At 34.0% G+C, this 69,181-nt stretch overlaps 9 protein-coding genes across 13 annotated transcripts in view; 7 read left to right on the top strand and 2 right to left on the bottom strand.

Annotated features, from left to right (window-relative positions):
• The first annotated feature begins 3,193 nt into the window (after positions 1-3,193).
• Positions 3,194-3,952, top strand: LOC133692814 (uncharacterized). Its single transcript, XM_062113961.1, has one exon. It carries the CDS (start codon positions 3,194-3,196, stop codon positions 3,950-3,952), a length of 759 nt encoding a protein of 252 aa, XP_061969945.1.
• Positions 3,953-9,590: 5,638 nt separating this feature from the next.
• LOC133692787 (ABC transporter B family member 13-like) lies at positions 9,591-15,066 on the top strand. Of its 2 annotated transcripts, XM_062113934.1 has the most exons (10): positions 9,591-10,030; positions 10,354-10,408; positions 10,524-10,699; positions 10,786-10,986; positions 11,116-11,375; positions 11,476-11,789; positions 11,914-12,137; positions 12,369-13,140; positions 13,339-13,580; positions 13,700-15,066. In XM_062113934.1, the coding sequence occupies exons 1-10, from the start codon at positions 9,752-9,754 to the stop codon at positions 14,915-14,917; spliced, it is 3,741 nt and encodes a 1,246-aa protein (XP_061969918.1). In that variant the 5' UTR covers positions 9,591-9,751; the 3' UTR covers positions 14,918-15,066. The 2 variants fall into 2 exon arrangements, with proteins under 2 accessions (XP_061969918.1, XP_061969919.1); XM_062113935.1 differs by lacking the exons at positions 9,591-10,030; positions 10,354-10,408 and having other exon boundaries at positions 10,560-10,699; positions 10,790-10,986.
• A 2,765-nt stretch (positions 15,067-17,831) lies between these two features.
• LOC133692572 (rac-like GTP-binding protein ARAC5) lies at positions 17,832-20,900 on the top strand. Its single transcript, XM_062113622.1, has 7 exons — positions 17,832-18,362; positions 18,866-18,953; positions 19,039-19,148; positions 19,245-19,308; positions 20,016-20,080; positions 20,197-20,262; positions 20,347-20,900. The coding sequence occupies exons 1-7, from the start codon at positions 18,264-18,266 to the stop codon at positions 20,443-20,445; spliced, it is 591 nt and encodes a 196-aa protein (XP_061969606.1). The 5' UTR covers positions 17,832-18,263; the 3' UTR covers positions 20,446-20,900.
• Positions 20,901-22,427: 1,527 nt separating this feature from the next.
• LOC133692574 (vacuolar protein sorting-associated protein 35B-like) lies at positions 22,428-29,093 on the bottom strand. Of its 3 annotated transcripts, XM_062113624.1 has the most exons (22): positions 28,865-29,092; positions 28,691-28,787; positions 28,477-28,600; positions 28,197-28,382; positions 27,950-28,037; positions 27,683-27,739; positions 27,501-27,590; positions 27,270-27,392; positions 26,810-26,884; positions 26,676-26,735; positions 26,146-26,262; positions 25,702-25,941; positions 25,557-25,622; positions 25,356-25,445; positions 24,971-25,060; positions 24,571-24,660; positions 24,230-24,298; positions 23,792-23,872; positions 23,543-23,650; positions 23,336-23,439; positions 22,969-23,082; positions 22,428-22,876 (listed from the first exon to the last, which is right to left on the bottom strand). In XM_062113624.1, the coding sequence occupies exons 1-22, from the start codon at positions 28,955-28,957 to the stop codon at positions 22,666-22,668; spliced, it is 2,373 nt and encodes a 790-aa protein (XP_061969608.1). In that variant the 5' UTR covers positions 28,958-29,092; the 3' UTR covers positions 22,428-22,665. The 3 variants fall into 3 exon arrangements, with proteins under 3 accessions (XP_061969608.1, XP_061969609.1, XP_061969610.1); XM_062113625.1 differs by lacking the exon at positions 24,230-24,298 and having other exon boundaries at positions 28,865-29,093; XM_062113626.1 differs by lacking the exons at positions 28,691-28,787; positions 28,865-29,092 and having other exon boundaries at positions 28,197-28,365.
• A 4,376-nt stretch (positions 29,094-33,469) lies between these two features.
• Positions 33,470-37,443, top strand: LOC133692159 (protein kinase STUNTED-like). The gene is made up of 9 exons (XM_062112892.1): positions 33,470-33,932; positions 34,043-34,214; positions 34,297-34,412; positions 34,502-35,362; positions 35,466-35,714; positions 35,798-35,958; positions 36,060-36,287; positions 36,408-36,557; positions 36,863-37,443. Exons 1-9 carry the CDS (start codon positions 33,716-33,718, stop codon positions 37,142-37,144), a joined length of 2,436 nt encoding a protein of 811 aa, XP_061968876.1. The 5' UTR covers positions 33,470-33,715; the 3' UTR covers positions 37,145-37,443.
• Positions 37,444-38,800: 1,357 nt separating this feature from the next.
• Positions 38,801-40,779, bottom strand: LOC133692160 (uncharacterized). The gene is made up of 3 exons (XM_062112894.1): positions 40,517-40,779; positions 39,647-39,950; positions 38,801-39,544 (listed from the first exon to the last, which is right to left on the bottom strand). Exons 1-3 carry the CDS (start codon positions 40,571-40,573, stop codon positions 39,030-39,032), a joined length of 876 nt encoding a protein of 291 aa, XP_061968878.1. The 5' UTR covers positions 40,574-40,779; the 3' UTR covers positions 38,801-39,029.
• A 12,000-nt stretch (positions 40,780-52,779) lies between these two features.
• On the top strand, positions 52,780-55,320 carry LOC133690556 (probable BOI-related E3 ubiquitin-protein ligase 2). 2 transcript variants are annotated; one of them, XM_062110782.1, is made up of 3 exons: positions 52,780-53,365; positions 53,523-54,065; positions 54,390-55,320. In XM_062110782.1, the coding sequence occupies exons 1-2, from the start codon at positions 53,042-53,044 to the stop codon at positions 54,018-54,020; spliced, it is 822 nt and encodes a 273-aa protein (XP_061966766.1). In that variant the 5' UTR covers positions 52,780-53,041; the 3' UTR covers positions 54,021-54,065; positions 54,390-55,320. The 2 variants fall into 2 exon arrangements, with proteins under 2 accessions (XP_061966766.1, XP_061966765.1); XM_062110781.1 differs by lacking the exon at positions 54,390-55,320 and having other exon boundaries at positions 52,781-53,365; positions 53,523-54,344.
• A 3,029-nt stretch (positions 55,321-58,349) lies between these two features.
• On the top strand, positions 58,350-64,069 carry LOC133692156 (protein FREE1-like). Its single transcript, XM_062112888.1, has 10 exons — positions 58,350-59,473; positions 60,093-60,179; positions 60,282-60,413; positions 61,715-61,846; positions 62,069-62,134; positions 62,233-62,343; positions 63,050-63,139; positions 63,281-63,314; positions 63,549-63,619; positions 63,715-64,069. Exons 1-10 carry the CDS (start codon positions 58,490-58,492, stop codon positions 63,790-63,792), a joined length of 1,785 nt encoding a protein of 594 aa, XP_061968872.1. The 5' UTR covers positions 58,350-58,489; the 3' UTR covers positions 63,793-64,069.
• A 4,664-nt stretch (positions 64,070-68,733) lies between these two features.
• Positions 68,734-69,181, top strand: part of LOC133691649 (GDSL esterase/lipase EXL3-like) — a 2,893-nt gene continuing 2,445 nt past the window's right edge. The window contains exon 1 of the mRNA XM_062112244.1: positions 68,734-69,167. Coding sequence (XP_061968228.1) covers positions 68,783-69,167 — 385 coding nt within the window. The 5' untranslated portion in view covers positions 68,734-68,782. The remainder of the gene's footprint in view (positions 69,168-69,181) is intronic.

The following is a 69,181-nucleotide window of genomic DNA, read 5'->3' as shown; positions in this document are numbered from 1 at the left end:
TAAAAAAAAATAATTAACATTTCTATTTTTAGAATACTTCAAGGGTAGTTTAAATAGAAAAAATTTATAAAAATAATAATTAATATTTCTGTTCATAATACTTTAAAGGTAGTTTAAATTATTATTTTTTATAAAAAAATAGAAACAATTTATAAAAAATAATCTAGGATACTTCAAGCGTATTTTTAATGTTTTATTGAAAAAATAAAAAAATAATAAGCATTTCTATTTATGATACTTCAAAGTTAGTTTAAATTTTAAAAAAAATTAAAATTTTGTTTTTTAAAAAAACAACTAGGATTTCTGTTTAGATACTTTAATGATAGTTTAAATTTTTATTTTTAGAAAAAATAAAAAACATTTATAAAAAAATTAATTAACATTTCTATTTATGATACTTGAAGGTTATTTTAAATATTTTTTATAAAAAAATAAAACAATAATAAGAGTTTCTGTTTAAAATACTTCAATGATAGTTTAACTATTGTTTTATAAAAAAATATAAAAAAATTAATTAGAATTTATGTTTAAGATACTTCAAAATTTTAATTTTTTATATAAAAAATAAAAATAATTTATAAAAAAATTAATTAGCATTTTTTTTATGATACTTTAAAGATACTTTAAATTTTTTTATATAAAAATAAATAAAATTATAAAAAACATTAATTAGATAAAGCAAGCAAACCCTTAAAATATTTTCAATACTCTTAATATTTTTTACTTTAAAAAAATTATTATTGACCTACTGCGGAGCACGGTTTGTGTGTATAGATATTGTGTGATAGATATAAAAAAATAACCTCTTAGAATATGACTTACATGATAGGCTATATTTCTTTTTTCCATCAATATTTTTAAATTGACATTAACCTTATAAAAAAAGCATTAATAAATTAAGATCTTTAATTGTTTATATATTTATTAAATTTAATTTTTTAAATTAAACCAAATAGAGATAATTAAACATGAAATAAAAATAACAACAATCTAATCCATTATTGTTTTATTTTTTCCATGTAATATACAATTGAATTCAAAACTAATTATAAAATGTAAAACATGACCGAGTGTTATTTTAAAAACATATAAAAAAAATCAAATGACAAACATTAATGAAAAAAGAAAAACTAATTTGAGTATTGCTATAAAGCTAATTCAAGGATTGATGACGGGGAGAAAAATAATCAAAATAGTATATTTATTAATCCAAGTGATCTCCTGCATCATTCAGTATCATATTAATTAAATTAGCACCTTTAATAAAAGGCATGAGACCTGGCCACCATGCACTAGAAAATCACACATTTCCAAGTCAAGGACGGATCTCATCTAACGACGTGTAATCAAACCAAAGTATTTATCATTGGTTATTGGTGTTATTGAGCATATCTCGGCTTCTGCAAATTCTTGGTGTGCGAATGCGTATCTGATTCGGAGATTTGGTTGGTTTTTTATAAAATATAATTTTTTTAAATATAAATTATATTTTATAAAGATAAAAAATATATACTTTTTATATGAATTTTACAAAAAAAAAAAAAACCACCATGCCTTCAAATCAAATATCCTTTTAAATCTAAATCTTTTCCAAATTAGATTTTATATAGAATCGAGTAAAAATTAATCAAGCCAGGCTAGATGAACGTAACAAGGCGGCCTGTTATTATTTTTTTTCAAAATGATTTGATTTTAATTTTTCTTCGGACAACACCATTTTGAACGAAATTTGGATAACCGCTCGTGCTATAAACGTATGAATGCCGAGGTTTTTGTATTATTACAGGACCGCTACAGCTCCTGTGCTTAAAAGTTCAAAAAATCTTTCATTTGTGTTGCTGAGATTATTCCCTGCATATTAGGTCACACCGAGCAAACAATAATACGGTACCTTTCTTTTATTATTATTATTATTTAAAGTGGGCCCCACCACGCTTAAATTATGTGAGGCTAGGATTCTTCTGGTCCATGATTCCCGAGACAAATTTCGAGGAACTGAGGAGGAAATCAACGGTCACAATCTCCTCAGCGGCTATTTCAAAATATCATAATCGGACGGTCCACCACACATCGGCGGTTGCCGCCCTACAGTATTCTCGGTCTTTGGAGGTAACCGACCGCAACAGTGTCGGTCATTAGGAGTAATCGTGACATTTTTATTAAAATACAAAAACAAATGTTACAAAATTATAAAAAAGACAAACCTCCTATAAGTCCTCCAATCATATATAGCTTATTGATTAAGTCCTCATATTGTCAATTGTTTTCAAATGGGTCCCCGTATATACTTTATTTTTCAATCGACTCCTCTTTACTAAAATAATTGGATCCGATGTCGAATAATGCAAACAATGACCTTAGTTTCCTAGGGTCTTACATGCAAAAGTATCCGATTTTACACAAATGTTTGTATATCGATATATAGTTAGAGGGAAATGTGCATATCTTCATTTCCAAGACTAGGAAAAATTAGGATTAATTAGAAAATAAGTGACCAACTCCTCCGTTTTCTAACGGTAACTATACATTATTTTAACGAATGATCTGACTATGGAAAGGTATTCAGACGAGGGGTTGCAAATAATAAAAATGGTAGTTAGTGGATTAATTGAGAAATCATATATAGTTAGAGGATTAATATGATATTGTTCCAAAAAATAAAAAATAAATAGCCGTTCCTGGGTCGCGTCCTATAAAAAGACGTACCACCACACGAAGGTTCATGAAATTAGCACGCTAGAAAATATCAATCTCCTCCAATTCCAAAAGGGATTCTTCAGGATCCGCTGAGGAATACCAAACACTAATATTTTTTTCAATTCTCTTCACGAGAACAAAGTGTGTTTCGATTTATAGCCCTCTTAATCTATCAAGGGTAATTTCTTGTTTGAGAATTTCTAGGAAATCTCGAAGAGAATCCCATGTTATTATATCGATCCTTCTTTAATTTATTGTTTTAAACTTCGTAAATTTTCTATAATTACCGAATCATTTCATCTCTTCTTCTTTGTCACTAAAATTTTTGCAAATTTCTCGAGCAAATCAGCAGCAATTTCGATAAAAAAGGAGTTTTCATCAGGCTATTGATCGTGTTATTTGAAAGATCATTGCCCTCTTTGTTGCTTTCTTGTTTTAATTTGTGGGTATCTTTTATCATCTTTAGATCATTAAAAAAGCTAGAGAATTTGAAACTATGGAGGCAATTTTTGCACCATCAACAGCAGATCATCACCAATCTATCTCTCCATACAAGCAAATGAAAAACAAAAATCCAACGAAGAAGATCAATCATACTAGTCGCAGTTTCATTTCAAGATCCACGGAAAACTTGCCTCCTGTGAACTATAACAGCAACAACATCCACGGAGGCCTCTTCTTTGCTCCTCCTCGTAATCTCCTCGCCTTTTCCTACCCTCCATCTTCTCTTTCAGTTTTCAATCCACACCAACAATATTATTATCAGAAGCAAGCCCAGCCACCTCTCCTTCCTCTTCCAACCTCTCAACCCCGCCACAACTCTCTCCCTTCTCTAAGCCGGGGCTTTTCTTGCCCACCTACAGCTACAAGAAAGACTAATAGACCCAGAGACCAATCTTTCACCCCAAAGAAATCCAAACAACCCAACACCAAAAAGGAAGAGCCAAAGAAAGAATCTTTGATTATTGAATCTACTGTACCATTAGGACCTGACCCAAAAGATTTGCCAGGAGATGTTTCTAGGGTTTTATCATCATCAGTGACAGTATCAGGTAACGATGTTATCACTAATCCTGTTTTTACGAAAGATTGTGATCCGAAGTTTCCAGGTTCTGTGTTTACACTATCTCCACACCCTAGCAGCTTGCCCTTGCCCAAGTTTTCCATGAAACCAAAGCGTAGTTGCACCGCTGAAGCTTCCGGGGTTGATGCTGGAGCTACAGATAATCTCCGGCGACTTTTACGTATCCGGTGAAGTGAAGTTATTTCCTTTCTGGCTATAACTGTGTAGTTGGTGAAAGTGAAGGTTAATCTTTAATTTCTGTGGATAAAAAGCAAAGCCGAGAGATTGTGCTTTGCTGGTTGTGGCCTTTTCTCGTTGTTGTCCTTGTGGTTTTTCATGTTCTAGCAATCCAAGAAAAGTTTGTGATCACCACTGCGTTTTTGAATTGGGGTGCACAAACAGTTTACAAGCGTAAAGAATCTTGGTAGCTTTTTATTTTTATTTTTTTCCTCATGTCTAGAGAGAGAGAGAGAGAGAGAGAGAGAGAGAGAGAGAGAGGGTCATGTAATCCTCCTCTTGTCTTATCAGCAATAATATTACATGATCTGTACCTTTGCTTTTCTATGTGAAAGTGCATGTATTTTGTTTTTCTATAGTATTTTTCAAGAAATCTAATGTTAAGAAACAAGGAATTTTTTTTTGTCAGAAACAATGAATTGAAGTATTAGGAGATTGGATTATCGTTTTTCCCCTTGTTATAACCGCCCACTTCCATTCATTGCTGGCTGTCACTTGGCACACATTGCAGTATTGGTGTTCTCAATCCATGTACGCAAGATCCAGTCGCTCGAAACATTCTGATCATTACCATTCTTGAGTTTCGATTCATCTATTGATCCCGTCTCCTGAAAGGGAATGGCCACGTTGAAAGGAAATGAGAAGGCTAAAAACAACTTTAATTATCGTATTCATCAAGGTAGTTTGGCCTGGTATAATATTGGATTTTACGGGAATTGGAATACAAACATGCAGGAGTGCTTGTCTTTTTAATATTCAATATCGTGTACTTTTTTACAGTGAAAGAGCTAGAAGAAAAAGGTTTCGAAGTCCAAAATTCTTTCCTTTTAATTGGCTGCTCAATTCCTCCTTTAAAGTATAGTTTATGACTAGATATACTGAACAATTTTTTTTTTTACATAAAAAAAATGCTATGCTGAAAAACAATTTAGTCTCAATTCATCAATTCAAGTGGTAATTTAAACACTATAAAAATAAACAAGAAACTTGTTATTAAAATTAAGTTTTTAAAAAGATAAAAAATCAAGTAAATCTAAGCAAAACTTCTAAACATGGTTTAATTTTTAAAACCCGCAAATCCTGGATTTAGATTTAATTATGAAACTTAACTCTTAACAAATTTTATATTAAATGATGAAATCATGAAAATAATATTAATAAAAAAACTTGAATAAAAAAAACCCTTGAATAAGAGCTCATTAATTTTACCTTTAAAAACATCAAAGTAATTACAGTATTTAAAAAATTAAAAATATAAAAATATTATTAAGTAGTAGGCATTAACTTATTTAATTTCAGGGTTAAAATGCATAATTTTACTGTTTATTAAAAAATAAAATTACCAAACTAGCCCCATGTAATTCATAAAAATAATTATGTCATGATGAAGAAACTTCCTTACTTCAACCCAATATATAGTTAAAAGTTCTAATATTCAATGGGTAATATAATAATTATACTGTTATGTTATAGTAATTGAAGCACAGTAACTTTCCTTCCACCTCCTTTTTTATTTATTTAATTAATCTCGTGTTAAGCATTGGATTATCAAGATTGAATTTCATTGCAAGAGATCAAACATGCACGGATGGATACAACTATGGCAACGATATGATATTTTTTATTATTATTAATTTATTATAAAGGAAAAACTCAAACTTAATATACCTGGAAAGAATATATTAAGCTATGAGATCATGCTTCTTGATCATTTCGATTATCCCTACAAATTGCCAATTAAGCTACTGAATTTTTACGAGTAAATTAATTGGAAAGGCCATTGGAATAACTATGGATCCATGATCGTAAACTTTTATCTAATAATCATGTTTATTTTGCATATATATCCACTCAAATAAAACCCTCTAATTAAAATTGATGAAATCAACCTTTCCATTCTTAATAACAAGCAATCTGAGATGCAATATCTAATTTACCATCACAAATTCCTTGTTTAATTAGTAATATAAGTAAATGAAAGGACTCAAATTTCATTTAATTTGAGGCAAAAGATACAAGGGTTTTAAATTAGAAAGTGTTTGAGAGGGTGATAGTTTATGTTTTTGGATTTGTTTTTCTTGAAAATATATTAAATTGATATTTTTTTTAATATTTTTTAATGATTTTGATATACTAATGTTAAAAATAAAAAATAATTATTCAGTAAAAAAACCACTTTAATTGGGCTATTATTTGGTCTAGGCTTCATATTGGGCTTTTAAGGCCTATAGCCGAATACGTGACAGCTTCAGGGCCGAGTGAGTTCAAATCCGAAGTCATCTTCCCTGCTGATCATTGCTGTCATCCGAGCCTGTGCATGTATAAACGATGGTGCAGTTCTGAATTTTACTATTTTTTGCTGTCATGATTGTCATTACATTTACACCTTCAGAAACTGGTCGTTGAAACTTTAATGCTTCTTAAATCTGTTTTGGGAATTCTCTATTCTGTTCAGTTCATTTTGGCTGTAAAACGAAATGGAGTCCATAGTTTACGGCCGGCCTTCTGCAGGCTTGTCTACCCATTTAGAGTAGGCTTGTCTGAGCAATAATTATAGTTTGTTTTGAAGTATGGTTGTAATTGTTTTTTAAAATATTTTATATTTAAAAATATATTAAAATAATATTTTTTAAAAATAATTTTTATATTAGTGTATCAAAATGATCTAAAAACATATAAAAAAATAAACTGGTTTCTCGGCATAATTTTTTACATGAAATAAATATTAAACATAAATTAAAAAATTTATTCATATATATAATTAAATAAATCGAGAATCGTTTATATTAATGAATAAAAAAGTCATTAATAATAATTAAATATAAATTTGAAAAGTTGAGAGACGAACATGTTTGATCTTGCAACATAGACCATTTACTCAATCATATTTAATGATTTTATTTATTTATTTAATCAAATGATAGTAGTCGAGATAAATTCACATAAAATTAATTGAATAAAAAAAAAATCTTGTAAGACTGCACTTATTAGAAATAACACCCAAACATAATTATTTTTTAAGAATAAATTTCAAATATATAAAGCATAAAAATATAGCTGAATTATAATTATCTCTTTAAAAATTAAACATATATCAATGGAATCCAACAATCTCTCATTTCTTTCTCAAGTCAGGGACTAAAAAAGAAAAAATAAAATAGATTTTATACCAAAATTAATTTTTCAAAATTTAAAGGAACTTAAATTGTATAAATTATATTGTTTTTAAAGATGGAGGGCTTAAGTGTATTTTCCACCAAAAATCTGGAATGCCATCCATTTGTGGAGCCCTTTTTATTTCGGTACATCTTCTTTCAATTTCATCTTTACTTAAGAAATCAAAAGCAATTGGCTTTTAATTAGGATCAAATTGCTGAAAATGAAACTTTGAGAACCAAAATAAATTAATAAAAATAAACAGTGAGATCACAATAACTTGTAAGTGTATGAATAATGTTTATCTATAGGAATAATACCACATCTTTTAGCGTTTTCTATATATAAAAAAAAACATCAAAATTTTAGCACAGGTTCATTGAGTTACATAAAAAATTGATAATACAAAAAAAAGGCATGTTGAAGCTCTATTAGGCCATAGTCCAACCAAACTTTTTTGCTCGATTAGGCCACAATCCAACTGAGCTATCGTCTCTTCTCTCTCCTTCTTTTCTCTCACTTCCCTTTGTCAGGCCAACTAAACTTCATAAAAGTTGGTTAGGCCAAGGCTCAATCAAGCTTGAGCTTTGATTTGACCAACCTAGCTCACCTCAGTTTACTATTCATTATTATTTATAAATGATATAATTTTACTTGTATTTTTTTAGATATTTTTAAAGGTTATTTATTCTTAGGTTTTGAAAGGAAAAAAAAAAGATTGATCTGAACAATATTACACTTAACATTTCTTCACTATACAAAAAACATACTTAACAAGATAAAGAGCAAACAAATCTCTTATTTGCACATAATTAGACACATTTAATCCTCTTAATTTTCTATATATTTGTCACTTGATCAAACAAACTCTAATATTTACTTAAAAAAAATCAAAGTATCTCTTGTTTCATGAGAAACTTATTTTGCAGGACAACACAAGTCTAAAACTTGACAAGAAGAGTTTTTTTCTACAAAGTTTTTCCACAACTTCATCATAAATAGTAACATCAAATGGTCAAATTTGACATCATATCCAAGGAAAGAAAATGGGACTCTCCTTATGCAGGATAGTTTCGAATCAATTTTGCTTAGGCCTTTTGGGATTATAGTTGTGGTTGCAGTTTAAAGTGTTTTTCGTTTAGAAATACATCAAATAATATATTTTTTATTTTTTAAAAATTATTTTTTAGATCAGAACATTAAAACGATCTAAAAATATAAAAAAATTAATTTTTAATGTAAAAAAAATAATTTTTTAAAAACACGGGTTGGATCGCGTTTTTACTGATTAGATATAGATATCTAACCAATGATGTGCGCGCATGATGGACTCTGGATAAACTGAAGGGCACAGGGAATTAGGCGTGGACATATATTCTTACATGATTGACAAAATATAGCTGCCATTGATGGTAGTGTTGATGCCATATGTTATTTGATCGTGCATTATAGGACAGCCCTTTTGTATTGTTATTGAATTTCACATTATAATTTGATGCGCTGAAAATGGTAATTCTGTCGATGGCTGAAGGAACGTTCTGAAGAGCAGATTTGCTTTAGATGTTTGATTGGCGGCGTTGTTTCGGTGTTCTTTAGGTGAACGTCAAGTTAGGCACATCCGAAACATCTGTCTGCAGATGGGTATCTCATGTGGAAAGGAATACCATACATACACCAGGAAATTAATTGGGCTAAAAGAGTTGCATAAGAGCAGACTCGTCAAAATAGGCAATCTAAAACAGCAGCTAATTGCTTGATCTATTTGAATCGAATGTGCTCATCCAGTAAATCGGCTGTTATAAACAGCTTCTACCATTTTAATGCAATGCCAAATGACGGTCCGTCCCCTCTGCAGGAATCCTTTATTGATGCCTTATTAACACTAGCATCCAGCTAGCATTCCAGCTTTATGGCGATCATGTAGCTGTAAATGTTTAGTTTCGTTCCTTTGCATGCTCTTATTCCTGACAGTTATAGATGAAAGCTACACCCAACTGTCCGCTAGCTTTTCTCTTTTTCGACTTTCCACCCGAGGACATATTGTAGCTTAGGCCAGTAAGGTATTGTCGAGCCAATTTCTGGTGACTTGAGTGCGAGAGTAGACGAACTAGTATACCCTAGAGAGGGATCTTTCCATCTCAAAGACCATTCCATCCATCTCACTTCATTAATGATTTCCGCACTTGGACCATATGGGGTCTTCACAAATTTCTCTTCGAAGGTCAGGTCTGTAGGTAATTGCTCATTAGACTCCATACTCTATAATGAGTCAAGAAAAACTAAAAATACGGTTTCGAGGACTGCTGGCTTAAATGCAAGGAAAATGATTTGATGATTGAGAAGCATGCTAGCTAACGTATACTCCTTTAGCACCCCAAGTTTACAATCATACCGTCACCTTATTTACACATGCAAAAGAAAGTTCAGGAACCGAGTAGTTGGCTTGCTAACTATTTAAACCTTTACATTTATTGGCAAGAGAAGCTAGCTACTCATCCTCCACGAGCTCTTTATGAAACAAGCATGCCCTTTGGCGTTATTTCAAGTTTGATCTGATCTGTCACATTCTCTCATTTCTTTCTTCAGCTTAATTCTACAATGGAAGAATTAGAGCTTACCTCCGATCAGGTCTTGGACCAGAATTCACTTCCGAAGATGGAGCAGCCATCAAATTCAAGCAAAAAGCCTACAGTTTCAATTTTTGGTCTATTTTCTGCTGCTGATAAATTTGACCATTTCTTGATGTTTTTAGGACTCGTCGGTTCATGCGCTCATGGTGCTGTGTTTCCTTTGTTCTTTGTTTTGTTTGGTCATCTGATTGATTCTCTCGGACATGTACGTTCTGATCCTCATCAAATGTCTTCACAGGTGTCCAAGGTACTTTTTTTGTCATTTACTTGTTTAGTTAATAGTATCAGTCTTTTGAGTCATCGGTGATGGCAATCTTTGTGGCAGTCGAGATGATTATAGTACTATGAGTTTAGACCCGACACTATTGATGGAATCTTGAAATTTCTTGTACAACGTATAGAAGAGTTGCCACTTGCAGTTCCAATAATATGTTTTAGAAGCAGTAAATGTACAAACGAAAAATTAGTTTGGTCACATGGTGTGATCTTCCCAGCCTCTGTAGCCTGTGAATTCTTGTTTAAGTATTTGTATGCTAACTGGGAACATCTAATGCTTTTGTTTTATTGCAGTATTCCTTGGACCTGGTGTATTTGGGGCTTGGAGTTTTTGTAGCTGGATGGATTGGTACTTTTTATTTATTTCAAACTTGACATGACAACCAAATCTGTCTTCCTGTAAACTGCTCATCTTTCCTTCTGATAGTTGAGCATTAGCGTTTTTGTTTGTATCAATGTTTCAGGTGTCGCATCTTGGATGCAAACTGGTGAGAGGCAGACAGCACGTTTGCGTCTAAAGTATCTTCAGTCTGTTTTAAGAAAGGACATGAACTTTTTCGACATAGAAGCTAGAGATTCCAACATTTTATTTCATATATCAAGTGATGCCATACTAGTGCAAGATGCAATAGGTGACAAGGTAATCGGAAATTTACTGCCTTGTCTCAGAATCTTTATTTTGACTCGAGTGCTTACCTCAAACACATCTCATCTACCTTGATGCAGACAGGCCATGCAGTTCGTTATCTTTCTCAGTTTTTCATCGGATTCGTTTTTGGGTTTAAGTCAGTTTGGCAACTTACGCTCCTCACCTTGGCTGTGGTTCCGTTGATGGCCGTTGCCGGGGGAGCCTATACTATAATTATGTCTACCTTGTCAGAAAAGGGTGAGGCCGCTTATGCTGAAGCTGGCAAGGTTGCAGATGAGGTAATAACCTGCCTCATTGATTAAAAAAAATAATAATTCTTGTTGCTGCTTCCAAATTTAATTAACTGCATATGCTGAAACTTAGAAGGTTGGGGAAGAGCTTATACAAGTCCCTTCTTTGATGGACAGGCTATTTCGCAGATACGTACAGTATACTCATTCGTAGGAGAGGAGAAAGCACTAGAAGAGTACTCCAAGTCCCTTAAGAAAGCTCTTAAATTGGGGAAGAAAAGTGGGGTTGCAAAAGGAGTTGGTATTGGATCTACATATGGACTCCTATTTTGTGCTTGGTCAATGCTTCTCTGGTATTCCAGCATACTAGTTAGGCGTGGGGACACAAATGGTGCAAAAGCTTTCACAGTGATACTCAATGTCATATTTAGTGGATTGTAAGTCACATTCTGAATGATATAGCTGTTAATTCTGCGGTTTTGTTACTGGCTATCCATTTCTTTTTCCTGATAAATCACAGGCCCTTTGTCTTTATAGTGCTCTTGGCCAAGCTGCTCCAAATATTGCTGCTATTTCCAAAGGCCGTGCTGCTGCCGCCAGTATTATGAGCATGATTGAAACAGATTCCAGCCCTTCTAAAAATTTAGTAGATGGAATTGTGATGCCAAAAGTATCTGGGCAGATCGAATTCTGCGAGGTCTGTTTTTCTTATCCCTCACGGAGCAACATGGTCTTCGAAAATTTGAGCTTCTCAATAAGCGCTGGGAAGAACTTTGCAGTTGTAGGTCCAAGTGGTTCAGGGAAAAGCACTGTTATATCCATGGTTCAACGTTTCTATGAACCTACTTCAGGTACCTAATGTTAGCTTAGCAGAGGCTATTCAAGATAGTAAATTCATTAGATGACTTCTGCGAGTCAATTATATAGAAACTGTAAGTGCACACATGCATATCTTATAATGCGCACATTTTCTAGGTAAAATTCTGCTGGACGGGCATGATCTTAAGACTCTCGAATTGAAATGGTTAAGAGAACAAATGGGATTGGTCAGTCAAGAACCAGCATTGTTTGCTACAACCATAGCTGGCAATATTCTGTTTGGTAAAGAAGATGCAAGCATGGATCAGATTTATGAAGCTGCTAAAGCTGCCAATGTACATTCTTTTGTTCTACAGTTACCTGATGGTTATCACACCCAGGTGCGTCCTGTCCAATATTTCTTGTCATATAAATAACAATATATGTCTAAACATAGCAAACCGATAGCAATGAAGGACTCCAAGTCCAACATTTCATCTCCTTAAATTAACTTTTACTTTAAGAAAAGACATCTCATATATAATGAAGTTCAGAAATTTTTAAGACATGGTAAGCAAAAGGAAGAGGAAAGATCCATTGCTTAAGATATGTTTGATTGTTTCTTGATTTAGGTTGGAGAGGGAGGAACACAGCTTTCTGGTGGTCAAAAACAAAGACTGGCTATAGCAAGAGCAGTGCTGAGGAATCCAAAGATATTACTTTTAGATGAGGCCACCAGTGCTCTTGATGCAGAATCTGAACTCATCGTGCAACAAGCCCTGGAGAAAATTATGGCAAATCGGACTACAATTGTCGTCGCACACCGGTTATCTACAATTCGAGATGTTGATACAATCATTGTTTTGAAAAATGGCCAAGTTGTTGAAAGTGGGAGTCACTTGGAATTGATATCCAAGGGAGGAGAATATGCAAGCATGGCGAGTCTGCAAGTGTCAGAACATGTTACAGATGCAAGCTCGATACACTCTGGAACAGCTGGAAAATCTAGCTTTCAAGAACTTACAAGCAGTCAAAATCAGGAAGTTACAACAAGAGAGCTGAAGTCAAATGATGAAAACTTGTCCCCGGCTAACTTTTCTCCCACCCCATCCATTTGGGAACTAGTAAAACTAAATGCACCGGAATGGCCTTATGCATTGCTTGGGTCAGTTGGCGCAATGATGGCTGGCATGGAAGCACCTCTGTTTGCCCTTGGAATTACACATATGCTGACTGCATTTTATTCTCCTGATAATTCTCAAATGAAAAAAGAGGTTCATCTCGTAGCTCTTATTTTTGTTGGAGCGGCTGTTGTTACTGTTCCTATTTATATACTTCAACACTACTTTTATACACTAATGGGGGAGCGTCTGATAACTCGTGTTCGCCTTTCAATGTTCTCAGGTTCTTTTCTTATCCACTTAATTATTTAATGTCATGCAATGTCAAGCATCTGCAAAATTCAACATTTGTATGATGAACAATCCAGGCAATGAATGCTGTCCACAATCAACAGAATTGGCGAGTTGTAAATCTAGGCAACTTTCAATCCTTGATTGTGTAGCTTTGTAGATCTGAAACTCTCTTTTGTTTCAAATGCAGCTATCCTTTGCAATGAGATTGGCTGGTTTGATTTAGATGAGAATAGTACTGGCTCACTGACATCAACTTTAGCTGCCGATGCGACCTTAGTTCGAAGTACTCTTGCTGACCGTCTCTCCACAATGGTGCAGAATGTATCACTCACTGTAACAGCATTTGTTATCGGCTTTTCATTAAGTTGGAGGGTGTCAGCTGTTATCATTGCTTGCTTCCCTCTACTTATTGGCGCTGCCATAACTGAGGCAAGTCCTTAAAGCCTCCGTGATAACAATATTCAGATTGGTTTGTTCTGTTTTATGTTTCGTACTATAGTATCATCCTCATTTTCCAACTTATGTTTCCCTACTTGTGAAATCTGCAGCAATTATTTCTCAAGGGATTTGGGGGAGACTATCGTTCTTACACTGGAGCAAATGCCGTGGCACGTGAAGCAATTGCGAATATTCGTACAGTAGCTTCATTTGGTGCTGAAGAACGAATTGCTCATCAGTTTGCATCTGAACTAAACAAACCAAACAAACAAGTACTTTTACAGGGACATATATCAGGCATTGGATACGGTGCATCCCAGTTTTTCTGTTTTTGTGCATATGCACTTGGTATTTGGTATGCATCAGTAGTAATCTCACACAACGAATCCGATTTCGATCATGTCATGAAGTCCTTCATGGTTTTGGTAATGACTTCATATGCTATAGCAGAAACGGTAGCGCTCACACCAGACATTATGAAGGGTTCACAAGCACTAGAATCGGTTTTCAGTATTCTCCATAGGAAAACAGCCATGGACCCTGATGATCCCACGTCAAAGGTGATAACTGATATCAAAGGGGACGTAGAGCTCAGACATGTGAGTTTCAAGTATCCTGCAAGGCCTGGTACAATTATTTTCGAGGATTTAAATCTCAAAGTTTCAGCTGGCAAAAGCCTTGCTGTGGTGGGCCAAAGTGGATCAGGGAAAAGTACTGTAATTGCCTTGATACTGAGGTTCTACGACCCCATTTCCGGAACAGTTCTTATTGATGGATATGATGTTAAGACCTTGAACCTGAAATCATTAAGGCGGAAAATAGGACTGGTTCAACAGGAGCCAGCATTGTTTTCGACAACAATTTACGAAAACATCAAGTATGGGAATAAAAATGCTTCAGAAATTGAGGTGATGAAGGCAGCCAAAGCGGCCAATGCTCATGGATTCATCAGCAGAATGCATGAAGGATACCATACTCATGTGGGTGATAGAGGACTGCAGTTATCAGGGGGGCAGAAACAGAGAATAGCAATTGCTAGAGCTATACTTAAAGACCCTTCTATTCTTCTTTTGGATGAAGCTACAAGTGCCTTGGATACAGCATCCGAAAAGTTGGTCCAAGAGGCTTTAGATAAACTCATGGAAGGCAGAACAACAGTTCTGGTAGCACACAGGTTGTCAACTGTTCGCGACGCTGATAGCATTGCAGTGATTCAACATGGGAGGGTGGTCGAAATCGGAAGCCATAACCAGCTCATTGGGAAACCTTCTGGTGTTTATAAACAACTAGTCAGTTTACAGCAAGAAAAGTCATTTTCCTATCAATAAGGATTCTAGACCAAAAACAAATGGATTAGAAACATATATTTTTCTATCTATAACTGAATCTATCCAAGCTGAAAGTTTCTTCTTGACCTTACTGAATGTATAAGAGAATTTGATACTTGAATCTGAAGAAATTAGTCTTGTTATTGCAATCATTTTTTTTTCTTGGAACCAGTTGACACTTACTTAAAGCTTCATTTGCCACCGAATTCCATCTACATTTTCGAACTCCCTTGCATAGAAGCTTATGTTGAGAATGTGGACACAGATGACAACCACATTAGTATGGCTAAAAAAATGGGCTTGAAATATGCTGGAAGATTTCATGGCTGCAAATTAGGGGATGATTTTGTGCTTATTTTTTGGAAGAAATCATGGCTAGTTGTTTGCCATTGGTGTTGGAATTGAGGCTAGAAACGGGGAAGTTTGTGAGCAAAGCAGAGCCAATTGAGAAGAATGAAAAGAGAGGGAGGGAGAGAGCTGCCTCTGCAGCAGCTTATAGTGGCAAGATGAGTTGAGAGAGATAGGAAATGAGTTGAGTTTTCTCCTCCTTCATTGTTGTGTAATCGTAGCTTTCTCTGTACCTAATAATATTGACTGCTAGACAAGTAGACAAACCACGTTAAAATACTGCGTTAAGCTTCCGAGCAAAAATCAATCTGATCCTAACAGCTTTGGCTAAAAGCAGTAAAAAATTTAAGCTAGGTTAACCCAGTTCGGTTTTTGAAGGATAAATTTTGTCTAGACTCGGGCCTACTCATATGCTTTCACATATTATAGCTCCAATCATTCAAGAACCAAGTGGATATCAGCCGAGGAAGTTGTTGGAGGGATTGGTGCTTGGTAGGCCACAAACTAACAACCTCTTTAATCTTGCTGACAGGCTGATCTCCCCGTCTGCTTTTGCAGCTTATGGATTAATTATATACTTAATTAAGCAATTAGTGGAGCTGGATTTCTCACTTTCAAATATAAATCAGAGCTGAGATTACCAAACATTCTTGACATGATGCCATGACCTTTAAAATCCCAACAACATCTCGTGTCGAGAGGGGAAATACAACAATTTGGCCGGCGGTTCATTATTTTGCTTCCAGCCACTACCTCTGATTATTAATTGATCATAAAGATAAGACTATTTGGGCTGGATTAGACCTGGCCACGTATTTTAGATTCCTTCACTCCATTCATTTTATGGAGGAAAAATGCCAGACACGTTGATGGACTTTTCATGCCACATTACATGCTTTATATTTCCTCTTTTTTTTTTGGTCTGTGTTTTTCCTTATATTACTTGGTTGAAAATCTGGAAACAAGAAATAGCAGAAGCATAGTCCATTTGACCCCTGACTTATAAAGGCAATAATGAAATGAAATACTCCACATGATCGGCCATTGTGAATTCCCCAAGGATAATTTAACATATTTTTTTCTAGTTTTTTCTTTAATTTTATATGAAACAAAAAAAATTAACAAAAAGAATTGTGAAAAACATGGGCTTTTTAACTTTCTAAAACTCTTGAAATCGACGAAAGCTGATAAATATAGGACGGATCGAGTGAAACAAAAACAGAAGTACAAGGATAATTTAACATATTTTTTTCTAGTATTTTCTTTAATTTTATATAAAATAAAAAAATTAACAAAAAAAATTATAAAAAACATGAACACTGTAACTTTTTAAGAGCTCAAGAACGTGCTTGTGGTTACTTTTCACTATATTAAAATAATATTTTTTAATTTTTAAAAATTATTTTTAATATTATCACATTAAAAAAATTTAAAAATATTAAAAAAATATTAATCTGAAATTTAAAAAAAAATTAATTTTTTTTAATATTTTTAAAAACAAAAACAAAGAGGATAAAAATCTTGAAATCGATGAAAGCTAATAAATATTGGACGAATGGAGTGAAAACAAAAACAGAAGTACAGGAATGACTTTTACTGGCATCGCATTATATTCATTTTCGAGGATACCGACAGTCGTTGCAGTTAAAATGTTTTTTATTTAAAAAAATATTTTTTATTTTTAAAAAATTATTTTAATATATATGAAAACAACCTAAAATTATAAAAAAAAATAATTTTTTTAAAATCATGATTTCAACAACATTTACTGATAAGGCCGAGAACAAAAGGTTTCAAAAATTATTTTTTAAGAAACAATTCAAAAATCATAACTCATAACTATTGGCCAAGTCAAATCCGACATCAAACCTTAAACTTCAGTGGCAATCAATCAATCAATGATTTCTTTTTATAAAAGACAGAATTAAATTTGTAGTTTTCTCCGAGAGATCGATCTACCATTACCCGCACCTTGAGGGCAACCATTACGTCTATTTATTGCCTCCACAGCTCTGTCCACCCCAGCCGTGCCACTATTTATTGCCTCCACAGCTCTGTCCAATCCATCTACACCATTAATGAAATGTCCATCACAGGTATACAAATTCAATTTAAATCCAGAATTCAAATACCCAAAAGAAAGAAAGAAAGAAAGAAAGAATGAATGAATTCCACTACACTGGCATTAACTTGCTGAAGAGTTGTAAATTTTTTTTTATTAAAAATAAATTCTTACTTAAATAAAAAGATTATTTAAAAATTAAAATCATCTTTTGATTTAAATAAAAGTTAAAAGTCAGTTCTAACTTTTAACTTATACTGCGTATCTTATTAAAAAAATTGATTTCAACTATTTTTACCATATATATTATTTACTTAAAATTAATTTAATTTATTTTTATCAAAAATTACTTGTAAACGTACTTTTATTCTCAAGCAATACCGCATAAATAAGATTAAAAAATAAAAAAAATCAATTTCCACACACTAAAATGTTTCCTGTAACATACTCTTAAATAAATGGCCGTAAGAAGAAGACAAAAAGGCAAATACATAAATAAATCAGAAAACGTTGCGGGGTGGGGGGAGAGGGAGAGGGAGAGACTATCAGGAGTGGTTAGACAGACACACCTTAGCTGGCAAATGGTTGTCTAGGTCAGCCAATCCCAAACAAACGCCTCTACCGCAAAATATTGTTCCCTCCCCCCCACCCCCCCCTCTCTCCCCCGCTCGCTTCCTCTTTTTTCTCACACTGTTCTCGCATTGAAAAATCAGGGTTACCTAGTCCCCGTTTCTTTCCACACTCTTCAAATGAGGGTTCCGTCTCGAGCCTTAGCGTCCGATCATTTCAATTCTTGAACTTGTAACGAACAATCACGAGTCAAGGTCACTGTTATCGACTTCAAGTTCTGATCGGAGAAAAGAGAGGCGAAGGAGGAATCAGAGGCATTGAAGAAGAAGAAGAAGTAGTGGTAAGTGAAGAGATCGGACGGTTGAAATGAGCGCGTCCAGGTTCATTAAGTGCGTGACTGTCGGCGACGGTGCTGTTGGCAAAACTTGTATGCTTATTTCCTACACCAGCAATACTTTCCCTACGGTACTCTCTCTCTCTCTCCCTCCCTCCCTGTCCTCTTTCGTAATTTCGCACATTGTGTTTTTGTGGAGATCTTTGCTTGACGTTAGAATTTGTGAAAATAATTTAAATAGCAAGCAACTTTACTGAATATTCTTTGTTTTTTTATTTTTTGCATTTTTTTAGTGTTCTTTTTTTGGTTTATCATTTAGGGTAGAAATTAGATTTGAACTGGAAAATTTAGGGTTCCTGTTGTATACATGTCATGATAAATGCAATGATTGTGCGTGTAATCATTTGACTCTGGAATTTCGAATTATTAGTTTTGGTTTTCTAGATTGGGAATTATTCGTTGCTGAATCTTGAAGAATATTTGGGCATATTTCAATGTGCATTGGCGTCATCAGTGAATTTTTAGGAATTATTTGGAGCATGCTGTGCAATGTGATTTGTGCTTTCTGGTAAAGAGTCGCGGGGATACTTTTCCGGCTGTTAATGTGATATTATGTAGTTTTTTGCTATAACAGGACTATGTACCGACTGTTTTTGACAACTTCAGCGCAAATGTGGTTGTGGATGGAAACACTGTGAACTTAGGATTATGGGATACAGCTGGTAATTTGTCTTTACGCATTCTTGTTATGCATTTTATTTGCTGGAGTGCTTTCTTGTGTTTAGTTTAAAGAATTTCATTGAACAGGTCAGGAGGACTACAATAGATTAAGACCTTTGAGTTATCGAGGGGCAGATGTCTTTATTCTTGCGTTCTCTTTAATTAGCAAGGCCAGCTATGAAAATGTTGCCAAAAAGGTTTGTTCGTGGATATCTCTTTTGATTAAATTCCTGTGATATTACATCTCTATATTTCTTTGTGCTGATAAACTCTTTACTGGCTTTCCATTTCAGTGGATTCCAGAACTGAGGCATTATGCTCCCGGGGTTCCAATTATTCTTGTTGGAACAAAACTTGGTAAGACTTTCTTGATCACCACCTCTTAATCATGATGGGGTATCCAAATTTGTTTTCCCAAGCTGGTTGGACTTTACACTCAAAGCTACTGTTATAGGACTACTGCATCAAATTAAATGAACTAATCACTGTCCCTTACCCTTGATCAATTATGCCAGGCATATCGTAGCTTTAATAACTGCACAACACATCACTTCTTTTCCTTTTCACACTGCCTCTTTCATATTGGTATGTGTAATAAAGTTTGACATGTTGCTCCTTGGTATTACCTGTTGTTGCACAGATTGGTGTGTGGTTGTGGGAGATTTCTTATTTAATGCCTTTTGAGAGTGTTTGGCTGTCATAATTTTAGCATGTTGCTTGTAGCAACTGTTTGGGGAGCTCAATGTATTTTAGGTTTTAATGCTCCATTCTCTTCTGTCTATTGGCATCCATTTAAATGTCATATCTTTTATTTAAGATGGAAAATGACTTGGTATTAGTTGAGTTTGCCAACTAGGGTTATTAGCTGTTCTTTCTTTGCATCTGTCATGAAAAATTTCACGAAGACCTAATTTTTTTATACTGGTGCTTGATTATGCTGTACGCAATTTTTGAAAATGAGCAACACTCCCCATTTCTAATTGACTAAAATTTGTCTCAAAATAATGTTTCTCAAAGCCAACATATTTTTTTTATTATTAATTATGTTCATTTTCCATTTGTAGATCTCCGGGAAGATAAGCAGTTCTTTGTTGACCATCCTGGTGCAGTGCCGATTAATACTGCCCAGGTAAAAAATGACCATCCTCAAGCATCTGCCTTTTCCCCCAACACTCCACACACCAAAAATTTCTTCGTGTAAGTTCCTATCATTAATTTGTCATCGTGGCTTTGCTTTTGCTGAAGGGAGAGGAATTGAAAAAACTTATTGGAGCTCCTTTCTACATCGAATGCAGTTCAAAAACACAGCAGGTACACACGTCCTCTTCATTTTGCTCTCAATGTGCACTTTGTCTATGCCCATTGCCATTGATAGGATTTCTGTTGTAATTTCAGAATGTGAAGGCGGTTTTTGACGCAGCCATCAAGGTGGTGCTCCAGCCTCCAAAGCAAAAGAAGAAGAAAAGGGGGCAGAAGGCTTGCTCCATATTGTAATTGACGAAGGCATGATTAGGTTTGACAGAATAGAAGATGGCCTTGCCTGCCACTCGCTGCAGTGTCACACCTTTCTCTATTCCTTACCCCCAGCAAGGAAGCAGGAAGTGTTGTATAGTCTTGACTGATATTCTAGGGACGTCCATGAAAACACCAGATTGATTGTTTCTTGTTTTCCTCAGTCTCATGGTCTGGAATTGAACTGCATTCCTCGTCAAACACGCTCCTTTTTTTTTTTTTATGTGGCTTGTGGGATCTAAACTTGACTCTCGTTTTAACTTTGATGGGCTGGTCCTACTGTGGATGTCTCCTGGCGCGGGCTGGCCTCCTATCCGAGGCTTGCAGAATTTCTGGCCCTCTTCGTATCTTATTCTGCAGCAGATTGTAACGACAGTGATGGTTATTTTGCATCCGGTTTCAACTAATGTAACTCTCTTTTTTGGATTTCCTGTTAACCTAAATGGTGGTTTGAGTTGTTCTGTATTTTTTAATTTTTTTTCTGGAAATGGCCATCTTCAGCACTGGACCGGTCATGATAATTGGCCATGGTAATGATTATGCCTCGTTGTGTCGCTAGTGTCATTATAGCAGAATGCTGGTTGGTGTTATTATTTTATTAAAGCTGGGTTTGTTTTTCTGAAAATTATTTTTTTAATTTTTTTTTGTGTTTATTTGTCACTAAAAAAATTAGTTATTTTTTTATCAATGAAAAATGCTTTTTAGTCAAAAAAAATTTGGTTTGTTTTTTTTTATTATTTTGGGTGGAAAATATTTTCTGAAAATTATGACAAATTTAAAAATATCATATTATTTATTGATTATATCAAATTTTATTCACAAACTTTTAATTGTTATATATATTTTGTTTTGAATATTTGTTTTTCAATTTCATCCTTTAAAATTTAATTTTTATATTAATTTTGGTTCTTATTTTTATAATTTTTTTTGTTTTACCCTTATCATTTTTTAATTGAAATTTTTTATGTATCAAATTTGATCCTTATTCTTCTGATTGTTACTTATTTTATTTGAAATAATTTATGAAATGTTAATTATTATTATTTTAATTTCTTCATCTTTCAATTTTTTTATTTTTAGATTTGATCCCTATTATTTGATTATTATTTATTTTATTTGAAATAATTTATGAAATTATATGTTTTTTTAATTTGTAAGATTTGTTTCTTATCATTTTAATAAACTTGAAAAAAATAAAAACATTAATAAATTATTTTCCAGCTTATTTTTCACGACATAACCAAATACTGGAAATTATTTTTTAATTTATTTTACAACACCAAATATCAAAAAATAATTCACTTTTCTGAAATTTACTTTCTAAAAAAAAAATTATTTTCTAGCAATCAATCAAACAGGGGCTAAATTTGAGGGCTTCATTTGGTGTTTGTAAAAGTTTTTAAAAATAAAAAAAAAATGCATTATTTTGACAAACATTTAAAAAAATCATATATGTTAGCGGGCTAACATGTCATCCAAGGAATAGGATGAACATTTTACTCAGTGTAATAAAAGAATATAAAGCGGCATTCTTTTACAAGGATAAGAGTAGCCCTCCCTGGCAGTTACCGATCCACGACCTGGGTTTTATACTAGATTAGATAGAAGCTGACGACTTGATCAAACTTTAATTGACCCTGCAAACTAAAAAAAAAAAAACTAAAACGATGTGTCAAACTGTTTTTTCCAAAAAAAATCATGAAAGAACACCTTGGGTTCACTAGCCCAAGGGTGGTGGTTTTATAACAAAGAATAGTAGTAGCCATTCGTATAATGACTTGAGAAAAAAACTTCAAGGTGCAAGTTGAATGTCTATCAGAAGCCAGGGACTCTATAAACTATTTTGGATGGTATGTACTTGTGGCATCTGATATAAAAAGAACAGGCACTATTTAAGAGTCACAATAGAAAAATACTTTTTATCCTCCCTTGACCTTTCAATGCATAATCAAATAAATAGTGCATGAGAAAGACAGGCCCTTGTATACCACCACAATGCTTTGACCAATAATTATTTGAAACATTCCCACGGAGAATAATGCACAGATTATAATTACTGAACTTCGGGGGAAAAAGTTCAAGAAGAAAACAAAATCAAATGCTGGATTAGAAAATTTTACAAACCACAACTCCTGGACGGTTCCTGCTGTTGAAACCCAAACAAATCAGTTTGACTCGATTCCAATCTTTCAGGCATCTTACTTACACCTTGATAGGCCCAAATTTCTCACCCATAACACCACCCTTTTGTTTCTGGAACTGAATGTACCGAATTGTGCTGGCAAAGAAGGCATCTGATGCTGGATCTGGTGTGGTGGAGTCACTTTGCATTTCATTAGTAATTAATTCGATCAGTCCTTGTATTGCAGCACTAGTAATCTGCGGGTTTCCTTTCTCAAAAAAGTACAGGTACCTGAAGCATGTGCCCCCGTAATTATCATACAATGCCAGATGCTATGTGACAAATGAATAATAAGATTAAAATTACAGATCCAAGCTACTCACTTGTTTAATATCTCAACAAACAGTGTGACCGGTCCACTGCAACCCCTTGTTGCATTGGCAATCTGCTGAGCTGCATTTGCAATCCTCAAGGCACGCTTGAGGCAAAGCAGGACCCTGAAATTAGAGAAGGCATCTGGAGTCATCCGCTCAAGTGTTCTTCACATATATAAGTAGCTAAAACTTGTCACAAAATGAAATACAAGTCTACTGGCCAGGAGACAACATTGAATAATAGCAATAATGCAGGTTCAAAAGTAGGAACACCTATCACGAGGACAAGTTCTTGCAGAGGAGTGATTGGTTCATGGATAGAACTGTACAGTTATTCAAGTAGAATACAATGGTTTTAAGCAAAAAGGTACAGCACCTTTCCCCATCCTTGATGCCATCCTGATCATCAACCCAAAATAGATGTGAGCATGCGTAGACTGCTCTGCACTGATCAGGTTTCTTCAAAAGCTTTGCAGAATGCTGACAAAGGGAAGAAGATAGAGAAATGAGGAGACAGTAAAGGTTTCGGAAAAAAACTGCAAGGACATGACACTGTAATAACAGAATACATAAGAACTATTACTCCCGTGGCCTTGTGTGTCAGAGTGTCCCTGTTCTCAACACCAAATACATTCATCCTCTGGAGAGCCCCAATTATTAGATGTAATGCAGTCACCTGAGCCTTGGAGTCCTGAAAGCAATATATAGATGTAAATATAAAAAAAAATTAAATTGAGTAAATGTGACCCACAACAATCTTTATTTCAAGAACGTGCACAGAGAGTCACTCTGTCTGAGTGGCTCTGGCAAAAAGAAATGGTTCACGAGTTACCGCAACTTCTTCCTCATATAATATGAATGCCTGTGTAAAAAACTCATAAGCAACTGGCTCCAGATCACAGTCATTGGCAGCCTGGTTATTATCATAGAACAACAAAATAGAGGTCAAAAATGTATAATTAAGCATAAGCTTGCACGCAAGTGTGAGCAGAAAAGATTTCCCTTATAAGATATGATAAAAGCAAAGGTGATATAGTAAGATGACATTATAGCCTTTTAGACCAGAAAAAATTAAAGAAAAGCCCTTTTCCCCTCGTTTAAAATGCCAGTGTATGGGTGCACATGTGCATGAATTTGACAGCTGTTCTTTTCTTTTCTTTTCTTTTCTTTTCTTTCTTTCTCTCTTTCTTTTTTTGTATTGAACAAAAAATTATTCCTCTAATCATTTCCAGGTCAATTTTCTGCAGTACCAAGTTTAGCCACGGTATACCTCAGCACATTGCAAGTATAACCTTAATGCCAGCTCAGGTGAGGAAACAGATGAAAGAGCCTCAATTGTCTGATAAAAACAGATAACATACTTTAAGCATCAAGAAGATGAGTTGTATCAAAGAAAGGAATATGAACAAGGAACACATGACCAGCAAGGCAGCAATAGGTTGATAAGAATGCAAGAGAAAAAAGAGGTGGGATATGAATACACTTTTGGAAAGGAAATTCTCCATAAAAGGTAGCTGAACAATTTATATAGGGCAATTAGGAGTCAAACATGTAAAGACGTTAACCATGGGACCTCTTAACAGCAATAAAAGATTGCTTATATATATTTACCTCGTTCAGGAGCTGAAAAACTTTCTTAGGCGTTGCAGGCTCTTCTTCTCCCACTACATTTCCATCCTGATCTTGCAACTTTCTCACCAACTAGGAACCACACAGAATTCCAAAGAAAAATCAGTTCAAGAGAGTAAGTAGTGGTGCTATGAGATCAGAGATCACAAAGTTAAACCGAACACTACTCTTTAAGTCTCAGAAATCTAGAATCCTTAAGACCAATTTTTCTCCCTACAAAAAGCTTGTCCTATGTGAATAGCCAAGTGCTTCTTAACCATAGCAGGGTTGATTCAAAAGATTTCAATATGCAATGTCACACATTCTGTGCTATATTGAATCATTAAAATCACAATCAGGCATACAATCTGGCAAGCTTGCAGAGATATGAGAAGAAACATACCCTGAGTGCAGAAAATATGAGAGGAGGGACAGTAAAAGGTAATCGTTGCGATCCTCCAGCCATTATATGCTTCCTCACAACACAGATAATCTGAATGAAAAGAGACTTTTTTTATTGAGAAAATTAAATAAGGTAAATTGTATGATTATGATAGTACAGGACCTAAACATTGTAACCTCAAGGCTCCAAAAATTTAAATCTCACAGTCAATTGGATTCTCAATTTTAGTAAGACTGTATAACTATAAGACATTTGTCCAAGAGAAGCTCATCTAACTTCCTCATTTTAGTGATAATATAGGTGGTTGTATAACAATTTATTAATCTATTAAAGTAAAGTTAACATCATAATAAGCCTGCAGGATACCTCTAAACCAACAACTTACCTTCAACATTTCCTCTGAATCATCATTATAAAGCATATGTATGAGGCAAGCAACAGAATTTTGTTCTTCCTTGAAATCCTCCTCATCGAGCTATTTATATCGCAGATCAAGGGAGTGTTAGAGAGCAGGCTATCCATAAAATATTAATCATTCATAACTTTATAACGTGAAATTCATACTGAAAAAACATTCAACATGCACCTCATCTGTAGCAGTCTCATCCAAATCCTTTATTAGCCCTTTTATTAGTTCAAACAACACCTCAACCTAAAAAGAGAATAACAGCAAGGATTACCATATTTGCAAAGGATAATGTATGAGATTTGAATATGTAGGGATACTTTACCTTGTCAGCAGTAGAAATGCAAGTGTTATTTTTCATAGCGCTCTGAATAATAACCATAGCCATGATCTTGTTTGTTTCATAATCAAGGCAGTCCATGACATGAGGGTAATTAGACAGTGTCAAGGCAGTGACAATATCGTTGTACTTTTCTAATGGAGCACTCAGAAGTGCAACAAATTGTTTTTTTGCTCTGATATCTTCAAGTTTTGGCTTTCCAGAGAGCTTCTTAACACATGCCCCCTGTAAATAATTTAAAAATATATAAAAAATTGTTCTGTGGAATAACATCTTCGTGATCTAATTGATACAGAAGACCAAAGAAGGTGCCCTGAATGTTGTATGGCAATTTGACCAGCCAATATCATGTTAAAAACCATGAAGAACAGGGAAAAACTTAGATGCTCAGATGAGAGTATTATTCACGTTTATTAAAAGAAAGCGTACCAGTACTTGATCCACATAATCAAGCCGTTCAGGATGAACATGGAGTGTAAATGTGAGGAGAGAGACATACAAAGCAACGGCTCCAACAATAGGCATGTCAACCTGTGCTTCAATTACCTGCCATGGAATGGTTGCCGATCAACTTATGAAGGATTAAGATTATAGACTAATAAAAAATAAACACATAATTAAAAGTGAAATATGAAAAGACTTAAGTGTTTCAGTTAACTTCAGGGGGTGTCATGAAAGTCACTCACTTCTGTCACTATGTTAAGTTAGTGTTGGTTTTTAGTCTAACACCTTTATAAGATGTAAGCCTTTTGGCTAGCCTACAAGCCAACTTGCATGAAACAGAACGCTCTTCCACTGTAAACAAAACACCTCTTAAAGATAAAAATATATGGAAGCAGACAGAATAGCAACTATTTTGGGAAAACCAACCCATGAGCCTATTTCTCAAAGCACTCTCATGCATCGTATCAAACACCAGCAAAACACTGATCTTCTACTTTTACTTGGGAGAAATTTACCTTTCCAATAGCACTGCTCAATTTAGCAAATGCCTCCACTTGCAGGAACTCGGGTAAAACCTGGAAGATAAGGCATCATTAATAAAAATGCAATAGCATGACTTACAAGGGTCAGAGTCATAAAGACAACTCACGTCCGCACTTGAAGCAGCATAATTGGATAATCTTGCCATTAACCGTGATAGCACTGTCTTAACATCAACTGTTGGCTGGAAGCAGACAATGTCGCACAGAGAAAATATGTCAATGTGTAGGTCTTAACTAAAAGAGGAACAAGAAGGCAAATACAACATCTGTATTCTTAAAAAAACAGAGTTATTAACTTAATAATCCTTAAAACTAAATAAATAGATACCAATGTGGGCCCCCAGCCGTGGTTGAGGTTTTGGGGTGGGAGCGTATTGAATTCAGGAATAACTAAATAATAAAGCTAATGCTATCCAGACTTTAAAAATGTCCATTATAAGGAATTTATTTTGCTTGTACTTTATATAATAGTTGAGGCAACTACAAGTACCATGGCCACAGCCAAAGATCAGAAATGTTAAGTCCTATATGTGAACAAAACAGTCCTTGAACTGGAAAATAATCTACCTGAAGCTGGGGGCAGGCCCCCAACAATGTCTCAAGGGTCTGCAAGTGGTACTCATCTGGAAAGACTTGAATTATGCAGTCCATAAAATAATACTGTGCAAGCTCATCTTTACAGTTGACAACCTGTAACAGCATATTTACATGAAAAATCAACATATCATCAGATACAGATGTTATAGATTTCAAACTAATGGAAAAAGAAGCAACAAAAGGAAACTGAGAGGATCAGACCTGCTCTAAAACTCTGGGAAGAACGGTGTCTCTGTAAATCTCAAGGTCCACACCCTCTATCTGACTAAGAACATGGAGGTTCTTCCCTACCTGAGGGAGAAAAAAATGAGATGCATGTATTGCTTATAAATTCGTTTCAAGGAGAGTGCTTGTTCAGTGATAGATAAAGACTAAATGCTTACAAGATCACGAAGCTCGCTTCTTTCCTTTTCCAGCTTCTCTTTAACCCAAACAGGCCCCTGCAGACCAGAAAGCCCAATTGAAGGCCTCAACTCAGGATCACCAAAGAGTATGAATGATCACAAACACCAAAACACCTGCATGGCCAAAAATCATGCTCTCATGATCCATTTTACCCAGCATGGCATGCAAGTACTGTGGTGCTATGCATTTCAAAAATATAAAAACAAAAAAATGTGAAAACAGGTGTTAGCAGATATACATCAAACCTGATGCTGCATCCGGACCCAAAGCTTGTTCATCTCAGTGAAATTTTGCAGCACAAATTCTACAGCATCCATTACTGTGTCCTCAGCTCTGGAGAATAAAAAAACAACACTAAATTCAAATTGAAAGCAAATTAAAAATCATCATGTGAAATTATCAATACACTCATTCCTCAAATACTTTAATGTCAATGACAATAAGAAACTAACAAAACTTTACCACTAAATTCCTAAAACTAACATCTCTTACCCTTCATACTTAGACCCAAGGTCCAGTAACTTATCTCTACTAACTTGAGCAAGATAACTCCTCAAAAACAATCCGCGAATCGGATGTTGAACACCGCGACACATCTCTACAAGATCCTTGAGCACATCCTTAGCCGGAGCCTCCTTCGATTTGATATACACCGATCCTACTGTACACAGTAGATACCTGTTAAAAATTTCAACAATGCCAACTTCAACCAAACAGGAAAAAAAAAAGAAAAAAAAGAAAAGCAGCAGCACAAATTACATATGCAACTTACAGTCTAGGCAATATATTTCCAGCATGTTGCACAAGTTCGTATAAATCAACAATCGAAACGCCATGTCTACTCTCATCTTTGAAAAATATCTCTAGTTTCCTCAATTCATCAAACGCTCTCATATCTAACAATAAATAAATAAATAAAAATTTTAATTCAAATCATTTCGAAGAATTAGAGAAATTAAGTCCAGAGATTAGGGTTAGAAACGTGCAGAGATCGTAGTATTTGTGAGGAGAGAGTTTAGAAGTTCGAAGCTCTGATAGCATTAGAGCTGAGCATTTGAGAGCGTCTCGGAGATTGTTCGAGTCCTGAGATTTGAAAATTGAGAGCAGAATTAGGGTTTCGGATTGGAAATTAAGTAAGATTGCAAAGCTTAATTGATTACCAGAGCGCGATGCATGTAAAAGGCGTTGTGTTGAATGCCGGCAATTCCTTCTGCTAGCCATTTGTCTTCGTCTTCTATTCCGGCTAAGATCATTGTCTTCTCCGTTTCTTCCTCTCTTCGGTTCTTGTTTGGATCAGGAAGTTGCAGTGAGCTGGAGTTTGAAGGAATCAATACAGTGACGATGCCTGGCTGGCAAGTCACAAATAGAAATGCCAACGGAAAGAAAATGCCGTAGGGGGTGAATGTAATTAAAATAATAACTAGATTACACATTTTTTTTAGCATAAAAATATTAAATAATGTAAAAAATTTCGGACAACCGATAATAGTTTGATTATAAAAAATGAAACTATTTTTTATAAATATTAGATTAACATGAATGAATTTAAATTATTGAATTTGTTATTTAGATTATAAAACTCTATAATTTTCTAAAAACTTATAAAATTTAATTTACAATGAATAAATGATAAAATTGAAAACAAAATTAAATTAATAAAATGATCTGAGTCAATTTAGACTAATATATCAAACTAGATCATTGAGCTAAAATAACCTAATATAAAGTAAATCAAAATAAATTATAAAGTTTAATTTTCAATTAACTTATTGTTGAGTAATGAAATTTTAAAAAAAACATATAAATCAACTAATCAAACTTATAATCTAAGTTATGAATCCGAGATAATCTCATAAAACATAAAATAAAATAAATTATAAAGCTTAATTCTCAATAAATCTAATATTAAATGATAAAATTTAAAAAAAAAAGTTCATCTAAAACAACAAACACAAATAATTATCCGAGTTAACCAGCTTCACTCGTGATCTAGGTCATAAAATTATAATAACCTCATAGAAATCATACACAAAAATTATGAATTTTAATTCTCAATCAAACCTAGTATCGAGGGATCAATTTGAAAAAAAAGATTAAAAAATGATTTGAGTCCACTCGGATTAACCAATCAAACTTGAATCAAGAATCAGGGATAATTTCATAGAAAAAAATTATAAAGTCTAGTTTCGAATCAACCCAATGTTAAATAATAAAATTGAATAAAAATATTTAATTTTTTTCTTAAAAAAACTGACCCAACTTGTTAACCTATAAAACTCGCACTTCGGATTATGAAATCATGATAATCTCATATAAATCAAATAAAAAAACAATTATGAACTTCAATTCCTGATAAACTCAATATTGAATGATGAAGTTGAGAAAGAAATTAATTAAAAAATATAAAGTTAACATGGTTAGTTCGCAAAACTCGTGACTTAGGTCATGAGATGAGAATAACTTTATAGAAATCAAGTTAAAATAAATTATGATGTTCAATACCTAATAAATCTAATATTAAAGGATAATATTTTTTTAAAAAATAAAATAATTAAAGATCAAAGTGAAAAAAGGTATTGGCATTTCATTGTTCATTACTGTAGTGAAATGCCAAGGCCTTTTAATATATTTAAAAAAAATGATAAAAGTTAACTCAAATTAACATGTTAAATTCGGGTTAAGAAACGATGATATTTCTATAAAAAAACAAATTAAAAAATAATTATGAAACATGATTCCTAATCAATTTAATGTTAAAGGATAAAGTTTTTTTAAAAAACATTTAATTTAAAAAATGATAAAAAATACCCGAGTTAACATAGTTAATATATAAAACTCGTGACCCAGGTTATGAAACCGAAATAATTTCATTGAAAGTAAATTGAAATAGATTACAAAGTCTAATATCTAATAAATCCAATATTGAAGGATAATTTTTTTTAAAAAAACTAAGTTTGAAATTAGAAAAAAAAAATATTTTTAAAAAATAGAGGATTAAAATGAACTGTTCATTGCTTATAGTAAAATGTGCTGACTTTTTAGTATATGTTGAATTAATGTTAATAATAATAATAATAATAATAATAATAATAATAATAATGTGTTTTTTTTTATGGAGCTCGGAGGGCTACGAGCGTAATTTTAAGGAAAAGATGCTGATGGATAATGGGTTAGGCTACGGATGAGCCTCATTGCTTATGGCCTACTTTTCTCTTTAAACAAATGTGGGTTTGGCCTGTAATATTCTTTCAGAATCAGAGACGGTATTAAGAGAAATAATTCACTTCACTCGGTAATTAGCATAAGGCGGGCGCCCGCACATTGTGACGGGGCTCAAAAAAATCAATATACTTTAAGCATATATATGATGTATAAAATATTAATGTATATGAGAGTGAATAATAAAGAGATTCGTTACTAATTAATTTTTTAAAGAATAAAAAATACTATAAATATAAAAAGACAATCAAAATATTTAATTTTTATTTATTTATATCTTCACTTACCCAAAAGCTATTACAGTTTTTTATAAAGAAAAAAAAAATAAAAAACTCTAATAATATTGAATAAAAACATAAATTAGGAAAAATATTATATTAAAATAAAAAATATTATAATAATAAAAAAAAATTTCTTAAAAATTACCTCCATTAGCATCTCAAGTTGGAAGGAACTCATTAAGTGTAGTATGCAATTAAAAATTATTTTCCATCAAGAATTTTTCATGGTCCCTGACTTTTTTTTTTTTACAAGTTAACCTATCATAAATCCCTAAAACAACATCCTTTTCCAGGTGTTTTATCGTGAGTCTCACCACTAATATTTTGAGTGATAACAATTGATGCAAATATAAATAACATATTAGATTTTTAATGATTTTTTTAAAGGAAAAATCTCTTCATCCTCTTCTATACAAGCACATTTTGTTCTACAATTTTTTATAGCCATAGTTATCCTGCAGCACATAATAAAACAAAAAAAACTATTAAAAATTGAGAGTTCTAATATCAATTATCGCAGATAAGAGCAAAAAATAAACGAATCTACAACATGTCAAAACCCTATAAAAACAATTAAATATGGAAAAACAACAAAAATATTTATTTTTTATTTATTCATGTCTTCGCTTGCCAAGAAACTATTACAACTATTTATATATAAAAAAAACTAGAAAAAATATTAATAATATTGAGTAGAAAAAATGAACTAAGAGAAATATTCATTTTAAATAGAAAAAAAAACTAAAAAAACATTATAATAAATAGAAAAAAATATATTTTTCTAAAAAACTCCATACTGATAGTTTAATTTTATTATTAAAATTTGGTAAATGTTTAAATGTAAATTTAAATGATGATTAACTAATTAATTTGTATATTGATTGTTTTCTTCGTTGTTTATCTCTGAATGTAAAGTTAGAGTAAACTTAGATGTTGGCATGATTATCTTCGAACGCATCTATTCTTAGCAGAAACAAAAAAATACATTGAAGTTATTAAACAATTCCTAATTTCCTACAAATTAAATTGAGGAGGGATAATGTGAGATTTTTCTCATTAAATCAAACAACCCATCTAAGGCTAACGGGTGACATGTCGCTCTGCTTTAGGACCTCGGATAACGACCCTGTCGTTTGATACTGGGGAACATGTGATCTACAAAAATGAGTTTTACCTAAATAAACGACGTGTCATGGTTGATATCTAAGATATAGCGACGCGTCGCTTGTTTTATTCAAGTGTTCAATTTAGATTTTTTTTTTTCTTGTTAGAGTTAAATTAAATTAAGTATTCGAGGTTTAAATGTTAAAGCTGCAAGAAACTACTTGAAGAGTGAAATGTTAATGATGTTTGACTTGTATATAATAAATTAGGTATAATGGCAATTTCAATAGATTTTTTAAAATTTAAAATAAATATAATTTTAAAAAATAAATAATGAATATTAGTGTGGCTCAATGATAATTGCAAGCATTATTTTTTTATAAAAAAAACAGAAGAATGATGATGTGAATAAAACAGTAAAAGGCTCAAGGTACAAGAAACCCCCCACCCTTTAAAAAAATTACCTATATCTCTAAAGTTTTTCTAACTTGTGTGTTGTTAATGTATGTTTTTATAAATTATTTTTTAATTGAAAATTCTAGAAATAATATTTTTTATATTTTTATTTTTTATATTAACACATTAAAATTATATAAAAAAACACCTAAAATATTAATTTAATATTTTTTTAGTAAAAATATAATTCAGAAAACACTTTAAAAAACAAGTTTAATAGCAAAAATAAACTCACACTGAAAAGAAATTAAAAGCTAAGGAATTAATACTTAACCTTCTTAACCTTTGACAAATAAAATGCAATCATAAGATTATCCCAAAAAAAAAACCAAAAAAAAAATGAAAAAAAATTATCCAAACTGGGACCAGGTCAAAGGAGGATATTCATAGACAAAACACACAAAGACTTTGGTTTGCTTGTTTGGTAGACTTTGGTCAAAAACTGAAGATTGTTGGACTTGTATTAAAAAATGAATGAGACGTGCAGACTTTACCTTTTATTTCTCTTTTAATTTCGGTGAAGCTAAGCTAAACTTTCTTCTAATGACGGGCAATCTTTTGTCTTGATGTCCATATAATTTAAGAATGTTTGGTAAGCTTTGATAAAAACAAAGAACATAGTCAAATTTTCGACATCAAGCATAGGTCCCGTGTCAACTTGTCCATGTTTTTAAAGATTCAACCATTTTATCATATGGACTTCTCTACCTTTATGGTCACACTTTTTAGTGTTCGTAATCATATAATCAATGACTAAGATGTTTCTTTAGAATTGTTTGTGGTTTTTACCTTGTTGTTTCCTTATTGTAATCTTTCTGTTGGTTGTTGTTTGAATTCATTAAAAAAGAATGTAATATTCTATCTATGGGGCGAATAGTAATGGCGGGCTGTATATGGGACTAGTGTTATTGCTGATGGTCATAAATGGCAGAAATGTGAAACATACTTAAAATGAATGCTAGGGGAGGTTGGAGATTAAGGTTGGACCAGAGAGGCTTGAACGCAATGAAAGGAGAATTAAGCGTTCTTGAGGGAATTTTAGCAGAAGATTTGAAGAAAATGGAACAGGTTTTTTATGGAAACCTGATAGGCAATTCTTGTGCAGAGTGTCTCAACTGTGATCTCTCTGAAGGTGCCAAATTTGTGCATCAGGTGCTCACCAGTTCAGGTATTAGTTACAAGCAAAGTCTACGTGTTTTTTCAATCTTGAATACTAACTGGTTTAACTCTTTGAACTGTTCCGATTTTCTTCTTCGCTACTAGTGTATTCTTCTCAAGATAATGATTTTCAAGACAGCTTAGGCACAAAAGACTGTTCACGATGCTATAAGGGATTGGTGAAAAGGGTTCGTCCTGTTTCAAGTTCATGCTCTATCCAGAAGGTTTTGAAGAAAGCGGTAAAGCGTTGTGCAGCTCTGTCAGTGGAACTAAACCCAGGAAACTCTCCCGGGTGAGTTGAGATGGAAATTCTACAAAAGAAAGTGGTTGAGTTCTTGAGTTTCTTTCTGATTTTGTATTTAAATATCTTTCAGGAACGGGCGTTCATGGGATAAGTTTTTTGCCAATCACTTGCCTGCAACTATCGTTGTTTGGGCTGCTCAAGAGGCGAAAATAATGCTCAAAGGGGATTTAATTAAACTGATGGGAGGTTTGATTAATTCATCACATTTAATTCTGGAAAATTTTTAGTAGAAGTTGTAAAAAAAGGGACTCTCTGATTTCGATCATATTTTGCAGGTTTCAAGTTAAATCCCAAGCCTTGTCTTGATACAAACCATGCCGGTTTAAGAGAAGAAAGGGTGCCTGATGTTAATGAAATCACATCTTGCACATTTCGAAGAATTGAAGAGGTATCAAGAGATGACAGTGCTTACTTGAAAGACAGAAATGGTTACAAGGCAAAAGTTACTTTTAGATCAATTTCTGTAATCAGAAGAGCGCTGCCTGAGTCAGAGCTTGGTTGGCCTCTTCTTCCAAGAACCAATCGTTCAGCTCTGGACACGTTGAGAAATTCGGAAGTAGGGAATATGTCACTGGTCGAAAGGAATTCAAATGAAATGAAGATTCCTTCTAATCTCAAAACAGATTATTCTATTGTCAAGGAATGCAAGATTGAAGGGACTGTTATCCAATTGTTTCATACCTCTGAAAATCGGTCAAGAGATGGCAGCAGCAATGGAGAAGATGCGAGATTTGGCTTTAAGCAGGAAGTTTCTACACATCCAGATTATGTACTTACCAAAAACTCCACACGATCAGGGCCTGGCTGGCCTCTTCTCCGTGTAAAAACTTCTGCATCTTTAGAATCTTTTCAAGAATCTCAGGCTGAAAAATTTTCAGTGGTTCAATGGGTTTCGAGTCTAACCGATCGATCTGAAGAAGCAACTACGAAATTTCAAATTGATTTTGTTTCCAAAGAAGTAGAGAGCTATGTTGAAAACAAGATGCGTGGTTACAAGGATAAGAATATGGGGGCTTGCTTAGCAGCGCCAATGAAGCTGCCAAAGAAGATGGACTGTTTCTTTAAAGTGTGCACGTCTGGCTGCAAACAGTTTGGTTATGAGGAGCTGAAGAGAGCAACTCGTCAATTCTCCCCAGGTTCAATTCTCTTTTCTAATAGCACAACTAGATAAGGCAAGGAGTTGTAGATTCATTTATTTGACAAATTGTTTTGTTGATATGAATTTGTTTTCTACAACAGAGAACTTCGTCGGAGAGGGAGGGTGTAGCAACGTATATAAAGGATATCTCCCTGGAGGTAAGCAAGTGGCAGTGAAGATTCTAAAACAGTACAAGGAAGCATGGAGTGACTTCTCCTTGGAAATAGATATCATGTCTTCGTTAAAGCATAAGCACATTACACCTCTAATTGGCATATGCGTCGAGGATAACCATTTAATTCTGGTCTATGATTTCTTATCCCAGGGGAGCTTAGATGAGAGACTACAAGGCAAGTATCTTTGAGCATCTAGGTTGCTTCTTTAGACATGATGCAGGAATAAGTGTAGTTATCGAGTGTCAATGGTGATGCAGGTAAGAGAAGGAAGTCTGTATTGCCATGGAAAGTGAGGTTCAAAGTGGCTATTGCGATTGCCGAGGCTCTAAATCATCTTCACAACGAATGCTCTCGGCCTGTTATTCACAGAGATGTTAAATCTTCGAACATTCTCCTATCAAAAGATTTTCAGCCACAGGTACTATTGCAAACAAATTGTTGCACATCAAAACAACTTTTCAAGGCAAAATTTATTCCAAGTACCGTAATCTTGATGCTGTTCTAATTCTATCTATGCAGTTATCTGATTTTGGGCTTGCCATATGGGGACCTGCTGATTCAGCATATGCAATACATAGTGATGTTGTTGGAACTTTTGGTTATATAGCTCCTGAATATTTCATGAATGGGAGGGTCAGTGACAAAATTGATGTGTACTCCTTTGGCATAGTTCTCCTTGAATTGTTAACCGGAAAGAAACCAATCATTTCCAAAGATCTGAAAGGACAGGAGAGCCTGATTAAGTGGGTAAGAGTTTTCCCGCTCTCTTCACTGGTTGCTGATCTTAGTGATGTTCTTGCTTCTTAGTCCCCCAAAACCACTGTTTCAATGGATGACCTAACAAAATTGATGAATAACCTAATGCAGGCAACACCGTTATTAGAGAGTGGGAATCTAAAAGCTTTGCTGGATCCAAAGACGAATGGAAACTTTGACGTTGTTCAAATGCAAAGAATGGTTCTTGCAGCAACACTCTGTGTCAGACAAACAGCTAGATTACGTCCTAAAGTTAGCCAGGTACTCAACAGCGATATAAGACTGTTACAATTGCGATCTCTTCCTAGTTAAAATAACCTGTAAATCACATGCGGTTTTGGTTTAAGAATCCATAAACATCACCAGCGCTTCGAGCTAAATTGCCAAGACTTTGCTACAGGCTTCTCTAGAATTTGTTTTGACTAACAGTGGACAAGAAAAATTTGAATTTAAAGATTGTTTGGCCACGCCAATTAAATATTAGAAGCTTAACTTGGTTCAATTCTCTTTGATAACATTTGAGTTCAAGCTAACAAGGACTTTCATTTCAATCATCCCTGCTCCAGATACTTGAGCTATTAAGAGGTGAAAAAGACGAAGGAGAATGGGTGAACAGCTATGCTAATGATTTAAAAAAGTCTAGTGATGAGGAACTTGATGACCTTTTCCAGGATTTTGGCTGCAAACCAAGGCTGGAGACTTCATTTCTGCAATTAAATGATGATGATGCATCACATAGTAGTGTTGATACTGCATCATTAAGTAGAGTTGATGTCACTACGCCAAGTAGGGCAGGACGAAAGAGCCGCTCTATGTTGAGAGACTACCTGAAAGAATCGCAGGGTTGATCATTTTGCTGCATTCCCTTCTTGCTTGGCTCCGATGCAACCAAAAGGTGGCATATAGGATGTGAAGTAGAGGGTTGGTTGTTGACGACTGAAATACACAGTGAGTTCGCCGTAATGGATTTCACTACCGATCTCAGTTTGCACCAAAATAAGAGTGTTCTGTTGCATACAACATTTTTTCCATTCTTTCTTCTATTTTTTCAATGAGAAAGATCCCATTCCCATTCACTACCAATCTCAGTTTGCACTGTGGAACTTAATGGCCTATATTAAAAAGAACTTGTGAAAAACATTTGGAAGATTCATGTGGAGTGAGTAAGGGAGTGTTTATCGAGGCTTAAGAATGGTTTGGGAGGATGATAGTCACCAACGGGTGGCAGCAGAATTCAAACTGGTTCCAAAAGGAGCTAAGCAGAACCGAATTTTGGTTGAACTGGAACAGCACATGTTCTGGGAATGATCCAATGGTTTGATTATATTTGAAGATTTATATGGCTTTAAACTGTCCGTAAGATTGACCGTATATGGGCATGTGTTAGATTTGCAAATGAAAGAATTTTATACAATGGTTGAAAATGAACACAAGATTGTAAAAAGAATATAGAAAGGAAATTGCATTAGATGTAGAAGAAATACAAAAACATTACAGTGGCTCTCTCAGCTTCTAGCCCCTTTTATCGCAATTCCCGCATTGACACTTACAGTGCCCAACAGAGGCTCATTCATGGACACCTTAACAAAAAAAGCACTGGGCAACATGAACGTCTTACAAGTTCTTGGCCATGCTCCAAGTGTTTTCCTAAACATCAGCCTCGGGCAGGTACTGTGCACGCAGTCTCGACGTAGATTCAGCATGACATGAGACATCACGGCAAACTTTCAATCTTTGGCACCCATGTTTCTTGCTTTGTTGTGTCCCAAAATCAGGATTGTTTAGCTCAAAATGAAAAAAAAATCCTTTAAATTCGCAATCAAATCTTGGTAAAGTGATTCTGCTTTCCGCCTCTTATCATCATACATTCTAGACCCCAAAGAAGTTTCAATAATTTGATGCTCTTGAGAAAGAATCCGCTTTCCCATAGTTGAGAGCAACCCTACCCCTACCCCATCAACAGACGCATCAGGCCCTCTATGCCTTCTCAATGCCAGCTGTATACGAATAATGGTACCTGATTGATCATCATAACAGCTGAAAGATTACAAAATGCCAGCACGAAATGGTAAGACTCGCGCATCCAATCAATTGCACAAACTCACCATGAGTTTTCCCACCATCAGACAAGTAGCAAAGGCTCTGAGAAGACACAGGCTGCTTGTCTTCCTCAGTAAGATCGCTCTTTTCAGCTTTTTCTCCTGTCCTTCTCGCCCTTTACGCTTTTCCGTTTCGACACTCTCCCTTTGGAGCTTTTGTGTGCCGAAATAACAAATTTAGAACAGGAACATCACTTGGCAAAGACCAAAAGAAGTGTCAATTTTCAAAACTTCAAGATTCGGTCAGGCAGCTAAGAGGCACTGAAAGCACCGTGACATTGCATAATCAACCCAGATCTATGCTCGGTGACTGAAATTCAATCCTTTGGTATTGAAGGAAAAATGTTTTCTTTATTAAATCAATGGATAATTCAATCAACGAAAATATTAAAAAGATCCAGGGCATCAAAAAATGTTCAAAGACAGAATGTTTCTGACAGGATAGCAAAGAATTACATTCCGAGTGGGTAACATTCACTTGGCTGCTCTAAACCTGTTGTACATAACAAAGAACAAAAAAGAATTACATTCATTTACAAGTTGTACACGCTGGCTGCTCTAAACCTGTCTATCATGTCAATAGTAAAATCTGCACCACAAATTCAAAATTGGCTCCATTAACGGATGCTTCACATCAAAATGGAATTGTATACGGTAAAGCGTAAACATCAGACTCGGGCAAGTAATGTGCTCGTGGCCACAAAGTAGAACTTTCACGACACGAGATATCATGGCGTTCGTTTAGTCTCTTGTTTCCATGCCTTTCTTGCTTTAAGGTCCCAAAAAGCCACTCTTCATCGTCAGAATCTTTAAGCTCAAACTGAAGAGTTGGTGGAACCCAATCCTCAATTAAACCTTTGTATTGTGAGTCTGCTTTCAACGTCTTGCGATCATGAAATCTGAACCAAGAAGTTTCGGAAACAGAGCTCTCCAACTTATCTGAAACTGAACTGCAAGGTATATTTTCTGGTGGAGATGCAAGTTCCCCAGCCTTTGAGTTGACAGTTTCTTGATCAGATAAACGGACAATTTCACTCTGCCCAGAAACAGAATCTGCCCCACCCGAAGTAGAGCACAACCCTTTACTATTGAGAGACACATCTGGCTCTTTATGCCTTGTCAAGGGCAGCCGAATGCGAAAGACATTGCCTGATTGATGATGATAACAACATCTTGAAAATTAAACAAGCCGGCGAGAAATAACAAGACCAATTAAATATACCAATCAACGAAGAAATGAGCAAAACTCACGAGGTTTGTCATCAGTAGTTGTTGAGGGGTCCAGTTTCCTCCTCTTGTTGCTCCGAATGCCATCATCAGACAAATAGCAAACATTTTGAAGGCATACGGGCTCATTGTGTTCTTCAGTAAGACCACTCTTTTCAGCTTCTTCCCTTTTTTCCTTTGGAAGCCTTCCTTTCCCCTCTTGCTGAGACTTACCCCCGTAATAACCAGTTTGGTTACTGTTTTCTTTCCTCTGCCTCCTTCTTTCTTTCTTCTCCTTCTTTGCCTCTCTATAGCTTTCTGTTACAGAAAGCTCCTTTTCCTTTTGGATCTTTTATGTACCATAAGAACAATTTTAGAATATATGGCCAGGATCAAAGTAGTATGAATTACCCAACTCACGAATTACAAAATCTTCCCACAAAATGAACACTGGCCAAATTTATGTCAAGAAACAGGAAGCTAAGACATTATACGTTAAAATTCATTGCAAGAGGTTAAATCACTTGTCAATTCATGGGCTTCATCCTCAAGATTCGACTCCATACTAATTGTTTTGTTTTGCTTTCTTGAATTCATCCCACATCCTAAAAATTGACTTTCCAGGAGCAATATTTCTACCAATTTTCTTACGATTCTTTATATTCAAATCCCTAATGACACATGCAAAAAAACCCAATCAAGAATAAGATTGCGGAAGAATCAAGATTGCAATATCTAGACATGGATTAATTATTTAACTTAATTAATTGAATTAAGTGATAAAACCCTAAAGTCTATAGGTCAAGTCTTGAGGCCGAAGAAGGCTAGCAAGCATTTAGAACACAACTACAAGTGCAGTTTTGCAACGAAAGCAAGTCGAGCATTAGACGCAAAAATCAAACTTGCCCAACAAACCTTAATCGACTCGATCCGGTAGTAGCCCGGAGGCGGGTAAGGGAAGCACCGAGACATTGGTTAATGGATCTGGATCTGTAACTAGAATTACCCACCCAAGATCAAAGGGGTATTAACAAATAAATAAATAAAATCGCTTTTGTTTCTTCGATTTGCTAGAAATCCAGCAGAAAAAACCCAAATCAAATCGAACCAACTCGCGCTAGAAGACTTGAGTCTAGGGTTTTTTAGACGGCGATGCCTCCCAACGCTTTTGGCTATCAGTAATTGGGAAGTACGAAGATGGGGTACTCTGTATTTATAGCGTGCGTTCGTGTTTTATGCCGATAATACCCTTGTTGTACATCGGCCACCTGGCATGCTTTCTCTTTTAAGGGATACTATTGGAATTCTGAAGCCCACAATAAAACCTCTAGTAAGACATTATACCTTCACATTAATTATTGTAGTAATAGAGTTTTTTTTCCCTCAAATAACACCGTGGGTCAAAAAATATATACTTGTTATACACCGACCACCCCCACCCCACATGCTATACTACTGACTTCTGGACCCCAGATAATACATTATTTGACACTGTGGTTAAAATATACATTTAAGAAAAATTAAAATTTATTTATTTATTTTTGCTTTAAATTAATATATTTTTAATATTTTTAAATCATTTTGATGTGCTGATGTCAAAAATAATTTTTAAAAAATAAAAAAAAAATTATTTTAATGTGTTTTGGAATAAAAAACACTTTAAAAAATAACTACAACTACACCCTCCAATACTATAATTATTAATGTTAAGACCTGTAAAATTAATTAAGTTAAATATAAATTGATAAAGAAAATTACTTAATCCAAAAAAATATCTCAATACATGCATGGCAATCAATAGATGAATCATTAGAACAGAATCGCACAAATAATTAGATCATTAATATAGATTATTAATAATTAATGGGACATCATTAATAGACAATATTATTATTAATGTACAGACACGTAGAAAATACATAGTATTCCAGTGGTAGGTGTGTAAGGATCTTACTTTTCCCTTGGCCAACCAAGTTCGATTCTTGACAGAAGCAGTTTCAATCATTTATTTTATCTACTGTAAGCAAACTCCAGTTATATAAAATATATGTTTCATACTCTACCAAAAAAAAAGCGACAGCCTAGTGGTAAAGAGCTGTTATGCTGAGGCGATACCGCACGCGACAAATCCGACACTTAAATGTTTAGTTTTTATTCAACAAAAATATAACATTGTGGAAATCGAACCCTGGTCTTCCTTCCTAGAGTTACGCCTCTTGGCTAGACTTATGTCTGATGACACAACACAAGCCAATCATTTTTATTTTTTTAATAGAGGAATAACATATCAGAAAATATATATTCCTTTATTCTTCTTGCAAGGAAAACTTTGAAATTTAAAATAAAATTTCAATGGGCAAAACTTATTTGATCATTGAAAACATGTTATTTAGCCAACGAAACAACATATTTTGATAAAAAAATAATTATGTTTGAAGAAAATTGTATCATTAATCTAAACATAGTTACATTAAATAATAAAAAACCATGTTTGTTATTTACAACCTAAGTATATCTTGTTTGCAAAAACATTTTTTTCTAAGAATCTACAGAGAGTTTGTTTCAAGAGTCACTTTTTTTTTTATACAAAATATTATATATATATATATATATATATATATATATATATATATAATCCTCTTTTTTTTGTTATTGTTTGTTATTATTAACATATATATTTATAAGAGGAAGAGTTATAACCTTTAACAATTATTGTAGGATATAACTCTTCATCCTTTTTATTATTATTATTATTATTATTATTATCTTAGTAGTATAAATAAATTAATATTAATATAGACTAAGTTGACCCAATTTTTTCTTCCCTTCATCCATATATTAAGCACCAAAACCATGTTTAATTTTTAAGCTCAATCCCTAATCATTTATAAAAACACCTATAAAACTCTAAAGAGCGAGAGTTCATTAACGAGAAATTTTATGATGCTTAAAGAGTAATTAACAATATTATATTAGTTATTTCATGAGTTTATTTTAAAGAAAAAATATATATAATTAGAAGAAAAAAATTCTATATGGAAATATTCTTATCATTTTTTATAGATTATAAGTTTTATTTATTTGTTTATATATATATATATATATATATATATTAAATAAATTAAATAATTAATTAATAAAATGTAACTAATTTGGAACAATAAATTTTTCTAAAACCAGCTAGCCGTCCGGAGCCGAGCCATTTTCGCAGCCTCAAATTCTCAGAGCTTCTCTCAGGGAATAGCTTATCATTTTGGGATATCAAACCCCTGCGCCGTGCGCGGTGTTGCTGGCATTGTGCTTTTCTCCATCACAAATTCCTCTTTGATGCAAGAGGTGCACGCTAAGGAAGCATTGTCGGCGGAGAAATTGATACCTCATGACGTTGTTCTTTACCAGTACGAAGCTTACCCTTTCTACAATAAGGTTAAAGACACTCTATTTTCGGCTTTGTAGTGGAGCATCAAGGAAATTTTTTACCTTGTTTCGTTGCCTTGAAATCAATTTTGAGGTAAAATTAAGTGGGAATTCCAAGAAAATGAAGAATTTTGAAATGGAGGAAGGTTTAGAAAATGAAGTTGAAGAATTTACTTCTTTTTACGTTTGACTCCTTGTTTCTGATTCTACAAGATTTTTCACTAAAAACTAAACCTGTTTAGTTGATAAGAGTGAACGAAGATGAGAAATTTGTTACATTATCTAATTTTTCAGGTTGTATTCTACTCTATTATCACATTATGGATGGAATTTTAATGAGGTAGAACCAATTTTTCCAGTGTATTTTTATTTTTGTCATCCTAAAAGGCATTCATTTTAGGGCGGGGGGATTTTTCTGTTGTTGGAAGTATCTTCTTACAGACAATGTATTTTAACAAATATGTGTAGCTGCTTTTCTGTGAAGGTATTTGAATAGGTAGTATATGACTATGCTCTCTAGGATTCATAACCTATCAATTAAGATGGATGCAAGTTTAAAAGCTTGATGGGGGTGGTTGTTTTCAGTCCTGTTGCAGGCTGTAGAGCTGGTTTGAGGGAGGTTTAGTTTGAGATGTTAAGTTACGGGTCTATATCTACGACCTGCAGGATGTTCGATCCTTCAAGTATTTGGGCATTTTCCTCGCCAATTACCATTTTGTTTTTTCCTTCGAGTTTCTATGAAGCAAATTAGGAGGCTTGGGAGGAGACCCTGTAATTCATGAATCCTACTAAATAACAGAAATGTGGGGAAATCAAAGAAACCCGATTAAAACTCATTAGCTGTAGTTATTACTTTCCTAGTTAGCAAATAGTTTCCTAATCAAATTAATATTTAGTTTCAATCATGTATTAGATTGCTTCCTTAACTGGATGTTGCGGATGAACGACAAGCTCGAAAAGGGGTAAGATCTCCTAATAGAAGGGGGCGTGGTCAACTTCATGAGGATTCACTGGAGGGAAGCCATAGGATTCATGGGGAAAACCTGGAGACTGAATATGGCAGAGATTTTAAACCTCATCACCATCTAGCACAACATCACATGGATGAATTCCCACGAAACCGTGACAGGCAAGGACTGGAGAATCAACCCATTGATGAGCTCACGAAATGAATGAAGGTGGATGTGCCTGATTTCTATGGCAAACTGGAACCACATGCTTTTGAAGATTGGTTAACAACCATTGAAGACTATTTTGACTTGTTCACTGTATCAGAAGACTGAAAGGTTTGGTACATTAGAATGAAATTAGAAGGGCATGCACGAGCTTGCTGGGAAAGTGTGGAAGAACAACTACGGTGTACTCGACGCCCACCAATTTCAAACCGGGAAGAAATGAAGGAATGACTAAAGGAAAAGTACTTGCCCATTGACTATGAGCAGATGATGTTTGAAGAAATGCTACAACTAAGACAGGGGTCCTTAATAGTGGATCAGTATACAGACCGGTTCCATGAATTAACCGTCCACAGTAGAATTGTAGAAACTGGCCAATAAACATTGGTCCGATATCGCAAAGGACTACGTGGTGAACTATATAAAGAAATGTTGATCGCAAGATTAATCACTATGGAAGGAGCCTACCAATTAGCATTACAAATTGATAAGCAGTTAGGAAATGCAACAGGGAAGAAAGTCATGCCGATGGATATGAAGTCAGGGCATACGACTAGTTTTTCGGCGCAATGACAATAATCATTGTATGACAAACTGGGGGGCTCAATGCTAAGAGAACAAAAGGAGAAAACAAAGATCACAAGTAATGGTCCACAATGCTACAAATACAAGGGGTTTGGACACTATGTTGTGGTATGTCTCACTAGAGATAGGTAACTTGCTTTTATATGTGAGAAGGAATTGACAATAATGGATGATACAAAAGGAGGAGGAACACTTAGATGCCTCACAGCTACCAAGCTGTGTTATTCACCAAATATTAACAGGAAACAAAAAGGAACTCAAAACCAATCAGGAGTGGTTACACACCAACATTTTCCACACACAGTTAATGTATATGCCTTCCAGTGCAATCTCTCGCTGCTCCAGGTAATAACAATAAGTAAATGTTATTAACATATAATCTCCGGTTAAACAGATGGCTCTTGTGTGGTGTAGGCCAGAGAAATGAACACCAAATTTATGTGCTTTATTTTTTTTTTACTATGCTTGCAAACTTACATGCTTTATGTTTATAGGCATGATTGATAAAGTTTTTCAAAGGATACATCCAGACAACTCTGTTCCTGACAGCAACGAAGAAAGGAAATGGTGCTCTAATTGTTGCATTGTTTACACTTAATTTTTTAGGCATTTATTGGCTCAAAAATTTACATTAACGAGACTAGATTATATAAACAAGTTATTTGTGTCAGTATTATGGTATCTTGTTTTTACAAATTTCTTGTTGCCACATATTCAAGAATTCTGGTATAATCACATGTTTTCATTTGTTGCTACAATTTGCTTTGGCAAATAATCTTTGAAAATTGATGTTGCAAAAACTTGTGATGTGGGTGGGTGGACAATCACTTAGTGCATGTTTTGTTGCCAAACATATTGATCAACTCCTGAAGTTCTTGAATCATTCGACTAAATCATCACCCATGGTAGGATATTAGGCTTACAACATTATAATTTTTTACTCGATCCATCTTGATGGTGTTTTGTTCGGTTAAGTTTTTACATCAATTTGCTTAGAATCCATAGTTTAGCTAACTGTTATTCTCTTATGATCCTCCCGGATAAATTCAGGCAATTTCAACTTCACTGAGAGCTTGGTAGCTAGTATGTTGTAATGTACTTTATATCAAAGATACTGATGAAGAAACATAACATTATTGACGAATGGGTAAAAACTCTAAAAGGTCATGATTTGTGAATATCTTGGTCAGTATTTCTTTTTTCTTCAATGATGATCTTGCTTGGTGTTTAGTGTCAAGATATGAGACTTGGCCTTCTGTCAGAGCCATCAACTGTTCTGTTGTATTTCTTCTTAATAAGTGGCTCTAAACCCAGTTTAGTTGTTCTTGTTGTTGTCGGTGTCCTAAGGCTCATTCAATACCTGAAGTCTGGTAAAGATATGGCGGCACATACCCGCATCAGTGAGTGGTACTCTCGAATGGAAAATGCAGACCGAGGAAGAGGCATATACTATCATGAAGCATCTACTTCGCTCCATAGGGTTTTATGTCTATTCTGTGAGGGTTGGCTCACCAACCAAACCTTTTCATAATGGTAGTTGAGGTAACAGAATTTTGGTTTAAGAATTTAATATATTATAAATGATAATAATCTTCTTAAGAAATAATATTGGAGTTTATGATTTTCTTTTGTTGTTTTGTATGGAAAAAAGAAATGCCATGCACCAAAATGTTGCCAAACATAGTTGTCATGAAGGCTGTGTATAATTTGTTCCATAGATAGTTCATGTTCTTGTGGGTTGGTCTTTAAAAGCCTACGGTGGTAAGAGGCCCTCTAGATTATAGAAGAGACTGTTTGTAAGCTGGATAAGGCCATAATCTTGTTATATGATGGGTTTTACTTCTATTCCGACCGTGAGAGTTCTAATTCTGAAAATCAAAGCTCGAGAATTCAAGGAATTCTTGGTATTTTTACCAGTCTTTGTCTGTCTTTGGATCTAAAAAGAAGTTTCGGTTTTAACAAAACCATTAAAAGCCTATGACCAATTTTAGAGATTTTCAAAGCTAAATAAAGTGATTTTAAAAATGACGAGAGTAGCTGTTGCGTTTACTTTTTTTTTTCAAAAAAAATATCCAAAATAATTTTTCTTTTTTATTTTCAAAGGGACTTTCCTCCTCTGAAGGATTGAGGACTCTAGAAGAAAAAATGACATAACTTTCCAAATAATGAATGGGGGAAAAGAAAAAACTACACGGGGTAATCTCAAGCATGATTGTCAAATTTACTTTGGCCTGGTGGGTAGAGTCATGACTCGTTGATCCGGAATCTAATCTAGGATATTTTTTTTACCCGTTTAAAAATCCAATTAAACAAAAGTGACTAAACAGGTTAACCTAATATATGATTAATTCTGCCTAACTCGAGTTACCTAAATTGTTTTAGTTTTTCAAAAACTTTTTTGCCCAAAATAGAATTCTTACTTAAATAACCTCAAATAACTTTGTTTCATGACATACCTAAATTCATTCATCGACACTCATGAGTTGACTTGATTAACAAACCATTGAAGTTTTGGACTAGATCTGATAACTATGGTATGATAATTATGAACTTGAGTTTGGCTGAATCTGGGTTACGTCCTTTATTATGTTGGCATAACCCTTAACACTCCAAGTTTTCACCATAGGCAATCAACTTTACAGCTTCTATGATCCTTTAACAGCCATGCACCGCTTAGGTTACTGTAAACAAAGAAAAACTTTGCGTGTAAAAGGGTGAACTAGAAACCCAACACACTATTCTATTCATCGGTTAAAACCCTATGCCTGGTTCTTGCCAAAAAATTTACCAGCTCAACTCGAGCTGCCTGTTTAATCTGAAGGCTCTTTCAGGACTACAGCGCAGAAGAATATGAAATAATAATCAAGGGAGCTGATCGAAAGTGGTTCTCATTAAGAAAACCGAGAAACAAGATTGCTGGCAATTAATTGTTCGTTGTCTTGATGGCATCACAGGATGCTCTTCTCCTCGAGAGTTTTTGTAGCGGACAGCTCATGTAGCTCCAATTTTGCACATCTCACGCTGTTAAATTACCTGTTATCATGTCATTGGTGATGGCCATGGATGCATTACTTGATGATCTTGCATTTAATGTATTTTTGAGGTTTTCAATTATTTGTTGGTTCATGCTTTGCATGGTCTGCCTGCTACGTGCAACACATGGCACAAGCTTAAATTTAAGAATTATCTCATTTTTTTAATATTTTTTATTAAACTATTCTGAGTGTGGTAATTTTATTTAAATGTGTTTTAAAAATATATTTTACTTCAAAAATATTAATTTGATTTTTTTATTACTTTTTGATATGTTAATGTCAAAAATTAAAAAAATAAAAATAAATTATTTTTATGCAAAAAAATATTTTAAAAAAATAATATGCACCGCAATACCAAAGACACATTAAGTGCTTGTTAAGAAGTATGGTAGAGGTTGTTTTTCAAAGTGATTTTGATTGGAAATGTAGTATAGTAGAGATTGTTTTTTAAATTAATTTCCAGTTTGAAATGTATCAAAATAATATTTTTTTATTTTTTATTTTATTTTTGACATGAGCATATCCAAACGATAAAAAAACTATAATAATAATAATTTAAAACTAAAAAAATCATTTTTTTCCGAAAAGCACGGTCCAGTCGCTATCCTTGATACTCTCTAAGTCGCTATCCTTGATACTCTCTAAATATAAAGAGATGCATTTTAAATATCATTTTATATAAAAAAAAATTAACTTTGATGGTCTTACAAATTGATCTGAGTATATCTTTTAACTTTGAATTAAAAAAAATCATTTATCACAAAAAAAAAAAGATGTGAGCAAAAACTAAAATAATAATAATTTAAAACTAAAAAAAATTAAATTTTTTTCAAAAAGCACGGTCCAACCACTATCCTCAATACTCTCTAAATATAAAGAGATGCATTTTAAATATCATTATATATAAAAAAAATTAACTTCGATGGTCTTACAAATTGATCCGAGTATATCTTTTAACTTTGAATTAAAAAAAATCATTTATCACCAAAAAAAAGAAGAGAATGTGAGCAAATTGAAGCAAAAACACAATATTTTTTTATAAAATTATAATTTAACCGCAGCTCCAAACAATCTAAACAAGCTCTTCAAATTGGAAGCTCATTTGTATGGCCTTTTTGTCTTTTTTAAGGATGGTTATACCGAGAAGATTAGGAATGGGCATAGGTGACTCTAGTTCGATAGAGGACTGTCTTCGCATCCACTTCGATACTATAAAAACTTACTGGTAGCCATATCATTTCGGGACATTGTGCATGGGAAATCTTTCGACTACATGCTCTGTTGTCGGTTGATATTGTTGCTATTTCAATGGTTACTCCTTTTGCTAGATTTTTCTCTAGTGATGATCGATCAGCTAGCATGGGGTGCGTTGAGATTTCATAGAGGGCTAAGAGACAATCTTACAAGGAACTCTTTGGTAGCGATTACTTGCTATTTCAAATCCTTCGCAGGTTGCTTTTCAGCAACATGTTGACTCCATGGTTCATGCTTGTGTCTTTTGTGCTCACATTCAATTGCACCAGCGTCGAATTAATTACATTAACAAACTAAAACAAGAAAAACTAAAAGCCGTGGTGAGTTTACTGTGCGCATGAACACATATATATTAGTATTCAATACAATAGTGTAGTACCATTTTGTCATTTCAACAAAAAAAAAATTATGAATTTGCTATTAGAATAAAATGATATTTTTTTAAGGGTCCACTGGTCATGGTGGGATTGGTAAGAGACAATTTAATTTTTTTTATCTTTTAAATACATAGTATAATGATTATATTACCTTAAACTACAAATTTTTTTAAATTGTTGACAGGAGGTAATTCGGTCTTGTTATATTTTAAAAGCGGCGCACTTAAAAAGAAATTTGTTTGACATGCATCCAAAGTTTTCTTTTTGTTTTTTTGAGATTTTTTTATAAAATAGTTGACATGAGCAATTTTAATTTTTTTGATTTATGTGAATATTACTTTTAAAAAGCTGTTGATATGGGTGGTGCGTGCAATGTCGTTTCATATCCAGGTGTTGTCTTTCTGAATAACATTAAAGGCTCCCTCCCATACTTTTTTTATTGGTGCCGTACATATACATGATAACTTGGTGGTTGGGCTTTGAGGGGTTTGTTTCCTTCTCCTTCCTCTTTTATCTTTTCTTTTTCCTTGTCATGATATAAAAATGTTATTTTATTTGTTTTTTTTAATATAATCCTTATTTTCTTATTGATATTTTTTTCTATCTTTTTTTGATTGGTTTCTTTCTTTAATTCCGCTCTGTGTCATTTGGTTTCATTTATTTTTTATGTTAATTTTTTTATATATTTTTTTGTTATTGTTTTTTTTTATTCTCCTGATTGAATTTTGTTTTTAATTTCATCCATCACCATTTGATTTCAAATTATTTTTATATCAAATTTAGCCCTCGCTCTTTTAATTAATATTTCTTTTCTTTTGGATATTTTATTGCATTTTTTTCAATTTAACTTTCGGTCTCTTGATGGCTTAAAATTTTGCTTTATTATTTTTTAAGATTTACATTCAATGGGGTTAATTTCTGGTTCATGACTAGTATCACAAGTTTTAAAGGTTATCACGAGTTAATTTAGATCATTTTTTTATCATTTTTAAATTAATTTTGTTTTTAATTTCATCTTTTAATATTTAATTTATTAAAAATTAACCTTTATGTTTTTTTATTTTTATTTTTTTATATGGCACTATGTCAATCATGTGTCCATGGTTATAAAGTTAACATGTTAACCTAGATTGACTATAATTTTTTATTATTTTTTTTATAATTTTATCTTTTAATATTAAATTATTTAATAATTTAACTCTCTAATTTCTATAAAAATATTCTTTTTAAGGAGGCTATTCTACAACCGCATCATGTATTTCACATACATTCATATGGCTCGTAAACGTAAATGACTACTCTCTTTCTAGCATGTTCTCAGAGAAGGTATCTGTGGCGCGAATTTTCTTGCTAAACCGGGATCTTAATGTGATGAGAGCTTGAATATCTGGGATCTTCCTCCCCCGGGGCAACGCTAGCCATCCTTCGTTCCTGAGGTTGTAGTTTTTGTGTTCTTTTCCCTTGCGAAAAAAAAAAGACTCTTATTTATTTGTTTTAACTGTGCATTCTTCTTATAGTTTTATAATAAAAATGGACCACAATATGGAATTTGATGGTTAAATATTTTTTTAAAAAAATATCTCAAGATTCATCTAAAATCATTTATTATATCAAATCTTAAATAATTAATTTAGTAATTAAATAAATATGTTTTTTTCAATATTTTCTTAAGAAAAACACTCCCCCATTTTAGTCCGTATTTAATATTGTAGTATGGGATACTTTTTACAATTATTTTTTATTTAAAAATATCAAAAATATTTTTTTTATATCAATCCATTAAAACTATTAAAAAAATAATTTAATATTTTTTCAAAACAAATAAATATTTAAAAACAAAAGTTACCGGGGGCTGTTAATTAATACACAACCTAGTCCAAATTCTCCAAAACTATACTTTGTTACGGGGAAAAAAAACTCTAGGTACGTACCGCATGAATACAGACGAGTGTACGTGTAAAATGTGATTGTGGTATTTATGTTATCGAAGCCAAATAAATTCAAGAAATTTAAAATTCCCAGGAGAAGATATAAAATAAAAAAAAAAATTAAAAAAAAGGCTATTCCTCAGCCTTTCCCAATGACCAAACTGACAATTTCCTCAATCTGTGATTCGTCTTTATAACGTCTGAATTCTGACTCTTTTCACGTCTTATTTGAGTGAATTTCTCCACCACAACCACCTCTCCAGCTGACCCAATACTTCTGTGACTCTGTGTCCGAGTCACAAAATCGGCATGTGTACGTTGTTGTTTTGCGCCTCCCTTTCCATCTCCTTCTCATTAATGCTTGGTTTTTGGACTTCGAATCATTTTACATTTGGGACTTGACAAACCTCCCTGTCCTGGCCAGTGGCCACCCTTTCCGAGCTCTCTCGTCACTTCTTTCCATCTCTCCTTGTTTGATTTATTCTATGAGAGATCTAGCCACTATTGATGTATTACTTCATTTTTCATTTCAATCCTAAAATTGAATCTTTATCCTATCCGGGTCCTTAACATTCAGATATCTCTCAATTAGGCCCCTTCATGTGTCATTCACGTCGTGATTGAATGGTATTGACGTGCTTTTAGAACACAACTATTTGCTTCTTGCCTTATTTTGATCTAAAAGCAATGCTTGTTAAGGTGTGTTTATTGTGAAACTCACTATTTTTTTAAATAATTTTTTTTATAAGCATCATATTTAATTACTAAACACTATTTTTATTGATGTCATTTTTATTCGATAAATACAATACAGCAATACCAAAAAAAACTCATTTTTTGTTAAGGTATTTTTTGGTAATATGATTCAATATGCTCTTCAAAATGTTTTCTACATATATTTTTAGTTGAATTGATATTTTTATGTGTTTTTTTTATGATTTTAATGTGTTAATATAAAAAAATCTAAAAAAATATTTTAAAATATTTTTAATTAAAAAACATTCTTGCAAAAGCATGCACTATGCATCACTATTACACAGAAAACCAGCCCTTTGATATACAATTATGTATTGACATAAAGACTTTGTCATAAATGTGAAACATTAGCAACTCAATTGACAAAACAATTTATCTGGTGATGAATGAAATTGAAATCTTGGTAATATGCTAGGGAAAATTTTGAGGTTTGCCCTTATTTGTTTCACTCAATTATTTGGTTTTCATTTAGTTCCTTAATCACACAATTACAAACAAATAATATCCACAAATCCCCATTAATTAATTTTAATCAAATTTAATAAGATCTGGTCAGTTTTTGAGTCTCTTTCTCTCCTACTATATATAGACAATCGACGGATTCTTTATAATGGTCTCTTTCAGTTAAACCAAAGAAAAAGAAAAAAAAGAAAGACACCAAAGCAACATAGAAGGCAAAGCATATGCCATTAAAGAGAGGGAGCGCCTACAGAGAGAGAAAAAGGTCATGCACCTCTTCTGATATAACAACATACATGAACCCTCTAGCTTTTAACCTACCCTCGTTTCGTATCCGTTGAGAATTCATAGTGTTATTATCTATTAATAGCTAGGTCATGAAAGCTGTGAATTGAAGGGGACGTTTTTGGTGTTTGTTGTTTTCTTTCTCAGTTCTTTCAATCTTGTTGTTGTCATGGCTGTTCAAGCACAGTTGTATCCAGAAAGACTTGGGCTTTTGCCTATGGGTGGCCAACAGGATTGCATACTTAACGATCATGTTTCAGAGTTCGATGCTGACTGGGGTTTTGCTTTTCAAGAGCCGCAACAACAAAATCTCTTTCTTGATCAAAATAACTCTCAGAACTTTTGTTTTGATTGTAATATTGGGGCTTCTTCTTCTTCTTCTTCTTCTTATTCAACAACTTGTGATAGTTCTTTCTCCATGTTTCTTTCTCAATGTTTGGATGTTCAGCTTGACATGCAAAGGCGAGAAGTTGATTGCATGCTTCAATTACAGGTAAAAATGCAACTGGGCTTTGATGTTTTTTCTCCTTCTCAAGTTTGGTTTTTGTTGTCTATTGGTTATTTTTATTCTGTAGGCTTTGGTTTTGGTTGCTTTCATTTTGTGTTTTGGTCTCCAAAAATCAAGGTCAATTTCTCTAAAACAAATGCAGGCTGAGAGGCTAAGATTTGCTTTGCAACAGCAAAGAAAGCAGCAGTTGGGAATCATACTGAAGAGTGTAGAATCAAAGGTCTCCTCTTTGATAAGGCAAAACGAAGAGGACTTGGCACAAGCAACAAAGAACACCATGGAGCTTGAGGTCTGCCTGAGAAAAGTAGAGCAGGAGAGTGAACAATGGAAGAGACTAGCAAGAGAAAAGGAAGCGGTGGTCGTTGATTTAAGCAACACGCTTGAACGAATCAGAGAACGACTGGTCACTAGCAGCAATAAAGTCCAGGATGCAGAGTCCTTTTGTTGTGGCTCATGTGATATAGAACAAGTGGAAAGCCAAAAAAAGGTGGTTTGTAAAGGGTGCAATTCTAGGACCTCGTGCGTTATCTTTCTCCCTTGCAGGCACCTCTGCTCGTGCAAATCTTGTGAAGCTTTTCTTGGCTCCTGCCCTGTCTGTAAATCAGTAAAGGAAGCAAGCATGGAAGTTTTCTGGGTCTAACAAGAAAGGCACAAAGGAGACAATGGAAAAAGGAATGACCAAAGGGTAAGTTTTTTGAACATCACATGCTGATGCTTGTAGTGACCCACACTACCCATTACGATGTTTATGGCTTATTTTGTTCTTTGGCTTTTATGGGTCTTTGTTTACCGAATTTTTGCTGTACTGCTAGGGCTAAGACCCGTATATATGTTAAAATCAAAATGTGATGATAGCTAGTACGAATCACGGCAAAGAATCTCTGCTTTTATCCTTCCTAGGTTAATTACATATTGCCTGATTCGAGCTTAAACAGAAAGTAAATCTTCTATGTTCATATTATAATTTGTTTTGTCGAGAATTTCTTATTTGGTTCTTTTCGGTCACTAGAAATGCCAGCTCTTTTCAAGCCGTAACAATGTCCGCTGCTTTAGCTGACAGAAAAAGATTTCGAAAGCCAAGTTTGACACACATCAAAACAGAAGAATCGAACTGTCACCGCCACTATTTACATGCGTTTTTCTCTTTCTTCTTTGCTAATTCCAAAAAAATCATCCATTAAAGCAAAGGTAGCAGCAGCTAGCTAGAAATTGACCACCCATATGCCGTACCATAAATGAATCTGATCTGCAGAACCTTATGACTCACCAAGAATTAAATAAAGAAAAATCTAGCCCTCAAACGGGCACCTTGAGAAACCAAGGGGAGTCTTCTTGGGCATATCGAGTTACCAACAAAACAACAGAACCTACGCCTAGCCCCTGTGAGCTAAAAAAAGTTGGCCCAGGACTGCAGATGCGGACTTTGATGTTGGTTATATGCATCGTAGCTAGCCCCTGTGTGGGGTCCTACAATGTTCCTCCTCCTACTATGCATAAGGAACCGTTTACGAGGGAGTGTAATGACTGTTGTCGAGATCTTGTGAATCGGAAATCGTGATGGGACTGCAGTATGCATGATTTGCTCTCTCACATACGGGAAAGAAGAAGACAGGTTTGACGTGCACACAGCGGACCAAGGATGGGATGCTTTGGAGTTTTTGGACTCCTAATTATAGGGGTCCCATTTGGCTTTTGACGGGAATCAGAAGACTTGTAGGGGCTTGTCTCTTGCTTGAGGAGGTCAGTTGGCCATATCTGGTTCGGCTGGTGTAGGATTCGCTGACTTTTCTGATGTGGCGTACGTGTAGGCGAACCGTATCTGGAATTCGCCACGTATATTATCATTACCCAGCTTTTTAGGTTGGGGCTAGTATAAGCCCACTTAGATTCCCTTGTTCGGAACTTGTTTCTTCTATGTGGGTACTATATGAACCACAATATCAAACACAATAACTAGCGGTTTAATAAATATCTAATTATAGTTTTATCTAAGTTCTGCCTCTCATTTTATGCACGTAGTTATAAATAAAACATATCAGGTGAATTGCCCTTAATTAACTCTAATTTTTTTAAAAAAATTATTAAAACCTCATTTTAATTAAAAAAAATTAGTCACTAACTCGGTAGTGACGTGGACTTGGATCATTGAGTAGATTAACTTGCCAAGCTATAATGATTCTTCAAGCTATGGACAAATGACCCTGTTAAAAGGTGCATTGTTAAATTTGTTTAGGAAACCTACTTATAAACTAGTTTGAAAATATCTCTTGCATTAAAAAAAAAGGTGAATAAATAGAAAAAAATTGATGTTTTTCTTTGAATGTTGTTGGATAACTTTATTGTATAGATTTTGATATTTTTTAAAACCCAAATATTACTTTTATAAAGACATTTTCTTTATATTACCAGTCCCGCACTTTATATTCTAAATGATCCGGTTACCCAGACAACCTGCGCCAAGCTTTAAAAAAATCGGACGTGGGCTTGGAGTGTCTTCGGCCGAAAAAGAAATGGTGGACGGCGACCATGCCGTTGAGGCTCTAGTTATCGGTAACAAGCCACCTTTTCCGCCCGTTTCCATGGTTTTCTGCAATTTCCTTCTTTTTTTTTAATTTGCAGTAAATGAAAATCATGAAATTGTAAGGAAAGTATTGCACACCGATAATCATTGTACGGGAATATATGGCCATGTAACATACAAGGACTCCTCTTTTTCCAATTTCGGAAGCGGGCAGTTACCTGCTGTTCCTTTATCTACATAAAGATTGCATTGTCTTCTTGACTCAATATCTATATGATGTACAATTCATGACTATAGGATGAAAAAATAGTGCTTGTAAATGTTTCGTGTAAGAATTTGCAGGCAACATCTAAAAATATTTTTATGATATTTCTTGATTTTTCATTGAGATTTACTGTTTATCATGAATATTAAGATAACATGTACATCACACCATTTTATAGATTGATATGTATCAACATGTTTTGAAAAAAAAAATTGAGTATAAGTTTTTGTTTAAAAGATCCAAATACAGGGTGATAATCCAATGATAGGTAGACACGACTTACATTTATACTTGATATTTTTAAACTTTATATAATATCAGACTTGTGTGACATGAATCTAACTCGCTTTCAAGCCTAATATTCTTAGGCATGGCTATCAGCCGAGCCGAAGTATGCACATGTCTGACAAGCTGTTAAACTCAATATCCTTAAGTTCAACTATATATTGAGTCTAAATGAACACATGTTTAGCAAGTTGCCAAATTCATTGTCCTCGAGTTTGGATGCATACCAAGTCCATTTGAACATGGATTTGGAAACCCTCTTAACCCATCAACTTTGTGCTTGGCTTCATGCCAAGACCAATTGACATGGATGTATTTAGTTGCCATGCTCATTGATCATGGACTTTATAACGTGCCAAACATGAAGGACTAAAGGTCTATGAATCCTTAAACCTCATTAAAAGAAATTGTTTTGTAGATGTCAGATTTTCTACCACCAGTCATTCACTTCTCAAGCTCCGGAGAATGAAATATTGATATAAATATACGATTATTCATTATTTAAACATTAAATAACCTCATTTATGAGCTTATTATATTTTAGATCATCATCATACTAAGCTAAGAACATGTATTAAAAAAAGGTCAATCACTCAGGGAGATAAAACCAAAGGTGAAGTGTGTATATATATATATAAAGATACACATGCAAAATAAATATAAAAATAATTTAATAATATAATATTCAAGTAATTCTAAGATATATAAAAATAATTCCTTTTAGAAGTAGAGCGATGTTGGTATTTAAATGAAAAGATGTTGGTATTTACAATGGAAAGATGACCAATTAACAGCTAGAATCATGTCATAATATTATATTATCCTTGATTGAATGTTCATTTTCAAATTAAAATTGTTAAGTATCGTAGTAATGATTATTTTACAAAATATAATTTTACCTGGAATGTATTGTAATAATATTTTTTTATATTTTAAGATTTATTTTTTATATTGAGATATTAAAATGATATGAAATTAAAAAAAAATTAAAGCAAAGGAAAAAATTATTATTATTTTTAAATATTTTAAAATACAAAAAGAAACGAGCTTTCTCTCGTAGGGTGGACTGCTTCAACTTTATAGAAAATACGAAAGAAAGTAACAATCGAGCATCTTCTCAACGACCCTATGCCTCTGTTGAGCGAGCCTATCAAACGAATTTCACTGATGCATCATAAAAACAATATATAGACATTGACCCTACCACTATTCGTGTCCATCTTGCATCCATGTCAAGACAGTAAAATAATATTAGCTAACATGTAATTAATTAAATTGCTCAATTAATTCTATTGACAGATTGAGCATATATACACAAGTTATTACAATTATAATGTATTCAAATATTTAAAATAATAAAAGACTTTTTTTTATTGATCACATACTCATTTTTTTTTGTAATTTCTGTAATCACAAAAAAACAATTAGTTAAGTCATGAAAAAAAAGATAATGTCTAATTAACTATATACAATCATATTAGCCACCGGTGTGATTAAAAAATAGTTAATTAAATCAAAGAACGATACAATAGCAATAAAACAATAAATAAAAATACTTAATAATTTTTAATGTATTGATTAAAAATTTATAATTATAATGTAATCAAATATTCATAATTTTTTATTGTAGTTATTACTGACCAAAAGATATCTCAAGTCACTTGAACTTGTTTTTGTTAAATTTTTTTATTTTAAATTATTATCTTTTTATATATTAATATTCAAAATAAAAAAATATTATTTTAATATATTTATAACAAGCTAATGTTACGTTAGGTTAGCAAGGCTGCCTTGATCAATTCAGCAACAAAGCGGGTCCCAACAGAACCTCATACCAGATTACCGCTAAGAAGCATCGTAGCCACTAATCAAATTCCAGGCACATGACTTCTGTGCCTGAAATCACACCCAAAACACTTTCCACTAAATTATCCACCCCCCTCTCCCTTCTCAACCTCATCGTCATCGCTTTGAAAAGAACCCAAATTCCTCTCCAATTCCCTCCTGTTACTTGGCCAAAATCCTATCAAATCAAGCGATGCAACAGGGAGATTACAGTTCTTATTATCAATACCCACACCTCCAAAACCCCAACCCCAACCCCAACCCTCCTATTGATCATCACCAAACCCCTTACGCGTCCGCACCTCCTTTCTCCTCCGGTTACGCCCCCTCTGATTACTCCATTTATCCTCCAAATTACCCTCCTTATCCCCAAAATCCCGATCCTGTCCCTCCGCCTACAGCCCCTACATTCACCCCACCACCACCACCACCACCACCAAACCCTAATAATTCACAACCATCCTTTAACCCACCACCTCCACCACCACCACAACAGCCACAGCAACCACCGTCTTTTCCTCCGTACGATTCTCATGGGTCCTACCAACCTCCAGCAACTCAGCAATCTTATTTCCCACCGTTTGATCAACATCAAACGGTTCCCAATTACGCTCCTCAACCACCGCCTCCTACCTCACTAGCACCGAATCCTTCCGCAACAACCAATTCTCCATACTCCTCGATGTACAGTGCGCCTTATAATCCAATAGGATCATCAGTGCCGCCCGTATACGATGCTCCATATGAGAATCCGATAAAATACGATCAGAGTTTCGGGTATTTTGATTATAATCGGAGCAGGTCCGATACAGGGTCGGATCTATATGGAAAGCGACCTGAGAGCAGATATGATATCGGTGGCGGTCGTGATGATGGGTATGGAGACGGTGTTTATGCATATGAAGGAGGGAAGGTGGAGCCTTATGGCGCGCGAGGGACAGCGCCAAAGTCATCGACCTGGGCCGGGTTCGATGATTATGGGAGATCGATTAGTATTCCTTCTGGAAAGGACAATTCATTGCGGCCTGGTTCCGGTTCCGGTTCAGGTTCAGGGAAGATTGTGAGGGCAGTACCGAAGGCGGATACTCAGGAGGATGCTAAGAGTGGGGTCCAGAAGTTTAGGGTCAAGCTTTTGGCTGAAAGTGGAGGGCAGAGTACCATGGATGTGCTTTGCCAGGTAGATCTCCGGGTTTGTCACTTGATTGGTGGCAATTTTTAATCATGTTATAATGATTTGTAGTGTGATTAGAATTATTAATTTGATAGTAGAGTGGGGTTCTGTTGATATGGTTACCATCCAGGGGCTTTTTTTACATGCTTGGTAGCGGTAAGACGTGTTCTGTTCAGCTGTTGCATTGTGTATCATTTGAGGTCAAACGTGTGAATTTATAAATATGGCTAATTGCGAAAGAAGCTCAGTCTAGGAGTGTAGTTAGTTGTTTGGAATGCCTCTCCTTACTGTTCCAGTGAATGATTTTGCATGCTTCTGTTGGGTTATTTGAATTGTCGTTGTAGAAGTCTTTTATTACCGTTAAGGAATCAAAATGGAACTTTCCTTTAGATTCTAGCTTCACTGATTTAGTGGTCATTTGTGCTTTCAACAGAGCTAATCAAGTCTTGTGTATGTTTAGCGCTCTAAGTATTTCCATTTCAAGTTTAGATTTATTATGTGCACCACAGTGCCAAGCAGTTCTTGGAAGTCATTGTTATGAGAATTTGTCTTCTTTGTGGTCATATGACAATCTGGGGGTTGATTTATTTTCTGCCAGCTCGTGACTGTATTTAAATTTATTCAGATTGGTTTGGATGGAATTCGTATGCTCGATCCTAATACCAGTCGGACTTTGAGAATATATCCTCTTGAGAACATCACAAGATGCGATGTGAGTCAGCTTATTTTCTCCAATTCCCCACTCTCTTCTCGAGTATCATTATCATTGTTAATATACTGCTTAACATTGAATTTGCACTTTCCCCTTATGTAGAAAACGGATTCATCTACCTTCGCATTTTGGTCCAAGAGTTCTGTGGATATCGACCCAAGACGTATTAGACTGCAATCAAATAGTTACACCACAAACACCCTTCTCGACACCGTGACTGCTGCAACTGTACAGGTTTGTGGCCATAAGAAACCTTTTTCATGTATACAAAATTATATTTTAGTTACATTTTCTTTTATAGAAGCTTAACCATTGACTCATGTCTTGACTCATTCTGCATTACATTGTTTCTATTGCCCTTTTCATTACATTAATATCTGAATTTCATCTGTAGATCTGTTAATATCTGAATTACATTGATGATTAATTCATAATATTTAGAGGAAGGAGACCTAGAATAAAATATCCAAAAGCTTAGCTTCTTTATGTATGATATGAATTGAGGTCAAGCTTTGATCAAATTAAGAATGTTAAGTTTGGTAGATAAACCTGTAAGTATTACAAGTACTTGTTAGTATATGCAATCTTAAACTTCTGCTAGATTTGGACATCATTGTTGAATGAATTTTTTAACACTCAAGCTTTGATCAAATTAAGAATGTTAAATTTGGTAGATAAACTTGTAGCTATTACAAGTACTAGTTAGCATGTGAAATCTTCAACTCCTGCTAGAATTGGACATCATTGTTGAATGATAATTTTGACACTGGCTATAGACATGAAAGTTGTGCAGTAAAAAGATAGTACTTTCATTTTCCCATTGTTGCTGCTTCATGTAAAAGCTACTGATATGCTGCTGTAATGTCCCACACTGGAGGCGCACTACTTGTATGATAGACATATATGTATTGAGCTAAGGACCTGCAATGGATATCTATTTTGGGAAATTCCCAGCTTTGTATTCTTCCTGTAGGCTCCCAGCTATTAAGAATGTGTACTGCCCTGCCCCTGGGGCCTAGGGCATCAACTGACTTGTGACAATGTGATTGATCATTGTCAATGGGTGTTAGAATGTGGTTTCTCCAGTGTTTATATATGAGACCTAGGTTATGCTGCCTCCTTTTGGAGATCACCTGTCGAATGCTATCCTGGTCACAAGGTGGATCCAGGCTGAGAATGGGATGATTATTTAGGGAAACATTTGTCAGTCCTGCAATCTGTTCTGTGATACATTGGGTGTTCTTTTGAGAGATGCTTGTAGCCAGTCCAGTGGTGGCTTTTGGTTTAATGGCTGATCTGAAGAAATTGGAAGCACTCTGGGGTCTGGATCAGGGCTTTATTACGAGATAGAAGAGAAAGAAGGGGGGGTGACAATTGTTATTTTTGCAAGGGGAGAGCATTTAATGTTGTTTGTGTGGCTTACCAACTCTTTTCATTTGTCAATGGCAAAATGAATGCAGCTGCACTGTGTTTTTGCTGCTTTAGATTGTTGACATGTGTTATTGAAGCATAATTTCATTCTTTCCAAAATGCAGTTCAAGGAAATGGGTGGAAGAATGAGGCCTTCTGATACTTCAAAGACAACTGAGCAGCCTACAGAGAAGAAGAAAGGGCTTGGTGATTGGATGAACTTGATAAAGCCAGGCAGTGAGGAGAAAGATCATTGGGTAAAACTATGGCTTTAATAGAGATTTTATTTTGTTGACTGCTTAAAATGGAATCAGACAAGTGTTTTATTCATTATTGATTATGTAACCATAATTTTTAATTTTACAAGCATGGGCGCTCCTCCCTTTATTTTTTTTTTAAGAGTGGGGGGGGTGGGGGGGTTGTGCTTTTACTGTTTCTTTGAATTGTGATTTTGGAGTTCCTATATCATTTGTTCTTAGGTCCCTGATGAAGCTGTTTCAAAGTGTACATCATGCGGAACAGATTTTGGGGCTTTTGTTCGCCGGGTAAATTCTTTTACCGTGGTTGATTATCATTATTTGCTACTTATGCATGCCTTAAGATTTCATGTAAATCCATTGCTTCTCCCTTTTCCAAATCCCAGCATCACTGCAGAAACTGCGGAGACATTTTCTGTGACAAGTGCACCCATGGAAGAATTGCTCTTACTGCTGACGAGAATGCTCAGCCAGTTAGAGTTTGTGACCGATGCATGGTATGTACTGAAGATCTATCCATTATTTAATTGTTATTGTTTCACAAACCCATGCATCCATCTCTTAACTTTTGGTAGTGATATAGACTTTTTTTTTTTAATTTCTTCTTTCTTTATCTCTTTGTGCTTGTCTCATTTATTAACGGTATCACCTGCATGCTAGTGAGGTGTTGGGAGTCGTCGAACTGAATTGCTCACATGGATGTGATAGCTGTTTATTATAGTTCATTTTCTTTTCAACAAGTTTTTTTTGCTGTCTGCTTGTTGTAAAGGAACATTGAGGTGTATTACAGGACAGTAAGAGCCTGAGATTCCTGTGTTTGCTTTCCATAGAAAATATGCCTTCGCATATTGTTAACCTATCATGTAATTTTTTTTTGCAATCTAATATGCTTTTATATAAAATTCTTAAATGATGGTCATGAGGTTCCTTAGGTTCCAAAGGATGTTAGCCACAGTGATTATCATTTGTTAATAAAACTTGTTGGGTTGTGCTATCAGCTTCTAGAAAGTGTAGCAGGTACCTTTGTGGTTTGGGAGATATGCGTATGATGCTCCTTAATTATGTCAAGTCAGGAACTGCACAAGCATATGCTATGTGCACGTCACAGTTGTCAATCTGTGCATGAACATTATTATGTGCATTTATCATGGTGGTCTCACTATCTTTATGAAAGAACAACTCATAAAGTTTTCTATCTTTCAGGCAGAAGTGACTCAGAGGCTGAGTAATGCTAAGGAAGCAGCTAGCAAACCTGCATTTCATAGTCATGAGGATCTTGCCAGGAAGCTCCAGGTAAAGAATATCTAACTTAAGATTTCTTGATATGCTCATCCATAGCTTCTGATTCCTTGTGCTCTTGTTCAGTTGGTATTTCAACATGTGCTTTTGTGTTTGTGATTGTGGTTATTTTTATTGACATTGATCATTTGACAGGAGGAGATGGAGAAAAACCGAAAGTCATCATCAGGTGATCTTCTTACTTTGTATTTATCTTTCTTTTTCTTGTTGGTGTATGAGCTTGCTTACAGAAGAAAAAGCTCCTACCATGAGGAAAGGTTCAAATATGCAATGGTTTTTGAATGTCTGCTATCCATCCGAGTTAGTTGATTCATTTGGTGGTTCTGGGCTAAGTTTTAGCATGTCATTTTTAAATTTAATCATGAATCTTAATGTAGGGTTGTCATTTTAATTGTTTGACCAGGATCCAAGTCTGATGGATCTGGGAGGCGGATGAGGGAAGTTGCCTGTCCAACTTGCACTGTCCATTTGCAGGTTTGAAATCCTTGTCTACCTTGTTTTGGGGCTTGGATTTCTATGAACTACATTAATTGGATCGTTAAAATATCTTGGTTGTGCTATTTTTGCAGGTCCAGGTTCCCAGCTCAGGTTCAGAAACCATCGAGTGTGGAGTATGTCAACACCCGTTTCTTGTCAGTGCTCACTGATTCGAGCATGGTTTTCCGATTATTGGAGGTGCCAATTCCTCGAGGATGGAATGCTAGCCTATCTGGGGTGAATTGCTTGTTTACCCTAGTTTAGGTCTCTGCTGTAAAATGGAATTTGGTAAACTTTGTAAATGGCTATATTATTTCATTTTTCTTGACCTTTCATGTCGTGGAAATATTTTGGCTCTGAGTTTCTACGGGTTTGTAATTTACAGAGTGGGTTTGTAATTTGACTGCCCATGATTACAATAAAATAGTAGACTATTTGTGATTTGAAGTTACCGAATAAGCATTTTGATTCTTGAATTGTGAACCTCGCACCGCACCCCGGAAGCCCTGCTATTTTACACACCGGTTGTGTAACGGTGATCTGATTGGGTCCAATTTGATACCCGGACCAGTATTGGGGCTTCAAAGACAAGTGTTATAGAGGTTTCCAACGTTCGATGATTGAGAAGCGCAGCTGTACCTCTTCTGAATATTGATGGAGCCCATTTGCTTACAAGTTCTTCGATGTTGGATAGCTTTTAGCACCAAATTCAGTAGAAGTAACTGGTCAGTGTAGACGTCCTCTTTTCATTCCCTTTCTGTCGAGATGGTCAATTACAGTATTCTTCTGAATGATTAAGCATGACATTTGGCGTTTCTAGCGCTTGATTTTAATGAATTTTTGTGTGTTTTGCTAATCTGATATATATTGCTGACCATCCTTGTAAGTTTTGAGTGTTGATTTGACACTCAATTCATTAATCTGGTGAATTAATCAAGGGCTGTTAATTGCTATCGAGCCAACTCCTACAGTAATGCCTCTTCTTTTTCTTTTTCTTTTTCTTTTTTGTCCACTATAAGCGTGATTCTCGGCAAAAATATCTTGATTTGATGCATACCCACCACCCAAAAGCAACCTGATACAGCTGGATGTCGTTTCTCTGCCGGTTTTGGCCTAACCTGTGACCACTCTTATTTAGTGTTTGAGACAATGATAGACTAACAGGAAAATTTTGTATGAAGTTGTTAGTGTATTTTTGATCAGTATAAAAATCATTTTTTTTTCCTTTCCAAAGTTGTTTTAGTAGAAAAGTTTTTGTCCCACTAAAAAGGGTAAGAAAAGCTTCTCAAATTCTCTTTATAAGGATTAATCTAGTTGATTTGAATCAATATAAAAATAAAAATAATTATTATCATAGTTTTAAAATCCGATTTAGGGTTCGATTCAAGGTCAGGCTCGAGTCACGAGTTGAGTTGACCATTGATCCAGGTCAACGTAAGGATAAAAATAATTATTATCATAGAAATCTGATTATGAGATCAGCCAGGAGCCAGGCCTAGGTCACGGGTCGGGCTGAGCATTGATCAAGGTCAATATAAGAATAAAAATAGTTATTATTATAATTTTAAAATTTAACCCAAGGATTGGCTTGGTGCAATGCCTGGGTTACGAGTCAGGTTAACCATTACCTCAGATCAACATAATGATAAAAATAATAATTATTAAAGTTTTAAAACTCGACTCAGAGATCAAACCAGGGCTAGACAATAATTGATTATTGTTAATGGTCAACTGACCTGTGACACAAGCCGAATCTCGAGTCGAGTTTTAAAACTATAATAATAATAATTTTTTCTTTACGTTGATCCAGATCAACTAGAAAAACCATTGTGTAGAGAATTAAATAACCTTATCCTACCCTTTTTAGCGGGACAAAAACTTATCCACTAAAATAATCTTGGACATGATAAGAATTTATTTTTGTAGTGTCTAAAAATACACCAAATAACTCCATAAAAAAATTATCTTGTCTTGTCTATTATTATCCAGCATACCAAACACTATCTGGTTATTGGAATTGGATTGTTATTGCCGACTACAAATTTTTCAACTGTAATCAATTCTAAATGAGAATTATATATATCCAAATTTGATAAGTCCAAAAACTTTTCAAAACCACATCCCTTGAGCTTAATAAAGAGAACGACCCAACTCTTTTGGATTCAGCCTAGAAGAAGAATCCAGTCCACGAACATAATTACTTTTGAATCCCATTCTCCCAACATCTTTAAGTATATAAAAGTTATCTAAAAGCTCACTGTATTTACATCGATATTAATACTGTGTAAAAGATAATATATAAAAGTCTTTTAAGAGGCCATCATATTTCAATTTATATTAATATTGTGTAAATAATATATATAAAAATCTTCTAGAAGCCAATTATATTTTCATCAATATTAATGTTGTATAAAAAATAATGACCCATTATATTTCGATCAATATTAATACATAAATTAATAATATTCCGCTCATTAAAACTATTCGAAACTAGAATCTTACAAATAAAATGCTAATGATGGTTATCGGAAAAAGGAAAGAAATATATTCGATACATTTAGAAATAAATACTATTTTTTTTTGGAGTGCAAGATGTAGATTTTATAATGAACAAAATATTAGAACTAAAATAAAATATTTTTCGAAACCTGTGGGTTCCGTTGGCACTTTACACTATAACATAGTTTCGACTCCTGTGAGGGATGATCCAAGAACATTACCAAACGAGAGTAGAAAATAAGTCATTCTCTAAAAAAAAACGAAAAAAAAGAAAAACAACACAGATAAAAAATCTAAATTAAGGAAATCAATCATAACTACTGTGCTAGAATGAGTGATCAATTGGGGCATATAATGCGAAGACACAATGCACATAAAGTACATGAAGGGAGGTTAGTTTAATGCAGGCTCGAAAAAAGCACGGCAAAAAAGGTGGTTGCTTACCAAACTAGCTGTAGGCTGTAGCATTCCCATTTGAATCTGCAATTGCAGTCATCCACCAGACAAGGTCTTTAACCTGCCCCCCTTTCATCCTGTCCTTTTTTTCATGAATTATAACTGTATGGCCCTCAGATTTTTCTTTGTTTCAAAAAGTGAATCGCTCGAGTCACGAAGATTGAAGAGAGGGTACCCCAAACACTTACAAGAAGCATGATCCACCTCTACACTTTTCGACGACGAGAGCAGCCTCTTTCCGTGCCACCTTTATTTCTTCCGTGGTTGATACTGCATTGCGAGGTGATTTTAAAAAATTATTGTTATTTAAGAATATATTAAAATGATTTTTATTATATATATATATATACATATATTTAAAAAAAACATTAAAAAAACTTCAACACAATATATTTTAAGTGAAATACATTAAGAAAACCAGAAATTATTGCAATCTCGAACACATTTAAAGGTGACAAACTTCACTGTTACACCTCGCAAGTTTCGCTGGGGCAACTTTTGAGTCTTGATCGTGGCTAATTCTGGTTAGGATCTCCAAGCAGAATATCCACTTAATTATATGTATAGAAAAGTTGAATTACTAGCTTGAGGATAGGTTTTCTTGAGTTTAAAGGTGGTTTGGCTTGATTTCTACTTGACAAGTATGGTACTAATCTGGCACTTAGTTGAGTTTGATTTGCTATTCCTGGAAGTAATTAGTTGACAAGTCATATCACATATCAGATTCATCAAGTTTACGAGAAAGTCTCGGACAAACAAATAAATTATTGTGACAGATGAGCATACGTACTGAAGATTGTGAAGAAATTTCTCTGTCGCACCGTACCTACCAGAAGCCCTCTCTCCTTCCAATTGCTGGGGTAACTTAATAATTTATTGCATAATAACTCGGGAGGTTGCAAGAAGGGCAGTTGGGTATCTGTAATTTAAATGTATTTTTGTATTTTAAAAATGTTTTTATTTTATTTTAAATTAATATTTTTTTTTAGTATTTTTAGATTATTTTGACGTGCTGATATAAAAAATAATTTTTTAAAAATAAAAACAAATATTATTTTGATGTATTTCTAAACAAAAAAACATTTTGAAAAACAATCGCCATCACATTTCTAAACATATTTTTAGTGATTTTTATTGCCTACCACTTTTTAGTTCCAATCTTTGGACAAATAATTAGATAAATTTATTTAAAATGTACTTTTAATATCATCTAAAAAACCTAATTTTAATTAATATGTAAATTAGTTTATTTAGCAGCACAATGTTATGTAAATTTTAATTAAACTATTATGTTATGTAAAATTATGTCATGTTATGTAAATCTTAATTAAACTGTAAATGATCAAAAAAATTTCTAAATGTAGAAAAAGTTGAGGTTAGAGAGAATTATTTGACATTGTTATTAAACGTAGCTCAAATGCATGTCAACATTAAAACTTACTAACCTATCTTATTATCGAGTCTATGTTTAAAATTAAACCGCGTGAAATTTATCTTGATGTGACCAAGTCGGCTAGACAATTTTAAAGGTAACCTGAATGACTGGTCAAAACCATTGTTTGTCATTCATTTTTTTTCAAGATAACACTTTTTTTTAAAATATTAAAATTATGATATATTGAATCAACTTGAGTTTCGCGGTTTAACCCACCAAACCTGTAATTCAGGTCATGGACACCACGGAATTTAATAACTTTATTTTTTACTTAATTGTATGATAAAAAAATAAACGGTTGTAAAGTTAAGTATAAATCAAATATCAGGACATTTGTTTGAAACTTTAATAACTTTATAAAAAAAATTAAAATAAATTATGAATACCAATTTAAAATCAACTAAATATTGTATGATGAAATTGAAAAACAATCAATAAAGAATTAAATTCAAATTCAGAAGGATAAAATAAAAAAACGAAAAGAAAAAAAAGAGGACCTCCTTCACTAAGCGAAAGAAAAGGAAAGAAAGAAAATATTTTATTTAGTGTTTATATGAATAGTTATGGAGATTGATATCCAAATTTTCTGAGCTTGTAGTATAATATAATTGCCTCAACAGAATTGAAAAAAAATAAAAAAAACCAATAGCAGGAAATTTCACGGGTGAATATTATTTATTTTAAATAGTGCTTAATTACATCACATGCATGGATACTTCCACAATTATCTTAAGGATGCTGGTTGAGCTCCTACTTCGCTCTCCATATAAATGCACAAGCAAGGAACCATTCGAGAAGCCAAAAACATTTTTCTCCTCCTTCGTCAACCTAATCACATCAGGAGGGATCGAGAAAGCCAGGGAAGATTATCAAAAACCATGAAGTTCCTTTTATTGAGACTAACGTCTTGTTGCTTTTATCCTACCTTGTTTCTCTTTCTCACTGTTGTATGCAGCGTTAAATCTTCGGTGAAGCTACCACCTAATGTTACTGTTCCAGCACTTCTGCTATTTGGGGATTCCATAGTTGATGCAGGCAACAACAACAATATTCGAACACTTGTCAAATGCAACTTCCCTCCTTACGGCAAGGATTTTGAAGGAGGAGTTCCTACAGGAAGGTTTTGTAATGGAAAAGTTCCTTCGGACATCATAGGTATGATAACAAAA

The sequence above is a fragment of the Populus nigra genome, chromosome 4 (assembly GCF_951802175.1).
Source record: "Populus nigra chromosome 4, ddPopNigr1.1, whole genome shotgun sequence".
Classification (NCBI taxonomy): domain Eukaryota; kingdom Viridiplantae; phylum Streptophyta; class Magnoliopsida; order Malpighiales; family Salicaceae; genus Populus; species Populus nigra.
The sequence above is the reverse complement of the archived record's forward strand: the minus strand, read 5'-3'. Positions and strand labels throughout refer to the sequence as shown.

Bases quoted from the DNA above. Each gene is read 5' to 3' on its own strand.
- LOC133692156 (XM_062112888.1), top strand. From the start codon at position 58,490: ATGCAACAGGGAGATTACAGTTCTTATTATCAATACCCACACCTCCAA. The intron at 60,414-61,714 runs GTTTGTGGCCAT...TCCAAAATGCAG, and splicing joins TGACTGCTGCAACTGTACAG to TTCAAGGAAATGGGTGGAAG. The intron at 63,315-63,548 runs GTGATCTTCTTA...TTGTTTGACCAG, and splicing joins AAACCGAAAGTCATCATCAG to GATCCAAGTCTGATGGATCT.
- LOC133692159 (XM_062112892.1), top strand. From the start codon at position 33,716: ATGAATGCTAGGGGAGGTTGGAGATTAAGGTTGGACCAGAGAGGCTTG. The intron at 34,413-34,501 runs GTTTGATTAATT...CATATTTTGCAG, and splicing joins TTTAATTAAACTGATGGGAG to GTTTCAAGTTAAATCCCAAG. The intron at 35,363-35,465 runs GTTCAATTCTCT...TTTCTACAACAG, and splicing joins AACTCGTCAATTCTCCCCAG to AGAACTTCGTCGGAGAGGGA.
- LOC133692572 (XM_062113622.1), top strand. From the start codon at position 18,264: ATGAGCGCGTCCAGGTTCATTAAGTGCGTGACTGTCGGCGACGGTGCT. The intron at 18,954-19,038 runs GTAATTTGTCTT...TTCATTGAACAG, and splicing joins AGGATTATGGGATACAGCTG to GTCAGGAGGACTACAATAGA. The intron at 20,263-20,346 runs GTACACACGTCC...TTGTAATTTCAG, and splicing joins GCAGTTCAAAAACACAGCAG to AATGTGAAGGCGGTTTTTGA.
- LOC133692814 (XM_062113961.1), top strand. From the start codon at position 3,194: ATGGAGGCAATTTTTGCACCATCAACAGCAGATCATCACCAATCTATC.
- LOC133690556 (XM_062110782.1), top strand. From the start codon at position 53,042: ATGGCTGTTCAAGCACAGTTGTATCCAGAAAGACTTGGGCTTTTGCCT. The intron at 53,366-53,522 runs GTAAAAATGCAA...AAACAAATGCAG, and splicing joins ATTGCATGCTTCAATTACAG to GCTGAGAGGCTAAGATTTGC.
- LOC133692787 (XM_062113934.1), top strand. From the start codon at position 9,752: ATGGAAGAATTAGAGCTTACCTCCGATCAGGTCTTGGACCAGAATTCA. The intron at 11,376-11,475 runs GTAAGTCACATT...TTGTCTTTATAG, and splicing joins AATGTCATATTTAGTGGATT to TGCTCTTGGCCAAGCTGCTC. The intron at 11,790-11,913 runs GTACCTAATGTT...CACATTTTCTAG, and splicing joins TTTCTATGAACCTACTTCAG to GTAAAATTCTGCTGGACGGG.
- LOC133692160 (XM_062112894.1), bottom strand. From the start codon at position 40,573: ATGTCTCGGTGCTTCCCTTACCCGCCTCCGGGCTACTACCGGATCGAG. The intron at 39,951-40,516 runs GTTTGTTGGGCA...GGTACATAAAAG, and splicing joins ACCGGATCGAGTCGATTAAG to ATCCAAAAGGAAAAGGAGCT. The intron at 39,545-39,646 runs GTGAGTTTTGCT...ATCATCAATCAG, and splicing joins AACTACTGATGACAAACCTC to GCAATGTCTTTCGCATTCGG.
- LOC133692574 (XM_062113624.1), bottom strand. From the start codon at position 28,957: ATGATCTTAGCCGGAATAGAAGACGAAGACAAATGGCTAGCAGAAGGA. The intron at 28,601-28,690 runs GCACGTTTCTAA...ATTTATTGTTAG, and splicing joins TCACAAATACTACGATCTCT to ATATGAGAGCGTTTGATGAA. The intron at 27,591-27,682 runs GTAAGCATTTAG...TTTCTCCCTCAG, and splicing joins GAAGCGAGCTTCGTGATCTT to GTAGGGAAGAACCTCCATGT.